Source organism: Corythoichthys intestinalis, chromosome 12 (assembly GCF_030265065.1).
Source record: "Corythoichthys intestinalis isolate RoL2023-P3 chromosome 12, ASM3026506v1, whole genome shotgun sequence".
Classification (NCBI taxonomy): Eukaryota; Metazoa; Chordata; class Actinopteri; order Syngnathiformes; family Syngnathidae; genus Corythoichthys; species Corythoichthys intestinalis.
In genome coordinates, this window is record NC_080406.1 from 23,765,719 (window position 1) to 23,836,562 (window position 70,844).

General features: G+C 39.8%; 5 protein-coding genes across 10 annotated transcripts in view; 4 read left to right on the top strand and 1 right to left on the bottom strand.

The window, feature by feature from the left end:
- Nucleotides 1–1,843: 1,843 nt before the first annotated feature.
- LOC130927142 (glucose-6-phosphatase 2-like) lies at nucleotides 1,844–5,006 on the top strand. Of its 2 annotated transcripts, none has more exons than XM_057852729.1 (5): nucleotides 1,844–2,061; nucleotides 2,138–2,247; nucleotides 2,367–2,478; nucleotides 4,107–4,228; nucleotides 4,495–5,006. In XM_057852729.1, exons 1-5 carry the CDS (start codon nucleotides 1,844–1,846, stop codon nucleotides 5,004–5,006), a joined length of 1,074 nt encoding a protein of 357 aa, XP_057708712.1. The 2 variants fall into 2 exon arrangements, with proteins under 2 accessions (XP_057708712.1, XP_057708711.1); XM_057852728.1 differs by having other exon boundaries at nucleotides 2,367–2,451; nucleotides 4,071–4,228.
- A 2,903-nt stretch (nucleotides 5,007–7,909) lies between these two features.
- On the bottom strand, nucleotides 7,910–32,985 carry abcb11a (ATP-binding cassette, sub-family B (MDR/TAP), member 11a). Of its 2 annotated transcripts, XM_057853405.1 has the most exons (28): nucleotides 32,865–32,985; nucleotides 28,372–28,421; nucleotides 26,223–26,238; nucleotides 26,095–26,152; nucleotides 25,763–26,004; nucleotides 25,565–25,649; nucleotides 24,249–24,382; nucleotides 24,005–24,176; nucleotides 22,726–22,850; nucleotides 22,483–22,657; nucleotides 22,291–22,404; nucleotides 20,988–21,098; nucleotides 20,791–20,916; nucleotides 20,515–20,718; nucleotides 18,526–18,696; nucleotides 18,275–18,464; nucleotides 18,101–18,185; nucleotides 16,588–16,696; nucleotides 16,343–16,510; nucleotides 16,161–16,265; nucleotides 15,923–16,084; nucleotides 12,976–13,179; nucleotides 12,655–12,896; nucleotides 12,421–12,577; nucleotides 12,142–12,339; nucleotides 11,845–12,051; nucleotides 8,423–8,569; nucleotides 7,910–8,346 (listed from the first exon to the last, which is right to left on the bottom strand). In XM_057853405.1, coding segments are annotated over exons 1-28 (3,960 nt in total). In that variant the 5' UTR covers nucleotides 32,867–32,985; the 3' UTR covers nucleotides 7,910–8,145. The 2 variants fall into 2 exon arrangements, with proteins under 2 accessions (XP_057709388.1, XP_057709389.1); XM_057853406.1 differs by lacking the exons at nucleotides 15,923–16,084; nucleotides 16,161–16,265; nucleotides 16,343–16,510; ... (16 more) ...; nucleotides 28,372–28,421; nucleotides 32,865–32,985 and adding an exon at nucleotides 15,667–15,734.
- A 7,180-nt stretch (nucleotides 32,986–40,165) lies between these two features.
- Nucleotides 40,166–50,538, top strand: LOC130926536 (retinol dehydrogenase 7-like). Its single transcript, XM_057851466.1, has 5 exons — nucleotides 40,166–40,269; nucleotides 46,512–46,828; nucleotides 48,128–48,386; nucleotides 48,459–48,622; nucleotides 48,790–50,538. Exons 2-5 carry the CDS (start codon nucleotides 46,516–46,518, stop codon nucleotides 49,011–49,013), a joined length of 960 nt encoding a protein of 319 aa, XP_057707449.1. The 5' UTR covers nucleotides 40,166–40,269; nucleotides 46,512–46,515; the 3' UTR covers nucleotides 49,014–50,538.
- Nucleotides 50,539–52,622: 2,084 nt separating this feature from the next.
- Nucleotides 52,623–60,368, top strand: LOC130927038 (retinol dehydrogenase 7-like). Its single transcript, XM_057852517.1, has 5 exons — nucleotides 52,623–55,394; nucleotides 56,318–56,632; nucleotides 56,716–56,974; nucleotides 57,047–57,210; nucleotides 59,624–60,368. Exons 2-5 carry the CDS (start codon nucleotides 56,320–56,322, stop codon nucleotides 59,845–59,847), a joined length of 960 nt encoding a protein of 319 aa, XP_057708500.1. The 5' UTR covers nucleotides 52,623–55,394; nucleotides 56,318–56,319; the 3' UTR covers nucleotides 59,848–60,368.
- A 2,122-nt stretch (nucleotides 60,369–62,490) lies between these two features.
- LOC130926702 (retinol dehydrogenase 7-like) overlaps nucleotides 62,491–70,844 on the top strand; it is a 9,465-nt gene continuing 1,111 nt past the window's right edge. Inside the window, exons 1-5 of one of the 4 annotated variants that reach the window (XM_057851789.1) lie at nucleotides 62,630–62,739; nucleotides 65,243–65,390; nucleotides 67,175–67,491; nucleotides 67,804–68,062; nucleotides 68,131–68,294. In XM_057851789.1, the coding sequence (XP_057707772.1) occupies nucleotides 67,179–67,491; nucleotides 67,804–68,062; nucleotides 68,131–68,294 (736 nt within the window). In that variant the 5' untranslated portion in view covers nucleotides 62,630–62,739; nucleotides 65,243–65,390; nucleotides 67,175–67,178. Of the gene's footprint in view, nucleotides 62,740–65,242; nucleotides 65,391–66,850; nucleotides 67,492–67,803; nucleotides 68,063–68,130; nucleotides 68,295–70,844 lie in introns of those variants that run through there. The other 3 variants (XM_057851788.1, XM_057851786.1, XM_057851787.1) reach the window with 3 other exon arrangements.

A 70,844-nucleotide genomic window follows, 5' to 3' on the forward strand; every position in this document is an offset into this window, starting at 1 on the left:
TTGGTACAGAAACCTTTGTTTGCTATCACAGATACCAAACGTTTCCTGTAGTCCTTGACAAGGTTTGCACACACTGCAGCAGGGATTTTGGCCCACTCCTCCACGCAGATCTTCTCCAGAGCCTTCAGGTTTCGGGGCTGCTGCCGGGCAACACGGACTTTCAGCTCCCTCCATAGATTTACTATCGGGTTCAGATCTGGTGACTGGCTAGGCCACTCCAGGACCTTAAGATGCTTCTTACGGAGCCACTCTTTAGTTGCCTTGGCTGTGTGCTTTGGGTCGTTGTCATGCTGGAAGACCCAGCCACGACCCATCTTCAGGGCTCTCACTGAAGGAAGGAGGGTTTCAGCCAAGATCTGGCGATACATAGCCCCATCCATCCTCCCCTCAATACGGTGCTGTCGTCCTGTACCCTTGGCAGAGAAGCAGCCCCAAAAAAATGATGTTTCCTCCTCCATGTTTCACGGTTGGGATGGTGTTCTTGGGGTTGTACTCATCCTTCTTTTTCCTCCAAAAATGACGAGCCGAGTTTAGACCAAAAATTTCAATTGTGGTGTCATCCGACCACATGACCTTCTCCCATTGCTCCTCTGGATCATCCAGATGGTCAGTGGCAAACTTCAGACGTGTCTGGACATGCACTGGCTTCAGCAGCGGGACCTTGCGTGCGCTGTAGGATTTTAATTCATGACGGCGTAATGTGTTTCCGATGGTTTTCTTCGAGGCTGTGGTTCCAGCTCTCTTCAGGTCATTGACCAGGTCCTGCCGTGTCGTTCTGGGCTGATCCCTCACCTTCCTCATGATCAGTGATGGCCCACGAGGTGAGATCTTGCATGGAGCCCCAGAACGAGGCAGATTGACCGTCAACTTGAACTTCTTCCATTTTCTAATAATCGCTCCAACAGTTGTTACCTTCTCACCAAGCTGCTTGCTTATTTTCCTGTAGCCCATCCCAGCCTTGTGCAGGTCTATTATTTTATCCCTGATGTCCTTACACAGCTCTTTGGTCTTGGCCATTGTGGAGAGGTTGGAGTTTGTTTGTTTGAGCATGTGAACAGGTGTCTTTTATACAGGTAACAAGTTCAAACAGGTTCAGTTACTTCCGGTAATGAGTGGAGAACAGAAGGAGTTCTTAAAAAAGAACTAAGAGCCAAAATATTTACTAGTTGGTAATGTAACAAATACTTATTTCATGCAGTTAAATACAAATTTATTATTTAAAAACTATACAACGTGATTTTCTGGATTTTTGTGTTAGATTCTGTCCCTCACAATTGAAGAGAACTTATGATACAAATTACAGACCTCTACATGGCTTGCAAGTGGGAAAACCAGCAAAATCGGCAGTGTATCAAATACTTGTTCTCCCCGCTGTATGTCTCCGTGGTTGAATATTAATGAAAAATATAATTATTAAAAAATATAAACATTGTGACGTTTAAACATCCATGTTTATTTGCCGGCACCAGCTGTGCGAACAAAAAAAAAAGAAAAGAAATGAGGCTGGTTGGGCCAGGAGGTTACGTTGGGAGCTCTCCGTTTTTGTGTTTCCAGTGGCTAATATTTAACAATCGTAAAAGCAATGAAGTGTAACATATCTAATGGCTTACAGTTAGGGCATTAACAGTTTTGTAACACGTTAAAGTGCTGAACTCTCATGACTTCTAAGGAGAAGATTTCTAGTATGCAAACTGAACAGCTTGCAGTTGTTGCCATGGTGCTACTGAATGATTTATTATCATGACTCTGGGTTGAGATATAAAGCTATCTAAGATGTGGTGTAGTGGGTACGTTGTTTTGACCGGTGCCGGAGGATTAGCTGGGCACAGAGAGTTGACCTGACATGGAGTTTGTCCACAGCCATGAGGTACTGGTTATTCAGCATCTCCAGAACAGCTACGGAGAATACCGCGACTTCCTCGGCCTCATTTCAACCGTTGGCGACCCTCGAAATATATTCTCTGTTTATTTCCCTCTTTGGTTCCACCTGAGTCACAGTGTAGGCACCAAGATGATATGGGCGGCTGTTTTCGGAGACTGGTTCAATCTCATTTTTAAATGGTAAGCCATAGATCTCGCCGATAGCTCTTACAGCAGTCATTGATGTAGTACGCTCATGAGAAACTTGTTATTTTAGGATTCTCTTTGGACAGCGTCCTTATTGGTGGGTGCACGAAAATCCCCCTTTCCACAATGACTCTTCCTACCATTTGGAGCAATTTCACATAACATGTGAAACAGGGCCAGGTAAGTTTCAAGAATGTCGAACACTTGACAAAACGTTATTCGGAATATTTACCCACCCTTCTGTAAATATATCCAAGTAATCATTATGTTAACCATTTGCCAAACTGTTTTTGATGCAGGGAGTCCATCTGGTCATGCCATGGGCTCATCGTGTGTTTGGTACGTCATGATTACTTCTGCTCTCAACTTTATTCGGCCTGCTGCGCTCAACACAGACCACACTTCTAAGAGGTGCGTCAGTCCATTCATTTTTCAAAATAGCTGACACTTTTTAAATATTGGAAGCACTGTAGCACCTAATAGGACATTTTAGGGTCACACAAAAAAAAAAAAGCATATTAGATGACTTACCAAGTCAAAATTGAGATTTCCACCTATTTTCACACTATAACTGGTAAACACAGTACATCAACAGCTCATTTGTGCATTATCACCAACAAATGGACTGCTTCACAAGTGTGGAGCAGAGATTTTTCAGCGATATAAGAATCAAGAATAATCATTATAAAATAAAAAAAACAAATAAAATAAAATCAGCTAGTTGTTGATTGGTTGCACAGGTGCAAGTAGATGAAAATTTGCTCTGTGTTTTGAGTCTAGAGACCTAATACTTGTTTGTATTATAATTTTTTTTGGGGGGGAATAATAAAATTAATTTAAAACTGATTTACCGTAATTTTCGCACTATAAGGCACACCTGACTATAAGCCGCCACCCACCAAATTTGACACGAAAACGGCATTTGTTCGTAGATAAGCTGACTGTACTATAAGCCGCAGCTGTCATTACTGTGTTATAAGTGTCTCTCATGAGACCAAATGAACCACCATGAGGCTTTAAACCAATTGGCTGCAAAACTTCACAAGCTTCATTTGGCCATTGCTGGGGGAGACAGTCAACCTCTATTGCCACTTGCTGTCAATATTGTTGTTGTCAAACATGCCCCCTAGCATGCATTGCAACACTACACATATAAATAACAGTCAAAATTCATGTTCTGTGCTAATTATTTCCTCAGTTACTGTTCCAGTTGATTCATTTATTGCTAGTTATGGTATTTGGTAACCCTCTGTTTGACAGTGGCGCCAAAAGATTGTCATTAGACAATCATAATTATGACATGACACTGTCATGAGCATATAACAGATGCAATTTAGTGTTATCCAGCAAATTATCTCATTTTTGAATGGATGTAAAAGATCCGAGCTGGACATAAAACGAATTAGGGACATAATTTGCCAGATGACACTTAATGACATAAGCAATCAGTAATGCCCATGATAGTGTCATGTCATAATTACGACGTCTTATGACAGTCTTATGACACCACCAATAAATCAACAAATAAAAAGCAGTAGTCAAAATGAAGGAAAAAAGTAGCAGCTTATAGTCCAAAAATTACGGTATCTATGATTGTCCTGATGCCTAGTTTTGAAAGTAAATTTGTTTTGTTCAGCAACTATTCCATTTATTTTAAAAGTGAGCTTGTTGACAAAAATTGCTTGCAACAACTCAACATCTCTAAAATTGATGACAATCTGAAAGGAGTTTTTTCAGACACATGAAGTTGACACAAATAATTAGCTTTGGATGGCTGGATCTGACCCCCGGGCCTTGAATTTGACACCTGTGGTACAAAGGGAACGATAGAGCGAGCAAACAATGGGAATCGGGAAACAGAAACCTAATTGAAAGACATACAAACTGACTATGCATAACATTACAAATAATCACGGTTTAATTCACTAAGGCGACAGCCTGTGAGAAAGGGATAGGGAGGACAGGAAAGACTAAGTAAGGACAGGGCATGGTGAGTGTGCTAGGAGCATTTTTTCTATTCTTTCACTCTGCTCTTCCAGGTTTTGGCTTCTGAGGTCCTGCTTTTGGGCTGCCTTTTGGGTCATTCAGCTAAGTGTTTGCATATCCAGGGTTTTTATTGCGACACATTTCCCACACCAGGTCATCCTTGGCCTTCTAGCAGGTGAGTTTTCTCACAAATATTTTTCAGTGAATTGGTTTTAAAAAAAGCGTGTTATGATATCAACTGCTCACGATAATTACAATTTTTGGGTTTGCAAGTGAAATTTGCATGTTAATGAAAAAGGTTTAATGAATGATGATCATAGCTACATAATTAAAAGGCTAAAGGTCAAAGGTGAAATGTGAATGAAAAAATAATAAAATGTATATATATCATTTTAAAGAAAAGGCTACAGTAGCTGGGCACTTACTTTTTGCAATTTATAGGTATGTTGGTCGCAGAGGCATTCGAACGCATCCCTTCAGTCTACAACGCAAGTTTGAAAGCGTACATCCAGACCAACGTTTTCCTCTTCTCTGTCGCTGTCGGCTTCTACCTGCTGCTCACCCTGGCAGGCGTAGATCCCTTGTGGTCAGTCACAAAAGCCAGACGGTGGTGCGCCAACCCGGACTGGATCCATCTCGACACCACTCCCTTCGCCGGGCTGGTGAGAAACCTGGGAGCATTGTTCGGACTGGGCCTGGCAGTCAACTCTGAGATGTTCATCCAGACTTGTAAGGGCAAGACCGGCCAGAAAATACGATTTAAGCTCATGTGCTTGGCCGCCACCCTCACCACCCTTCAAGTGTACGACGTTTTGAAAATACCCACACATACTGAGGCCCTTTTTTACATCTTGTCTTTTTGTAAGAGCGCCTCAATTCCACTGGTTGTCGTTTCTCTAATTCCTTACTGTGTTCGCCTGATGATGGGAGACGACGACAGGAAACTTGATTAAAAGACTGTGTATTATAAGCAGGGCTGTCAACAGACTTGCAGGGGCCCGGGGACAAGAGACCATTATAAGGCCCCCCTTACCCCTGCCACCAGCTTGTCACGACAACATACGCAGTACTTTTAACGCTTTGCAAGCAATGACAGTGTAAATTTTCAAATTATTTAATTTGTGATGGACAGTTAAATTTAACAGACAGTAATGTGATGTGACACAATATAAACAAACAACTTCCATCTATTGTCCCATGTAGGCTACAATACAACACAACTGAGAGTGCTACACCTGCCTGCTAAGCAACAAAACAGTATAAATAAACATCCTGTGCCTGCCCCCTCCACATCCTTGGGGTTATCAAGCCCTCAAACAGTGATGCGCCTAGATTTTTTGACAGCAAAGTCATTTGTAACATCAGTGAAATCCAGTTTTTGAGCAAGCTCACGCTCAATGGAGAGCATGGCTAGGTTGTTAAGACTGCCCTGTGATATGGTGGAGAGTAGGTAGTTTTTTGTTATTTTACATTTTACTGAAGGCTCCCTCTCCTCCAGCTACAGTCACTGGCAAAGACAAGAAAATGTGTGATGGATTCATATTAGCGTTTGCTATAATACACAGTGGGTTGTAAACCCAAGATAAATCCAGCCGCTGGACCTGAGTCTGTTCAGTATCGCACACCTGCTACCCACAGACTAACATATATCTCGATCACCTCTCCTCGGCTCAACGTGAGCAGCATGTCTTGTCATTCCACAGCTGAACAGGCTACAAGCGGCCGGTGACAGACTCGAATTGAGCTTTGGTCACGGTGATCGCGAATTTAAACGTTCAGTGTTAAGGGCTGTTGTTCACTTACCGACATCACCATCCACAGCCAACTCTAGCCCTAATTCTCTGGCTTCTTGTCCTCATTTTAAAAGCTTAATCATTTTTTATCGTTCACCTCTATGAACTTTATCTCTTTTTCTTTTCTTTTCTTTTCTTTTCTGTGCACACGATTTATTACGACTCGCCATGTTTAGCGTTTATAACAATGACAGATTTCAATTTCCCGCTTCAGGGCACGTATGAAGTGTAGCCTTGAGTGCGTCAGAGCAGGGTCAAACCATTCTCTGCTAAGACAGAGGGGGTGGGTGAGGGCGTAGTGCAAAAAAAGGAAATACTATATAATTGAAATATTTAATAAGTTAAAGTTTTTAGGTATACCGTATATCGAGTAGAAGATCATATTTAATCAGACAAGGATTTAAATAAAAAAGAAATATGTGAATGTAAAGTAAAATAAATTAAGGGTTATTCAGGGGCCCCTATGGTCCTGAGGCCCGGGACAACATACCCGGTTCTTCTTTTCTTTTCTGTGCACCCGATCTATGACAACTCGCCATGTTTAGAGTTTATAACAATGACAGATTTCAATTTCCCGCTTCAGGGCACGTATCTAGTGTAGTCTTGAGTGCGCCAGAGCGGGGTCAAACCATTCTCTGCTAAGACAGAGGGGGTGGGTGGGGGGGGGCGTTGTTCAAAAAAAGCAAAAGATATTTAATTGAAATATTTAATATGTTAAAGTTTTTAGGTGTACAGTATATCGAGTAGAACATAATATTTAATCAGACAATGATTTAAATAAAAAAAGAAATATGTGAATATAAAGTAAAATAAATTAAGGGTTATTCAGGGGCCCCTATGGTCCTGAGGCCCGGGACAACATACCCGGTTGAATGCCCCCCCCCCCCCACCCCCCCCACCGCCACTGTCGACGGGCTTAATTAAAAGTAGGTTTTGTTTTAATTAAAATAAATAAAAGGATTAGTTCATGTATGTGTGTATACAAATCTATGACGTTTTTATACATGTTTATGAATGACTGTGTTTATATACTTTATTGCTTAATGAAAAGCTATGTTAGATATTGCAGTTTGTTTGAAATGAAAATGAATAAACTGTGCGCCCTAAAATTTTATTGTTATTTTTACAATCACAAATTGATATTCAGTGTTTGAAAGAAAAATATGGTCAAAGATGTCTATAAATCTATGGCAAATTCAATAGGCTAAGCATTCACAATCTGTTAGATATTGCACCACTTACAAGCATTTATATAAAAATATATACAAAAAAAGGCATATTATAGTTACATCAATGCATCAAATTATGAAAGTTTTGATTAAAAATCAGCCAGCATGGAGTCCATACAAGATATTTATTTATTTTATCTCACCAGCCTTATTACATAACCTAATGGCAGCTCCCTTATGACACCCTGTGTTTGTACTGTTCCTGTTTATGTCATCAATGTCAATCAATTGAGTGTGTACTCAATCCTGAGTCGCCAAGGGTGAGCTTTACTTTTTCCGATTAATTAGCCAAAATGCAACGAAGTAGAAGGGAGGCTCCGATTTAATTTGATTTACATTAGACACATTAGTGAACAGTAGCTCCCCATCAGCATCTATTTGGTGTTTTTCATAGTTGCTAAGCATTCAGTAGTACCTCATCTCATTACATAAGTGTCCTAAGTGGTCTGATGAAGTGTGAACAAAGCTGTATTTACATTATGCCCTTAGTAATACTAGTTTGTTGTCCTTGTACTGTATTTGAAGGTTAATGAGTTCATAAAGTATGACGGCTAACGGATGTATTTCTGTTTACTGATTTTGTTGATTTCTTTTTTTTTTTATTTTATTTTTTTAAATTAAATAATCTCAACGTAAAATCAGACAACTACAATATTTGAATTCCCTTTTGTGTGTTTTAATACCTGAGCAGGGCTGAAAATTATATATTTCTTGAAACATGTTGCATCCAAAACAGCTTCCAGCCACTCAAATTCCCTATTTGGTGAACTATAGTGCCATTTTTTTCCCAAGCCAATGGCACAGTCAAATTGAGCTCAGTGGACTCTGCAAACAATAGTTTTAATCAAGTCCAGTATTACAAATACAACCACATTTTCAACCTTGCAACTCATAGAACCAAATACATATCACACATATAGAACAGTACTAAACAATAATGATTAAAATGTGCAGTGGACGTAAAAGGTTTGGATACCCTGTTTAAATACAAGGTGTTTTTTTTTTTGTGATACAAAAAAATGAAGAAAAAACAAACGCGCAATATTGCAAAAGAACACAACCTTTTAGTTCTAGCTGATCGGAGCTCCAGTTGTGACCAGTTTGTAATAGGCACCAGTTTTGGCCATGAGTTCTCCATGAGTGCCTTGTTCTATGACAACGCCATGTGACATCACTGCAATGATGTCAGCGTTCTGGATGGTGGAGAGCCGGTGAGCAATGACAATGCAGGTTCGGCCTTTTCTCGCGTCATCGAGAGCAGACTGGACGGTCTGTGGAACAACAACCAATCATAAATGGTTCATGTGGTGGTAGACCTTGTGCATTTTCATGTATAAAAGCGGCTACCTTTTCGCTCTCTGTGTCCAGAGCAGAGGTTGCTTCGTCCAAAAGAAGGATCTTAGGGTTCCTGACGATTGCCCTGGCAATGGCGATGCGTTGTTTTTGCCCTCTTGAGAGCTGGGAGCCTTGTGCGCCGACCTGAGTCTCATATTTCTAAGAATTTGTGTTCAAAGATTGAGAGGAAGAAAAAACATGCCTCAAGGTTACTATTGTAGAATCTTAAGGAAAATGTCACTGTAACCCATGTCCCATAATATGCACAATGATGACTAGTCATTACAAGGCTCTGGGCCACCGCCCCACTATTTAGAGTGGTTTACGGAACAGTTATATAAATAAATATTTTAAATGTATTTTTATTTTGCCTTTTACAGAACAAGGAACCATACTTATGCCTAAACTTTCGACTAAACATCATCAGTCAGTTAAAAATGTTGTCATAATAATCAAACGGATATACTAATTAATTTGATTAAAAATGAACTGCTAAATTGATATCACAAATACATCTTAATAAATGTGGATATTGTAGAAATGTCCATTTATTTTAGTCGTTAAATTTGAACAGGAAAACCCATGACTTAATTCATGGAACACATTGGAAAACACTTTCAGAGAATCAATAACCTAAATATTATATTTAATTTTGAGAATAGTTTATGTTTTCTAATCTTCCTGACTATCAGTAGTTCAAATTTGTCCTCTGTAGCAAGGGCGTAGGTTTGCATAAGGACAGTAGGGACATAACACTAGCGACTTTTCAGGATGCTCAAATTGTCCCCACCAAACTTTAAGCAACCTTATATGCATTATATAATGAGTTCAGCTATACAGGTAATTTAGATTGTCTTTCCATATTTTGTAAGGATAGAATTGACCCTACCATTATTAAGTGAATTTTTTTCATTATGATCAAACTTACATTTACCCCTTTTCACTTACTGAATGCGCTGGTCCGGTTTTTCCCCCCTCAAACGCACGTTTGATCGGCTGATGATTTGACCCACCCCCGACACACACGCACGCTCACACTCACACAGCCCCGACAGAAATACACGTCAACAACATTCCGCCTCCTCCGTCCCCTTCTAAGAGGATTGATATTAGAAGTTTTTTTGGCCAGCAGCAGCCGCTGTAAGTAAATTAAAAAGACGCCAATGTTGTGGAGGTGTGAAGCACACCACTAATTTTGCTACACAAAGTCCGACCTGCATGAGAGTCAGCATAACATTAAACTGTGCGAACTTGCTAACCTGCAAAACTCAAGTAGTAAGCTGCTTAGAGAGAAGTGTCCTTCTCTTTGTGTTTTCTACTGTTAACGTTAATTAAACTGTGAGAAATGTAGTGAACGCTGCTGGAAACTATAGAACCAGAAAAACATAAGCAAGAAACTGCTGAGAGAGAGACTGGGTGCTGCATAACCTCATATGTTGCTCACACAACACAACATAATTAACTATGTACATAAAAAAAAAAAAAAAAAAATTCTTTTGGGATGCCGCGAGATACCCACACTAGCGTTACGATCGAATGGTCGATCGTGATCGACGTAATGAGCACGGCTGATTTAGCGTATCAATTAATTAGGTTCATATTTGTGAGAAATGTAGCCCTGACCCCCGTTCACCCAATCTGTTTGGTCTTATAATGTCCCATCCAGAGCACAAAGTGTACAAGCAGGTTATGCTGTTATATCGTCCCTACCAATGTTGAGACCAAACCTACGCCCTTCCTCTGTAGAGAATATCTCCCACCCTCTGCATACAACTAAATTAACCTTTGTGTTTTATAGAGCAGGGATCATTTGGTGGCGCATTTGCCACCGGGCCGCAGAAAAATAATAAATAATTTGTTAACAACCGCAATCTGGCCTGTGTCTCTTGACATATGACTAATCCGAGTAGAGATTTCTGTACGTCACCCTCTAGTGGTTGGCTGCCATTACTGGGGTGTTTGCACACCTATACCAGCCCTGCATCAGTCAAACAGTCGCTGCTGTTGGCTGTGTGCTGCGGGTGGCACACCTCAGCAATGGCAGACGGGGTACTTCCGGTCATTTTGCTTGGATTAGTCAATTTTTATAAAAATAAAACTGGAAAGGATGTCATAATTGAAATCTATTGGCGCTAGCATCTGGAATCTATATTTTTAAATCTACAGCATGTGCGCTTGTCCTCCATAATGACGTAGGCGTATCAGATTTGTTCCTAGAAATAATAAGCCCACACATTAGAGAAGATGACTGAAAAACAGACGTCATTGGTCAGCTTTTTTACAGGGAAAAGGCCACCTGCTGAGCCAAAAGAGGAGCCTACAACCAAGTCCATTCTGCATAATATGTGGCTAAAAGCTAGCAAATTAGGCAACGATAGCGAATGCACTGGTAGCATCACACCTTGTGGCGAACCGTAATGCAAAAGCCAAGAAACCTTTCATGATTGGAGAACTTAATTTGCCTGCTACGAAGTATATTTGCCCTCAAGTTTTTGGTGGTGTAATGTACTTCGTTACTTTTTGTGTATCTGTACTTTACTTGAGTACAAATATGAAGTGGTACTTTTTACTTTTACTTCACTACATTTTATAGTAGATATCTGTACTTTGTACTCCACTACTTTTCAAATTGTTGCTTGCTTTACACATGACTTGTTTTTTTTTTCCTCACTGTGAATTGACAGTTTTGTTTTCATGCCTCCGGCGCAATCAATAAGCCCCGTGCAACTATATCGTAACTGAGCAATAGAGGCAGCAACACGAGCACAAGTAGGTGAACAAGATATTGACCAAAACAAATCACCAAACTCTTGTACAGTAGGTCACGTTATGCACCTGATAGTTGCTTGAAATCCGCCATTAAGCTAAGTTTTGGAGTTTTTGAGCTTGTTAAGCTTCTGTTTGCAGTGCAGTCCATTTTATTGTTTGTTTTTTTCCCATTCTGCACAGTTTTAAATGAAACTGAGCAGTCAATTAATTTTCTGGTTCTTTCTTTGAATATTGACCGTGAGAAAATACTTTTAATTTTTACCTGTAAAATAAATTTTAAAGCAAGTACTTTTGTACTTCTACTGGAGAATATTTTTTCTTAGATACTTGTACTTTTACTTAAGTAAACATACACATACATAATATGCTTAAGCATCATAAAAGCAAATTTATTATTAGTTATTGTTAGCTTTGAACAATAATAATTTTTTAAGTAAAAAAAAGTATATTAAATATTTTACATTGCGTGTAGTGAATTTATTAAATGAATGGGTGGGGGTTTTCCTAATATAATGCCTTAAATTGTTAAAGCTCATCAATCCTCACTCTAGTGTTACTGTCACGTTTGCTGTCGCTGTTACAGTTGTGCTCGGGAACTTTTTTTTTAACCTTGCCCCTCTACATTTTATTTGACTTGATGGACTATGCTTGAAGTTTTTGCTCACATTTGGCAGCGTCATCACAAAGTCATGAAGGTAGGCTTTCTTGGCTGCCTCCATGATTTCATCCATGCTGACGCTGCGTGTGTTGTCCCCGTATTGAATATTCTCAGCAATGCTGCAGTCAAACAAGATAGGCTCCTGGGACACGATGCCAATCTGAGATCTCAGGAAGGGCACGTTCACTGAGCGAGACGGGTGGCCATCAATCAACTGCAATCAGACGTAAGAATATCTTGCTGAATTCTGTGTTGAGTCTACTCATCTGGCAATAAAGATGTGTATTCAGTAGAGCTCACACACCACTTTCCCTTGATCCGGGTCGTAGAACCTTTCCAAAAGTTGAACACTGGTGCTTTTGCCACAACCACTGCTCCCCACAAACGCCAACGTCTGACCCGGCTTAACAGACACCAGCAGGCCTTTCAACACGCGCACATCCGGACGCGTCGGATAGGTGAACTCGCAATTGACAAAATCTATTTCGCCCTTGAAGTTCTCCTAAAGATAAAAGACCAAACACATCATAAGAATGAAGAATTTCATAAAAGCATTACTTCTGTTCGAATATTAAGTACAAACCCATTTCACTCCTTCTGTGCTGCTAATGCTTATTTTTGGCGTTCGGTCCAAAAGTTTGAAGAAATGAGCAGCAGCCGTCTTGGCTTTGGCGTAATCTGGAGTAAAAGAAGAAGCTCTGCCCAGTGCAGTCCCACTGATTACTACTGCCGATATCACCCTGGAGTAACGATATAGCAGCCTAATTTGTCGGTGATCATATAAATACACAACATAGTTAAAAATGATTGCACCCACCTGAAAACGATCACGTATGGCAGCCCCTCTGAGTTAACCAAATACCCTCCATATCGAAATGAAGCAGCGTACGCCATGAAGATCACACACTGGGACAAGCCGAAAAAGAGCCCGTAGACATTGTCTCGCTTCTTGGCAGATTTATAAGGACACTCAAGTTTTTTCTCATATGACTCCACAAATGAGCTCTCTTTGGTCAAACCTGCAATGGTTCTGATATTTGCAAGGGCTTCACTGGAAACCTGTAAAAATCACGGAAATGTATACAAATACATTCTAGGATTACTTTGTACATAAGCATGAAACGGTGATAGCTCTGACCTGGCCCGCGTCCTCCATTGCCTTTTTATCTTCACTTGCAAAACCTGTCAACATTTTAGCTTGCAAGAGACCAGACAGCCCGATCAGTGGCAAGAAACACATAATGACCAAGGTTAACTTCCAACTGAAGTAGAAGGCAATGATGAATGAGGCTCCAATGTTGGTAAGGGAATTCACGATCATGCCAATTTGAGATCCTGTCGCCTGAGACATATGAAAGTGCAGAAGTCATTACTTGAAACGTTTTTGTAATTCTGTAATAATTACACAAGGGTGCATCTCATTAACCATTTGAGGAACAGTTGACATTGCAGTGGACATCTCTGCAATCCAAGTTATTATTAGTTTAACTCATTCACTGCCACCCGGGGTCACAGAGTATGTGTTGTGGTAGTTAGTGGGAGAGGGAAATCGATTTTGGAGGGACTGGAACGATAAAATGGATTGCTCTTCTATTGCTGTCAATAGCAGCCAAAGAGTTACGCTAAGTGTATTTACAAGAGATTCATAAAACTAATAAAAAATAAATAAATTTTAAAAAAGCAAAATTAAATTACAAGAGCATAATACAAACTGATCACGGGCCACACTTATGTCTTTTTTTCCCTTCAATTTATAACATTTTTTTAAAAATGTGTTATGTTTTTTAACTTTTTAAAATGAATTTTCTTTTCTTTAGAATTATTCATATTTTTTATTACCGGTACTCATTTTTTATTTATTTATTTATTTATTTTTAGCGGCACGTTGGCTGAGTGGTTAGCACGTCTGCCTCACAGTTCTAAGATCAAGGGTTCAATCCCGGGCTTTGACCTTCCTGTGTGGAGTTTGCATGTTCTCCCCGTGCCTACGTGGGTTTTCTCCGGGAACTCCGGTTTCCTCCCACATCCCGAAAACATGCATGGTAGGCTGATTGAACACTCTAAATTGTCCGTAGGTATGAGTGTGTGCGTGAATGGCTGTCTGTCTCCTTGTGCCCTGCAATTGGCTGGCAACCAGTTCAGGGTTTCCCCAGCCTACTGCCCGTAGTTAGCTGGGATAGGCTCCAGCACCTCCGCGACCCTTGTGAGGAAAAGCGGCATGGATAATGAATGAATGAATATTTATTTTTTTAAGTCTTGTTTTATTCATTACTATTTAAGTAATTGTTTTTTTTCCTACACATATCCTTCGCTGCCAATTAATGCTTTCATTTAATTTAAAGGGAACCTCGGATTTAAAGACTTGTCGGCTCTAATAAGCCACAATTGCATAATACAAATGGATCACGGACCACACTTATGTCTTTTTTTCCGTTCAATTTATAACATTTTTTCAAAAATTTATTATGTTTTTTAACCCACGCAGTCAACTTTTTAAATTAATTTTCTTTTCTTTAGAATTGTTCATATTTTTAATTACCAGTACTCATCTTTTTTTTTTTAAAGTCTTGTTTTATTCATTACAATTGATTTTTTTTTCCTAAACCAATCCTTCAATTAATGCTTTCATTTAATTTAAAAGGAAACCTCGGATTTAAAGACTTGTCGTCTCTAATAAGCCACAATTGTTCTCTTTTACTAAAATTGGTTATTAGAAACACATAAAATATTGCCATTGATATTAAAATCTATACTATTTAGTACACGCAATAAACGCTCAGGGTGATGACATAGTTTGTCACTATCACTAGACGAACACTACCGGTGTTCTGCAGATCTTTCTCCGCAGCAAGACGTCCAACACATGCACACATGGGTTAAAAGCGGTGAGTACTAAGTAATTGTGTTTTTATTGAGTTTTTTACCTTTTCATTGCCTCAAAATATTTTTTGCATGTTTTTCCCTCTCATACATTTAAGCATTGTGTTTTCTTGTGGTAGCTTTAAAGCAGATTGTTGATCCGTTGACCATATTAGTCACGTAGCATATTTAAACCACCTTTATTTGATATTACGTTTAAGTATGTTCTTAAGGCATCTTTAGCATGTTCTGTCTGTATGCATTTAAACAAAACCAGCTGAAAGCTCATGGTAGTACTTTGGGTGTCAAATTCGCCTCTTGTAAGATCTTTCGCCAGTGTAGCACATTTTGGCAGAAAACCGGTTTTGTCCTTTGTACTCTCGTCTCGTCTCACCCCGTCTTTCCTGTTCATTTAGCTTTTGCTGCTCGTTTTGTGAAATATCAACAATGCTGTCATGCTCATTAATGTTCCTCTTGGGTTCAAATTGAAAGGGTTGAAGATATGTTGTTGGCGTGTTTATTGTCGCTAGAGTCATATTCTGGAAGCCTGACAGCATAACCCAATGATATCACCGCCCTGTGACGTCAACAACAATGGTGACCTTCTAGTTAAACTTAATTTTACAAATTGTATAAAAACGAAAACATCAAGATTGGTTATAATATCAAATTATTTAAACTCATAATAACGTTTAAGAACTACAAGTCCCTCTATCTGTGCATACATTTAAAAAAATATATTTATATACTGTTTATTGCCCATTACAAATTACATGTGGGCAGCACTACTACTGTAATGGACCTATCGCAAAGCAATGCAATTCAAAAAGCAAAAGTCTATACAAAATAATCAGTAATGTTGTATTATAGAGGGGCAATCCTACCTAGTTCCTATATTTTATAGAATTATGTTTTGATATTACAGTAATTTTTGGACTAGATGGTGTACCTGGGAATAAGCTGCACTCACCAATTTTGAAAAGAAAACTTTGTTCATACATACATAGACTGCACTGGAACTGTCTGCAAACTACAAGGTTCAAAGTAAAAAAGTAATGACTTAAAAAAAAAAAGGTTTCTGGTGGGTGGACACTTCTGTTAATCCCACCCCTCAAGAATCGTCTTTTTTTGTACTGTGCTTTTATTACTACATCAAAGTCACTGCTCTGACACAACAAGAAAAAGCTAGTAGTAGCAGCCATGACAAAGGCAAATGAATTACTCACACCCTGGACCATAGAAGCATCAGTAGCCAATCTTGTGGTCAAAGCACCCGGGCTATTTTTGAGGTCATCAAACCAGCCGATGTCTTGTCTCAGCATGGCCTGGAAGCCTAATTTCCTCAGGCGGCGTGTAAGCAACTCTCCAGACTTTGCAAAGGCGTATCCCTGCAACATGAGAGTGAATCAGGGGAAGCCTTCCTTTTGTATAACAGCATCTTTCTTGTTAAAGTCCAATATGTACCTGTAAATACTGTGAAAAAACACTTGTCACGGCCACAATGCAAAACAGCAGGCATATTCCGTTGATCTCCTCCTTCTGCTTGTTGATGTCAGCTAATGCAAAGGTCTGTGCACACAGAAAACCGACAGGTCAACGTCTTGAATTACTTAATAAATGAACAAAATGACTCTAGGCGATCATACCCCTAGAATTTGACTGAACAGCACAGCATAGATGGGGTTAACAGATCCATTAATAGCAGCTCCCAGAGAGCCCAGTAGCATGTAGGGCCACTCTGAACGATTGTACTTGAGGATCCGTGCGAGCGGGGCTGGTTGAAGATGTTCGGTGTCCTCTTCCTCATAGTCTGGCTGTTAAAGATTCATATTAAGCCATCCAGGTTTCACATGAAAGACATCAGAAATGTTTTCACATTGAAAAACCATACAATGTCCGGTATGATCGTCTGACTGGAAAGGATCCTGAGGCTGTTTGATACAGTGTCAGGGCCATAATCACCAGACAAGTTGCTGTGAGATCGCAGCCGAACTGAGCTCCTGTAAGAATGATATCGATGAGTCTCATGCTGTGTTGCTGAAACATTTTACAGCAAGAACGAGCTAAAAAAATGATTGGCTCTCCCAGTACCATCATCAGGGCCAATATTAACTCATTGGCTGCCATTGACGGCAATCGCTGCCATTCTCTCCCAGTCAAAATAGATTGACGTCTAATGCCATCAGTGCCACCGAAATATGAGCATTCACTGGCAGTCATCCCAGTTCAATTTTATTGCATGACTATCACGGTCAATGTCAGGCAATGAGTCAAAATACATTAGGTAGATGTTTTTTTTTTTTTTTTTACAAATATATTTTTATTCATGTTTTTGGTTTTTATTTTATTTTAGTTATTTTTTTTTGAGCCACAGTCTGAGCACTAATATTGAACTTAGGTTTTTTTGGGGGGGGGGTGATATCATAACATCTTTAAAGCAACACTTTGCAACTTTTTAGTTTGGTCGATTTTAGCGACACCGGTGGACGAAAGCGGTAGTGTTTTGTCTTAAGGAAGACTTCGTTTCCCATGAGGACGCATACCCCAACAGTGTCATAAAATCTTCAATTAATCAAAAAACATCTCGCGGTTGCCTGCAGATGGATTAAACAACATTTCTGTTCCAGCAGTTGTGTGAAGGACGAATAGTAATAAGGTAATGAATCTAGTTGTGACTAAACAATAGCATATGACGGTTAGCAACCGTGTGGCATAATATGGCAAACCCTCCAACCCCACCCAAACTCGTCAGCGGGGGGCGTCATGCCAGCCAGTGAAAGCCGGGCCAATGTTTATTAAGTATATCCTGGTAGCCTCTGTTTTTTCCTCCTCAGACAAAACTTTTTTTTCCCTCCTCAGACAAAACGTTTTGTCTCTTGTTGCTCAGCCATCTTTGCAGCATTCGCGCGAAAGTGGCGTATGCAGTAAAGCAGTCAGCACATTAGTAGTTTTGTTGTGTGGCAGGGTTCCTGCCACCCTCCTCAAAGTTAATTAGTGCCGTTGAAAGCGATATACAGACCCCTCAAGATATAAAAGAGGTGTCATTCAACTAGTTGTCAGTCGAAATATTATCACAAATCTTATGAAAATACTTTAAAAAGGTTGAAAAGTTACCTAGTGTTGCTTTAATGATTGAGTTAAATGGTACACTTAGCAGTTGTTTATGTAATATTTGAAAAGAAGGTGTTCTTAACTATTAAATGTGAATCTTTTATAGTTTAAATTGAAAACAATTTAACTGTGCATGAAGAGGATTAGAAAAGGTTTTGATTCAGTCAATATTTTGCGTTAGCTAGAGAGAGCCAGCGTGCAACTATTGGTACTTGTACCACACTTTGAGAACCACTGGTCTAGTGCCAAATTATCCCCTGGATATGATAGTGTTATATTTGACTTGACTGCACCTTTTACTCGACCTGCTGCTGCCTTGGCTAAAAGTCCTCACTTTGGTTTCAGAGTTTTTCTCGTCAGCATCTCCACTAGAAGCGTCTAGTCAGTTCATAATGAAGCTTTGGTTAATGTTGAAGAAAATAAATAAAAGTGTGGAGTTAATTTCAACAGATTTTCTGCAAACCTACCATTAACCGCATTTGATACACCATGATTCTGCAGGGTGACTAAGGTGAAGTAGACACCTTTCTTTTCCAGGAGCTGGCTGTGGGTTCCCTTCTCCACAGCCCGTCCACGTTCAAATCCGACAATGACGTCCGCTTTCCTGATGGTGGAAAGGCGGTGGGCTATGGAAATGGTGGTCCTGCCAACGCGTACCTGCAATTAAGAGTGTCATTTTCTTAAACATAACGTGTGTAAAATAATGACAGCTGCATACCTTTTCCAACGCATTCTGGACAACTGCTTCGCTTTCATTGTCGAGGGCTGAGGTAGCCATATCCAAGAGCAGGATCTTGGGGTTCCGGATCAGAGCTCGGGCAATAGCAATCCTTTGCTTCTGCCCTCCACTCATCTGACCTCCACCTTCACCCACCAAAGTGTCAAATTTCTAGAAAATAAGGTTGGAGGACAAATTACATCTCAATATTTAAATTTTAAGTGACCTACATACTAAAAACATTACTAAAACATGCAGTCTCTGCGTAATTTGAAAAGTGAAAAAGCAAATGTTAAACTTGTGACTATGGTAACATTTGTTTTAAAATAAGTAACATTTCAAATACAAATTATTGCTTGAGCTGTCCGATATTAACAGGTAACCAATAATCAGCTATTTTAAATGATATTGGAGAACATTGACATCGGTTTTCAATTATTGGGTTTGGGCCAATATGCACATTGCCTTCAAATGCAATGTATAGATATACAAGGGCTGGTCACAGCTTAGCACAGCAGATATGTTTATTGGGAATGACCATATCCTAGGGACTGCACATGTTAGAGGATTTGGAGATAGAGTCAGGAGGACTAGACTGAGATGGTTTGAGCATGCCTAGAGGAGAGATAGTGAGTATATGGGCAAAAGGATGCTGAATTTCCATATGCCAGGCAAGAGGACTAGAGGATGACCTAAGAAAAGGTTATGGATGTAGTTAAAGAAGACATGAAGGTGGTTCGTGTGAGAGGACAGGATGCAGAGGACATGGTTAGATGGAGACAACTGATTCGCTGTGGCGACCCCTGAAGGGAAAAACAGAAAGGAAAAGAAAAAGAAGATGTCTTCTAACTAAGATGCTTGGGATTTGTTATGTGAGCAGATCATTTGAATTGTTGGTGCAAAATTAAATGAACAATAAATGATTTTAAAAATAATTAATATGTTAAGTCCATGATCGCATATATTGGTGTTTGGAGTTGGACAATATCGGGATATCGGCTATCAGTTAAAAAGTTATTGTCGGACAACCCTAGTTATTACAATCATGTTATTTAAAAAAAAAAAAAAAAAACAAATGGAGCAAATAAATGTCCCTGGTTCAATTCTCTTTTACTTTTTATAAATTTTTAGCCTGGACTTAACGTCTCAATTATACTTCTGATAACTAATGATAATTATTTTTATTTTTTTTAAATGTTTCTTTGCTTATATACATAAGTTAGTTTGTCCCCTTGGTCAGCAGTAACAGTTAGCTAAACAGCTATCTTAAACTCCTGAGAAAAGTGCAACGCTAGTTAACATTTGTAGCTCTGTTACCTCCAACCATATAACTGTGATAATAATAATAGTAATAATAATAATACTTTTTTTTCCAGAGCGCTTTTCAAGACACGCAAAGACGCTTCACAAGAAAGATGGGAACACAATAGTTCAACATCAATAACAAAATAATCATAAAATTAAATTAAAAACAAGATAAAAGTAAATAAAAATTTAAGATAATACTGAGATAAGGATCATGGTGGGTAAGAAAGAGTAAACAGGTGTGTTTTGAGTCTGGATTTGAAAAGTGAGAGGGTAGGTATATTGCAAAGATCAAGCGGTAAGGATTTTCAGAGCTGGGGGTGCAGTGACTAATAGCTCTGGAACCAAAAGTGGAGAGACAGACACGGGGGACCGAAAGGTGAAGAATAAAGGGGGAGCTGTGATGTGGTGTGTGGTGGGAGTCTGAGTGCTGAAGTGTGCTGCTGAGTTTTGGAGAAGTTGCCGTTTTTGGAGGGACTTATTTTTGAGACCGAAGAGCAGTGAGTTACAGTAATTGAGCCGGGAAGTGACTAGACTACAAGCAAGAGTGGAAGCGGAATGGCGGGTGAGAGACAATGACAAAATACACCCCCCAAAAAAATCCTGAACCGAAATTTTAACATTGATCTGTATGCTGAGTTAATCAAGCCTAAGTATGTCATGTTTTTAATGCCCTTAACATACATGTGGAAGATCTTGTATAAAATTATAGGCGTTGGCTTCTTTTGCTGCCTGGATGACTTCGTCCATGGTCACTCCAGGTTTCCCAAAGCGGATGTTGTCTGCAATAGTTGTGGCAAACAGCACCGGCTCTTGCTCTACGATACCAATAAGTGACCGGAGCCACTTGATGTTTAAACTTCGAATGTCATGGCCATCCAAAGTCACCTACAAATATGAGTATTATTTGAAAAATATCACTTTAAATCCAATGTGCAGTATTTGAGGGAATTCTCTCACTTTTCCTTCCTTTGGATCGTAAAACCTTTGGATGAGCTGGACCGCTGTGCTCTTCCCTGAACCGCTTGGGCCGACAAACGCAGTGGTTTCGTCTGCTTTGACTTGCACGTTTAGATCATTTAAAATCTGAAAATAAATAGCTGAGATTTTGTATGATCGAATTCTGTGTGGATCTGCTTGGTTAAAAAAAAACTTACCATGACATCAGGTCTAGAAGGATAATAGAAAGTGACGTTATGAAACTCAATGTCACCTTTCACTCTGTTTAGTTTATAACCGTCATCTGAAAAGCAATTGATTTCTGCCTCCTGTAAATAAAAAAGAATGAAACTTGTGACACAAGTCTGAAGAGAAAACAATCTTATCAAAACAATTTAATGGCAAGGCATAGACTTCACCATCAGGTGACTAGACTGCTCCTACAGACATTGCGCCACGACTTCACGTAGGGTGCCAGGCCAAGCAGAGCGTCATGCACTGCAGCTTTCACTGCTATAAACTCAAACACACGCTGCGTTCAAACGGCATATTTAATGGAAATAGGACGAAGGTTTTACTGCATACATGCAGGCAGGACTGTCTCAAGAGTTATTTGGTCGAGGATTTAAGGTAATTATTATATTAAATGGCAGCATGCATGCACTTTGAAACGTGAAAAAAAATCAATGGATAAAATTAGTGTAACTTTGGCTTGGAATATTTACGTAAAATGAACGAAAACGGGCCGTTCTTTGCTTTTAACCAAGAATCTACACTGTTTTACGTTCATATCTATAGAAATTCCGCGTTTTAAGCCTTTATTTACAAGAATTTTCAACTTAATAAGCTCTTTGTTTCGTGACGGCCGCCATGTTGGATTTAATAATTCCGTAACTTTTACTTAAAATATTTAAGTAATATGAACATTAACTGCCCATTTTTGTTTTTAACCATGAATCTAGATTGTTTTGCGTTCATAGCTATAGAACTTTCACGATTTAAGCATTTATTACAAGAATTTTCAACTTAAAAAGCTCTTTATTTTGTGACGGTCGCCTTGTTGGATTTTGTATTTCTACACATGACATTTAAGTTGCTATTTCTGGCAAAAACTTATAGCAGATGTTGAATATTGCTATTGATCCTGAAAATATAGGTGATTATCTCTGCATTTGGGGGTTTTTGCGCATCTAGCGTAAAATCTGAGAATTTTATAGCCATTTTAAGTTGTGTTATACTTATATAAAAAGAATTAATCAGGATTTTATGATGGAACGACTTAGAATTTTTTTATGACGCTGCTCATGGAGAATCATATATGCCTAAGGGAGGTGCCTGTTATGGCTTTAGGTCGCTGGTGGCTTTGATTTTGAAAATATTTGAATTTGAATTTTTAATTTTTTAAAAATAGGCCCCCTACGGATCGGCCTGGAGCCTCGTGTCCCGTCAACTGATAGGGAAGTCCATGGGCAAGGGATAGTTGCCATTTCTCAACTGTGGATAAAGAGAATTTGGTTGTACCCTGTCAATTGTTTCAAAGATGGTCTTTGCAGCCGCACGTCCCGAAGCAAAGGCCTCAAGACAAGGTGAGGCCTGACCCAGGTTTATTGCCGCAATAAGGACTCCAAAAAACACCTGTTAAAAAATGGATGGGAGTCAAATGGCAACACAAGGGCACAATGAATTCTTAAAGCCAGAATGTATTTTACATACCTGAATAAGAGTGCCGGGAGATAGCTCCTTTTCGTCGATGACCAGCTTTGATCCGTACCAAAAGGCCAAAGCGAAAGTAAGGAAAATGATGCACCACAGATATCCTTGGAAGATTCCAATAATGGCCCCTTTTTTAACTCCCCAGTTCTGAGCGTCCACAAGATTTTGGTCATACCTGAATCATTTACATTTTTTAATTTCACTTGCACTTCATTGAGTTAATGATTTTGAATAAAAGACTACCTCTCAACTTCTTTGTCCTCCCCACCAAACGCAGCCACAGTTCTAATGGATGATAGGACCTCGTCGGCCACAGCACCAGCCTTTGCATACGCCTTTAGCTCTCGTCCTGTTAGCCTGGCCACTGCCTAAAAGAACAAACTGCATTACACAAGGGCATAGCTTTGCATAGGGACGGTAGGGACATAACACTACCAACTTTTCAGGAGGCTAAATTTGTCCCCACCAACTTTTAAGCAACCTTATTTGCATTATAAAACGACTTCAGTTAGATGGGCAATTTAGATTGTCTTCCCATATGTTGTAAGGATAAAAGTGACCCTACCATTATTAAGTGAATCATTTTCATTACGTTTAGACTTACATTTACCACTTATCACTTGCTGTAGCCTATGTGCTGGTCCATTTTCCCCGCCTCAAACGCATGTTTCATTGGCTGATGACTTTTAATTATTTGAAATATATTTATTTATTTTCTACATTGTTCATTGATTTTTTTTTTAAATGCAGCCTATGCAGACATTTATTCCAGATAATCATACATTAGTCATAATTGAGTTAAAAAGTGTTCATTTTTTGTTGCGTTTAACTGTGCTTGTGGACAAAAGCAGTAGTGTTTTACCTGAAGGGAGGCTCCATTTTTATTGCTATTTATTATTTATTATTGTTATTTAAGTTTTTTTCAGTTATATTTATTTATTTAGACAATGTTGAGTGGTCGTAAGACAAAATGTTTATTTTTTTTTTGCATTCCTGGATTGTTCAGAAAATTTTAAAAGTAATGTTCAAATATTGCAACAACAAATTAACAAAAATTGCTAATAAAATCCATGCATTTATTCTGGAAGTTTTCAAAATGTTTCATTAGTAGTTTTTGAAAACAAAGGTTTGAATCAAACTGTGTATCACCTGAACCAACACACATGCAAGTTACTACAAGTCAAAGCAGATTAATTTTGCATTGATCATTCAGCCTGTTAATTAATTAGGTTCATAATTGTGAGAAATGTAGCTCTGACCCCTGTTCACCCAATCAGTTTGTTCTTATTAATGTCCGTCCCCAGCAAAAACTGTACATGCAGCTTATGGTGTTATATCGTCCCTACCAATATTGAGACGAAACCTACGCCCTTGGTATTACATATTTGTAAGACATAGGCCTGATTCACCAAAGGTTTTTGCAAAAATGGACACAAAGGTAAGTGATCTCATAAATTCCCGGTGGTGAAAATTATATAAAACTATAAGCGTAATCTTGTTTATGTATGAGCCACAATTGTACCATTGCCATCAGTCCAGCAGCGACCCCAATCAAAGGGCTCACAGCAATGACAACCAACGTCAGCTTCCAGCCACCGATGAAGCCCACCATGAAGCCAAACACAAAGGTGGAGAGCCTCTCAATGAAGAAAGAAGCCTGGTCGGCGATGGCGTTGTTGACCTTGTTGATATCACTGAGAAGAATTACAATAACATACACGTAAATGCGTATTGACTTGCACCCTATCTGCATGTAGAGGCCTCACTCTGATAATCTTGTGTTGAGTTCACCAACAGAGTTGCAGTCAAACCATCCGATCTCCATTTGCATGACTTTGCGGAAATACGTTTTTCGAATTCTCAGAGTTTGTCTCGCAGCAGCCGACACCCAAAGAACAATCTGGAGGCGAAATGATTAGCTAAAGTATGATACTACAGGGTGGGGCAGAGCAACTTGCTTATTCAAATTTGGTGCCCTGAAGCGATGGTTGCTCTGAGGATGGTAGGGATGGACTTATTTGAGAGGGTGGCGCTTAAAGTTTGGTTCTTAACGTGCGTTATTTATTTTGTGTTTATTTTTTCAGGAACCCCAGTGAGCATCATGGAGTGGACGAAGTTGGAACCCGCTTTCGCTGTTGAGGCATTTTTTTTCAAGCGCTCGTTTATTCGTCGCAACGCAACGTGCATTCCGTAGACATTCCCCGTTCCACACCCATCTGGTTCAGGCTTTGCAGGAAACACTCATTGATCATGTTGACATAACGGTCAGATGTCACTGATACTGCCTGTTCGTCTTCTTCATAAAACCATGGACCATTTATGCCGACTCGCGATAGTGCACACCAAACAGTTAGGGCTTTCAGGACTCCAATAGTGCATGTTTTGCTTATTTACAGATCCCAAAAGATGGAAGTGAGCCTCATCACTGAAGAAAATAAGTGTGTCGTCAGGCAAGCCCAAAAGCACCTCCCATGCATTTTCACGAGCAATAAAATCGTGTTTATTGAGTTAAGATTAAGGGATTAGATTTCAATTCTTCATTGAGGATTCGTCTCACAGAACGAGCAGACAACCCAAGAGCAGATGCATGTTTGTGGGCCGGCCCTTGGGGAGATCTCAAAATAGATTGTCTCACCACATCAATGTTATGGACGACCTTGCTGTTTGTGGGAGGCCAGGTTTCTTTTTCTGTACATCACCCGTTTCCCTGAAGTTGTTTATCCATGAAACAATTGACTGCTGGCCATGAACACGACCACAGGGGACAATATTGAAATGTCTACAGAATGCACGTTGCATTGCGACGATTGAGCGACCGCTTGAAAAAAATGCCTCTACAGTGAAAGCGCATTCCAACTTTGTGCACGCGATGATGCTAACTGGGGTTCCTGAAAAATAAACACAAAATAAATAATGCACGTTAAGAACAAACTTTAAGCACCACCCTCTCAAATAAGTCCATCCCTACCATCCTCAGAGCAACCATCGCTTCAGGGCGCTAAATTTAAATGAGCAAGTTGCTCTGCCCCACTCTGTATAATGTTATGTTGCTCTAATTGGGTGAATGGGATGGAACACTCACTTGAAAATAACTAAGACATAAAACTCCTAGTCCAATTCCAATGTAGTAGTACGCAAACGTTGTCATCTGGGCTTCAATATCTACCCTGTCAAGAGAATAAAATTATCCAGTTCAGATGAACTATTAAGCGTTCATTGATTTTAACTCGTTGGCCGCCTTTGGCATCATCCAAACCATTTGAACTCATAATCGACTCACCCACAGGCAACAGTAACATTTTCAGCAGGCTCATAAATTGAGCCATTTATCCAGTGGATCGTGTTGTGCTGGCACGCTTTATTCGGGTCTTGCAGTTCTTGAACTTCCAGCTCATAAGCCACAAATGTGTTGGTCATCATGCCATACACCAGAAGCATGAGAGGGGCGGCAGCTCCGTGTATTAACGCGCACACACTCCCCACCACCATCATCACAACCTCCTTCCATGTTGCAAATCGAAACTGAAAATAATCCATTATTGAGTGTGAGTCATCTCAAGGTTCAGAACAGAATGTATTTGCTTTTATAGTACAGAGCAACATTTGTTCTACCAGTTGAAAGTATCCAACACTCAGTGTACTCTCTTCTTTTTTCAGTTTCTTCTCATCCCTGTAAATGTTGTATTTAATTAACATTTTGCCTAAAATATTTTAGTGTTAAGATCAGTCACAAAACTTACCCATTCTTTTGTTTCTCTGTAAATGGGAAAAATTATTTAACAATATGAAAAACAGAAAAAACTGAAAGTTACTGTTTATCTATATCAGCATAAAGTGCCTCAAGATATTCCACTGAACATCAAATTTTTTGTATTTAATAGATCAAGGATGTCCAAACTACTGCTTGTGGGCCAACAATGGCCAGCTGCCCAGGTTTTATTGGTCTGCAGCCAATTCAATGACACTATAATTGAATATTGCCTACAAAAGAAGCTTAAATTCAGCCAATTCTCTGTCGTACCTCTTAGCGTTAACACTTGATGGAGCTACTCACTTACACAACCCCATTATTGCCAATGAATGTAGCAAATTGTAGAATTTCAGTATTTTAGTAACAGGTAGTCCTCGGGTTATGACTTAATTGATTTCCACTGTTATGTACCCTTTGTTGGCAATAACGGAGGCCCAATGTTTTCTGTAACTCTTCACAAGCTTTTCACACACTGTTGCTGGTATTTTGGCCCATTCCTCCATGCAGATCTCCTCAAGAGCAGTGATGTTTTGGGGCTGTCGTTGGGCAACATAAACTTTCAACTGCCTCCGCAGATTTTCTATGGGGTTGAGACCTGGAGATTGGCTAGACCACTCCAGGACCTCGAAATGCTTCTTACGAAGCCACTCCTTTGTTGCCCTGGCTGTGTGTTTGGGATCATTGTCATGCTGAAAGACCAAGCCACGTCTCATCTTCAATGCCCTTGCTGATGGAAGGAGATTTTCACTCAAAATCTCTCGATACATGGCCTCATTCATTCTTTCCTTTACACGGATCAGTCGTCCTGGTCCGTTTGCAGAAAAACATCCCCAAAGCATGATGTTTCCACCCCCATGCTTCACAGTGGGTATGGTGCAATTCAGTATTCTTTTTGCTCCAAAAAAGAGAACCTGTGTTTCTACCAAAAAGTTCTATTTTTGTTTCATCTGACCATAACACATTCTCCCAGTCCTCTTCTGGATCATTCAAATGCTCTCTAGCGAACCACAGATGGGCCTGGACGTGTACTTTCCTTCAGCAGGGGGACAAGTCTGGCAGTGCAGGATTAGTGTCCCTGGCTACGCATTGTGTTACTGATAGTAGCGTTTGTTACTGTGGTCCCAGCTCTCCGTAGGTCAGTGACTAGGTTCCCCCTGTGTGGTCCTGGGATTTTTGCTCCCCGTTCTTGTTATCATTTTGACGCCACGGGGTAAGGAGGGAGTTGAAAGTCCGTGTTGCCCAACGACAGCCCCAAAACATCACTGCTCTAGAGGAGATCTGCATGGAGGAATCGGCCAAAGTACCAGCAACAGTATGTGAAAAGCTTGTGAAGAGTTATAGAAAAGTAGTTTGGGCTCCGTTATTGCCAACAAAGGGTACATAACAAAATATTGAGATGAACTTTTGGTATAGACCAAATACTTATACTTTACTTATACCAAATACTTTTCCACCATGATTTGCAAATAAATTCTTTAAAAATCAAACAATGTGATTTTCAGTTTTTTTTTTCACATTCTGTCTCTCATGGTTGAGGTTTACCCATGTTGACAATTACAGGCCTCTCTAATATTTTCAAGTGGGAGAACTTGCACAATTAGTGGTTGACTAAATACTTATTTGCCCCACTGTAAGTGCGACTTATGGTCCATAAAATTTGGTATTTATACTACCACATCCGTATAGCCATGGATTACTTTGTTGCTTATCACCCCTAACTCATTCACTGGCACTGACAGTAATAGACATTAAATCAATTTTAACTAAGCAGGCTGGCATTGAGAGGTCATGTTTCACTGCCATCGACAGCTATAGACGTCCAATCCAATTTGACTGGTGGACTGGAAGCAATCGAATGAGTTAATACTTTAAGAAAAACAAATGCATTTAAAAACAACAACAAAAAAACTAAATCCGATCCTCTGTTTAACAAATAAAAGTGGAAGGATTTCAAGTTGGCCCTCGCATCCTTTCTGTACTGCTATGTTTGCAAGTCTTTTGCCACTTATAAGAATAAACGGTTGAATCATTTTGCTACATTTTTGTAATAGAAATAGGATTCTGATGAGGACACCAAACGCACTTTAAAATGATATTACATCATGCATGCATTTTTTAAATTATTACGAATCACTCACCTATGTCTGCCACAGGTGGCGTAAATTTAATAGTTTTCTTCATATCGATCCTGAAAAAGAGCAAAAACAAGCTGGTTTTGTCACAGCATTTTCTAGATTCTCTCATCCCATTTGGTTAATAACTGACCACATTGACTTCATCCATTTTTTATATAAAGTAGATGAGTTGTGAACTTGTGTTTAGTGTTCTTTTCCATCTCTTCATCCATTAGTACCAATTATGCTGCTCAGGGTCAAAGTGACTTTGAGCAAGAGAGAGACAAGTGTATACTTGATCACAAGCACACTTGACAGCGACAAACAACCATTTACCATTAGATTTCACACCAATTGACAATTAAGAATTTTCAATCAACCAAGCATTTTTTAATATGGTGGAAGCTGAGTACCAGGAGGAATCCCACACAAATTTGTTGAGTACATGAAAGATTCAAGTCTAGATTTGAACACATAATTTTCGAATGTGAGATTAACAAATTCAACACCCCAACTTGAAATCAATCTAGCGAGTGTGAATGGTAGCCTGTACATTCAAATAGGGATACAGAGGGGGAATGAAGGAAAGAATGTACTGTACCTGAACAGGACAGCTCTCAGTCAATGTGTGGTTTCTTCAGCAATAACACGGCAGGAGTTAATAAGACAACCTATGCCCCTCCCCTTCTACTATTATCTATAGCTCTATTATACTGATAAGGTGTGTGTCAGCCACCATGCCCATAGCAAAAAGAATGTTAAAAACAAAATCAAGACCTAAAAATACCCCCAATATATCCACTCCAAATTGAAAATCTAAATATCTTCATACAAAAAGCTGTTGTAGGATTTATAATGGGAATATTTAATATTAGTATTACGATAAAGCTATTGGAATTAAGAATGTGTTTTGGCTGTTATCAGACGTGATTGTAAAAAGAGTTTAATGACCGCAAGGCCATTAGTTGTGGTCAAGTGCTTAAGAACTGGAAGTGGAATGCAGACCTTGTATAAACTATGTGAAAGGACAGTTGATTGTAATCATTAAAACTACAGTGTATCACAAAAGTAAGTTGTAAAAATAAATAGTAAAAATAAGTAGTAAAATATATAATTTTTATATACACATATATAAAAATATAATAATAAAAATAAAATATAATTAGAGATGTCCGATCGATCGGGTCCGATCACGTCATTGTCAAAGTATCGGAATCGGCAAAAAAATATCGGACATGCCTTTTTTTTAATATATATACTGTATATTTTTTAATTAAATCGTTTTCTAATTGTATTTAACATTACAGACATGATATGTTACACTCATCCAGAATCTTTAGTTTTGGATAAAGGTAGGGTTATCAAATTTATCCCGATAATGGCGGTAATTTTATTTTTTTTTGTAAATGTATCACGTTAAAATATTTAACGCAATTAATGCATGCGCTGCACGACCCACTCACACATTGTCGCGCTCAATCTGTAATGGCGCAGTTTTACCTACATAGAGCGCTAAAAGGCAGCGAAAAATGAGTAGAGTGAATTCTGGAAGCCTTTGGAGCCTTTTTTTAATTGGTTAAAGCCTTACAATCCCTCTCCCTACGATCAGAATTACCGTGGGAAGCAATGTGGGGAAGCAAGGTAGTAGTTGATCTTTTTCTTAACACCTTATGTTATTTCCCAACGCAGAGAAGATATATCAATTGGTAGCACTACGCACAGTCATGGTTGCACTTCCCATCATGCATTTGGGCATGGCTACAGTATCATTTACTGAAAGCTCATCAAATACACTAGATGGCAATATTTAGTCACAATATATATGTCACATTTGTCCTTTAAGAATTACAAGTCTTTATATCTGTGGATCCCTCTCACAGAAAGAATGTTAATAATGTAAATGCCATCTTGAGGATTTATTGTCATAATAAACAAATACAGGACTTATGTACTGTATGTTGAATGTATATATTAGTCCGAGTTTTATTCATTTTTTTCTTAATGCATTGCCAAAATGTACTGTATATGATCGGGAAAAATTATCGGGAATGATTGGAATTGAATCGGGAGCAAAAAAAGCAATCGGATCGGGAAATATCGGGATCGGCAGATACTCAAAGTAAAAAGATCGGGATCGGATCGGGAGCAAAAAAAACTTGATCGGAACAACCCTATATATATATATAATATTTATTTTATATTTTGAGATATTTTGTGGAGAAAATAAATTAACTATTACATAAGCTGCACACAGACTACTTTTCATTGTGTCAATGGGTCATTTTGTCAGTGTTGTCCCATGAAAAAGATATACCGTATTGGCCCGAATATAAGACGGTGTTTTTGCATTGAAATAAGCCTGAAAAAGATGGGGTCGTCTTATATTCGCGGTCTAGACAGTGTACCCATTCACAACGCTAGATGGCGCCAGATATCATTGAAGCGATGCTCTGTCATGCTAGATCTCAGCTACTCTCATTATTTTATTACAATGTTTTTCCTTATTCAGATTTGTTTCACGACGACAGTTACAGTTAGACTTCACTTCGATGGTTGATGCAGTTATTGCAATTTTGTTGTTTTATCACAACAGATTGGTTTATTTACATTTCAAAAACCAGAAGCCATTCACTTAAGAATGTGATTGCACTTTAGTTTACATATTTAAATGTTCAGATATTAAGATTTGAATGAGGCAAAATAACATGCTTTATCTCTCAAATATTTTGTTATAATCATTTGTTTTGGATGTACTGTCATTATTTTTTCTATAAAAATTAATTTGGTGTTCAAAAAGTCTTTTTTCAAACTTGAGTCTTGAAAAAGAGGGGGTCGTCTTATAATCAGGGCTGTCTTATATTCGGGCCTATACGGTACTTGAATATCTGCAGAAATGCGAGGGGTGTACTCACTTTTGTTATACCCTGAATTTCATTCTTTGCCCAATCTAACTGCACACACTTTATACCACTTATGAAGGTCTTGGGGTGCCACTTCAATATCGGGTTCAGTTCAATACAAATAAACATCATGTAATACAATTGAATTAATTCGTCCCTAATTGGTTCCTTATTCAGCTTTGTGTGTTCATATTTAGCTCACCACAGAAAAATAGAAACTGACTATGATTGAAATTACGATTTCATCAATGATGCCAAGTTAAAAAAATACATTGAAAAAAAGTAATGAATTTTGGGGTACTAATTTTTCTTTTCATATACTGTATTTTTATGACTTAGTATATAAATGCATCAATATTTGAAACAACAGATATTTGATAGGTCATTTAATTGTTTAATTTTTAAAATAAATAATAAATATTTTACCATCAGTTTTATTTTCAATTCTTAATTTGTGGATTTTCTTTAAATGATGATTATTTTGACCATGTTTCTTTTTTAAATTAAAAAAATAGATACAAGAATAATATACTGAAAATTATTTTATGCCTTGATTAATGATAAGCACAAAATCATTTTGGAATATTGGATTGTTGCTTTTTATTCAATAAATAATAAATTATAATTAAAAGAATAAATTACATGAATAATTAAAATAATACATTGTTACTTGATCATATATTTTTCGATTTGTCCCCCCCCCCGATAAACAATAAATACATGAATACATAATGTAAATTTTTTTCTGAGTACATTAATTTACTTTTTATCGATGTCTTTTTATACCTTACATGGATAAAAACTGAACATTAAATATTTTGCCGCGACCCTTGTGAGGATAGGTGCCCTGTAAGATGAATGAATGAATGAATGAATGAATTGTAAATAAAATAAACAATCAATTCATCGGACACACTGTCAACTTTTATTTGTCCTATAGACTCTCCTCCATAAATTGGCTCACGAAAAAGGACTTACAATGTATGTATATTGCTTATTGACTCCTTATTTATTTTTTTTCACGCAAAAAAAGAAGGTAAAATGTATCAAATAAAACTAATGTTAGTCTCCATATGAATGCCCTTACTACTAGTCAACTGTACATAAGAGTAAAGTAGCACTTGTTGTGGTCCTCTCTGTAATTTTTGGCAGCTTCTCCATTTCCCTTTATAATCATAGCTAAAATATTTTTGAAAAATGACAGCTTGGTGACAAAAGGTTAATGCCCGCATGGACGTCTGTTTGGATTTGGAATTTGCTCTCCCTGAACAGATGGTCTGATACTGTATTCCCAACACAGGTTGATTGATAATGTCAGAAGAAGGTGGGACTCCAGTCAAAGACAACACTGCAATAAAAACAAACCCACTGGATCCCCTTCCCAGAGTTGAGAGTCGCTATGCATGTGGTACGGATTCACAAAATGATCATTTATTTATTCATCAATATTTATTTACACTTTAGACATTGTAAAACTGAGACCACGTGGATTTGATTGCCTCTACTATTACTTTTTACAAGAGGACTGTAATTCAATTTCTGCTTAATCGTATTGTTTGAGAGGAATTTTCCTATATAATATATAGTAGGGGTGAACGATATTGGAAAAAAACTTACATTGAGACTTTTGGGGTGTTTGTGAACCATATTGCAATATCAATGTCAGGAATGAGCAGGCAGGCAGGTTGTATGGACCCAAATGCAGGGAAACAAAAAATGCAGCGAGGCAGGTGGCAGTGAACTAAAAAAAAACCTTTTAATGATAACTAACAAAATCACAAAGTACAAACAAAAGGGCTATGGCTCAAAAGGCAATGTTCAAACAAAACTTACTTAAGCAGAGGGACTAGTACACGAGGGCGTGGAACGGACTTGACTTTGGTGAAGACGGACATAGACATAGACAATGACGCAACAAGGGGTGACAAGGAACTGGGTCATTATATACACACACGCAGACAAGGGGTAACGAGACGAGGAACAGCTGGGTAACACAGGTGGATGCAGATTGCAGGATACACTGGGAGAACACACACAGGTGAAATCAATGGGTAATCAGAGAGACAAGTCACACTAGGAAAAACCCAACACAAAACCTAACAGTACCCCCCCCCCCCCCCAAAGGACGGATCCCAGACGTCCTGAAGAAACAAAAAGTCAGAAGGTTGCTCGGGGGAGGGAGCAACACCAGCCCGTCAGGGCCAGTCAGGCGGGCGTCCAGGACGCCAGACATGGGTTGACCGCAAGGGTCGGTCTGGAGGGCGTCCAGGGCGCCAGATGTTGGGCGACCGCACGGGCCGATCAGGTGGGCGTCCCAGACGAGGCAGTGCTCGGTCTTTCATGCCGCCAAGCCGTGGCAAGAAGCGGGGAGCAGCATCGTCGGGGCGAGGGCCAGGAACTTCGGCGTCTGCTGGCGGGACAGCAGCGGTGTCGTCTGCTGGCGGGACAGCAGCGGTGTCGTCTGCTGGCGGGACAGCAGCGGTGTCGCAGCGGTGTCGTCTGCTGGCGGGACAGCAGCGGTGTCGTCTGCTGGCGGGACAGCAGCGGTGTCGTCTGCTGGCGGGACAGCAGCGGTGTCGTCTGCTGGCGGGACAGCAGCGGGGTCGTCTGCTGGCGGGACAGCAGCGGGGTCGTCTGCTGGCGGGACAGCAGCGGGGTCGTCTGCTGGCGGGACAGCAGCGGGGTCGCAGGAGACTGCTGGCGGGACAGCAGCGGGGTCGCAGGAGACTGCTGGCGGGACAGCAGCGGGGTCGCAGGAGACTGCTGGCGGGACAGCAGCGGGGTCGCAGGAGACTGCTGGCGGGACAGCAGCGGGGTCGCAGGAGACTGCTGGCGGGACAGCAGCGGGGTCGCAGGAGACTGCTGGCGGGACAGCAGCGGGGTCGCAGGAGACTGCTGGCGGGACAGCAGCGGGGTCGCAGGAGACTGCTGGCGGGAGAACAAGACTGCGGGGAGCCGGCGCGGGTGGCACTTGACTGCGGGGAGCCGGCGCGGGAGCCACTTGACTGCGGGGAGCCGGCGCGGGAGCCACTTGACTGCGGGGAGCCGGCGCGGGAGCCACTTGACTGCGGGGAGCCGGCGCGGGAGCCACTTGACTGCGGGGAGCCGGCGCGGGAGCCACTTGACTGCGGGGAGCCGGCGCGGGAGCCACTTGACTGCGGGGAGCCGGCGCGGGAGCCACTTGACTGCGGGGAGCCGGCGCGGGAGCCACTTGACTGCGGGGAGCCGGCGCGGGAGCCACTTGACTGCGGGGAGCCGGCGCGGGAGCCACTTGACTGCGGGGAGCCGGCGCGGGAGCCACTTGACTGCGGGGAGCCGGCGCGGGAGCCACTTGACTGCGGGGAGCCGGCGCGGGAGCCACTTGACTGCGGGGAGTCGGCGCGGGAGCCACTTGACTGCGGGGAGTCGGCGCGGGAGCCACTTGACTGCGGGGAGTCGGCGCGGGAGCCACTTGACTGCGGGGAGTCGGTGCGGGCACAGGACTGCGGGGAGTCGGCGCGGGTGGCACTTGACTGCGGTGAGTCGGCGCGGGTGGCACTTTACTTGGTGGGATTGAAGGAGGGGTGAAGGAACTACGGCCCTTACCTGGGCGCCCCCGCTGGCCACCACGCGGAGGTCCAGTGTAGATGGCCAAACGGGAACCCAGGTAAGGGTCCAGAGAAAAAGGCTGGGAAGGGGACGTGGAATGACTGAGGCGTGACAAAAACAGAGGGTGAAGAATAGGGCATGGAATCAAAATCTGGGTCGGAGTCGGTGTCAGAAAAAAAATCATATGAATTGTGAGACTCTTCAAAATCAGAAAAATCTGAATCTGAAAAAAACGTGGCGAGGCAGAACATAATCAGGGGAACGGGAGGATGGTCGTCGGCGTGCACGCCGGTGCCGGATTTTTCCCGCTGGGTCCACAAGTGGTTGCGTCATTCTGTCAGGGACGCGGGCAGGCAGGCAGGATGTGTGGACCCAATTGCAGGGAAACAAAAAGCGAGGCAGATAGGGCGGTGCAAAAAATGATTTAATTAAGGCCGACAGAAAAAACAAAGTACAAACCAAAACTGAGGTGATTCCAAAAACACAGCAGCAAAGAAAACTCAGGTTACTAACAAAACGCTGGGTATCAAAAAACTTACTTGGAACACGAGGGCTTGGAGAGACATAGACGCTGACACTGACATAGACAATGACGCAACAAGGAGTGACAAGGAACTGGGTCATTATATACGCAGACAAGGGGTAACGAGACGAGGAACAGCTGGGTAACACAGGTGGATGCAGATTGCAGGATACACTGGGAAAACACACACAGGTGAGAGCAATGGGTAATCACAGGGACAAGTCACACAAGGAGAAACCAAACACAAAACCTAACAATCAAAACTAGAAGAATTTTCACCAGATGACTTGAATAGCTCCGTTTGGGTAGATTTTAGTTGATTCAACATGTTTTTATATGAGTGTATTCCTTTCGGTATTTTATTACATTGTTTCTCCTGATTTTCCCCCTTGTTCTTCTCATTTATCCTTGTATTCTTATTTTTTTTCATTTATATTATATTCTTTAAACAATCATCATCATTCATTATCAATTGAATCATTATCAATAATTATCATCTTCTTTATTATAAAAATGTTATCTTAGTTTATGTTATTTGTTATCGTGGCATTATAGATTTATGGTGCTTCAATTTGCTTTAATTGTATATACAGTGCTGGGCCAAAGTATTGGCACCCCTGCAATTTTGTTAGATAATGCTCAATTTCTCCCAGAAAATGATTGCAATTACAAATGCTTTGGTAGTAATATCTTTATTTATTTTGCTTGCGATGGAAAAACAAAGAAAATTAGAAAAGAAAAATAAATCATAATCATTTTACACAAAACTCCAAAAATGGACCAGACAAAAGTATTGGCACCCTTTGAAAAATCATGTATGCTTCTCTAATTTGTGTAATTAACAGCACCTGTTACTTACCAGTGGCTCATAACAGGTGGAGGCAATAAGTAAATCACACTTGCAGCCTGTTAAAATGGATTAAAGTTGACTCAACCTCTGTCCTGTGTGCTTGTGTGTACCACATTGAGCATGGAGAAAAGAAAGACCAAATAACTGTCTGAGAAGCAAAATTGTGAGGAGGCATGGGCAATCTTAAGGCTACAAGTCCATCTGTAAATACCTGAATGTTCCTGTGTCTACCGTGCGCAGTATCATCAATAAGTGCATAGCCCATGGAACCGTGGCTAACCTCCCTAGATGTGGATGGAAAAGTAAAATTGAGAGAGAGATTTCAATGAAAGATTGTACGGATGGTGGATAAATAACCTCGACTAACATCCAAACAGGTTCAAGCTGTTCTGCAGTCAGAGGGTATAACAGTGTCAACCCGTACTATCCGTCGGCATCTGAATGAAAAGGGACTCTATGGTAGGATTCCCAGGAAGACCCCACTTCTGACCCAGAGACATAGAAAAGCCAGGTTGGAGTTGTCCAACACTTGAAAGCCAAAAACCTTTTGGAAGAATGTTCTCTGATCAGATGAGACAAAAGTAGAGCTTCTTGGGAAAAGGTATCAACATAGAGTTTACAGGAAAAAACACGAGGCATTCAAAGAAAAGAACACGGTCCCCACAGTCAAACATGGCAGAGGTTCCCTAATGTTTTGGGGTTGCTTTGCTACCTCTAGCACTGAACTGCTTGACCGTGTGCATGGCATTATGATGTTTAAAGACTACCAACACATTTTGAAGCATAATGTAGGGCCCAGTGTGAGAAAACTGGCTCTCCCTCAGAGGTCATGGGTCTTCCAGCAGGACAATGACCCAAAATACATTTAAAAAAACATTAGAAAATGGTTTGAGAAAAAGCACTGGGGACTTCTAGAGTGGCCAGTAATGAGTCCAGACCTGAATCCCATAGAATGGTGTTAATGGTGTTACACTTATGTAGCGCTTTTCCACCTTTCAAGGCGCTCAAAGCGCTTTACACTATCTCGCCATTCACCGACTGGTGACGCGTATCTTGCTCAAGGATACTTAGGTGAGTTCATCAGGGCGAAGAATCGAACCCACAACCTCTGGGTTGGGGGACGACTACTCCACCACTGAGCCACGCAACCCCCATGACACCCCCCCCCCATAGAACACCTGTGGAGAGATCTGAAAATTGCAGTTTGGAAATGGCACCCGTCAAATCTCAGAGACCTGGAGCAGTTGGCCAAAGAAGAATGGTCTAAAATTCCAGCAGAGCATTGTAAGAAACTCATTGATGGATATGGGAAGCGGTTGTTTGCAGTTATTTTGTCTAAAGCAGGGGTGTCCAAACTTTTTGCAAAGGGGGCCAGATTTGGCGTGGTAAAATTGTGGGGGGCCGACCTTGGCTTGGCTGACGTCCTTTACGTCGAACAATATATTTAAGCAAAATTTAGCAAGCCATTCAGTGTGTCACATTTGCTTTATTTATTTATTTTTTAATGAATAATTTCAATAATCTCGCAACTAGCCTTTGTGGCGTTCTCTTTCAACTCTTGGGCTTTTGCGAAATACTACTGCTGTGAAATTAAACTAGCTTCAAGTTGCTTCAATTTCTCGCTGCGTATCTTCCCTGTAATTTTGTCGTACATGTCAGCGTGTCTTGTTTGGTAATATCGCCTCACATTGAAATCTTTAAAAACAGCGACTGTCTCTTTGCAAATGAGGCAAGACACAGTTGTTGCGTATTTTAGTGAAGAAATTGTCCAATTTCCATCTATCCTTGAAGCGTTGGCCGTCACAGTCAACTTTTTGTTGTTGTTGATTGTCGCCATTTTAGAAAATTGGAAGTAGAGGGTCACACCGAGTAATGTTGCTTAGCCCTTAAATACCTGCAACATGAAGCAATTATCAGAGAATCCCAAAATTTGAAAAATAAGGTCCTAATGAAACCTTTTTTTTCAAATTTGTGAAAAGTCAAAATGAATATGTGTAATAAGCGCTCTAATGTCTATAACCCATGCTATATCATGTTTTTTTCTCATGGAACCTGCAAATGCATGTGTTGACTTGCATCCATTTTTTTTTCTTCAAAAAGAAATGTCAAAATTCTGAATTCATCTGAAAATCATGAAATTTTAGGTGTATCAAATGTGATACATTTGGCAATAAAGGGTTAAAGTGCTGCTGCCTTTTAGTGGGTAAATGAGGAGCAGCATTTCGTGTGTAAGCTACTTCATATGCTGGTTGCAGTACTGCTGACCAATTTATTAAGTCTGTATGCAGGCCAGATTTTATTGATTTTATGACAGAGGCTGGGGGCCGGATGAAATTTGACCACGGGCCGCATTTGGCCCCCGGGCCGGACTTTGGACATGTCTGGTCTAAAGGTTGTGCTACCAAGTATTACGCTGAGGGTGCCAATACTTTTGTCCGGCCAATTTTAGGAGTTTTGTGTAAAATGATAATGATTTAATTTTTTTTTTCATTCTCATTTGTTTTTATTTTTATTCAAAGCAAAATAAATGAAGATATTAATACCAAAGCATTTGTAATTGTAATCATTTTCTGGGAGAAATTGAGCATTATCTGACAGAATTGCAGGGGAGCCAATACTTTTGGCCAGCACTGTATTATTCATTTATTTAAGAACTGAAGGTGTAAAAAAAATTGCCCAACCGTGATATATGGTTTTATTCATATAATACAGTTTAATCAAGGCTAAGGGGGTTTATCTGCGAATTATGAAGATTTCCGTGTATAAAAGTGTACATGAAGTCGTGTTTCAGCACACTTGCTGCTTTTATGAAGCAAACCATAGGTTTACGTGTTCAGAAATAATAATAATAATAATAATCGCACATCTTGCGATAGGAATATTGCGCATCCAGACATCGCGATGACGATATTCAAACGATATATTGTGCAGGCCTGATATACGGTAACCACCAAACAAATATTTATTTAACTGAGGAACAGGGTTGTTTTCGTCAACGATGACGATAACGAAAATATTTCGTCAACGAACAATTTTTCATGACTACGACGTCACGATGACGAGCTAAAAATGTGTCTTGGGAGACTAAAACATAACGAGAAGGATGCCAGTTGTTGTCTGACGAGACGAAAATTCGCCATAGTTTACGTCATAAGTTCACAGTGTGTGATATTTTCCTATCGTATGTGTAGTTAGCACGCATTTTGGCAGTGTTTGGTCGTTTCACTCATGTGACATGCTGCGCCTCCCCCTGCACACAGGCTTAAGCATGTGCCCATTCCAGGCTTCTTTTTGAAAAACTTGTCAGGTGCTGCTTGGTAAATTTTATTTTCTTATCTTGGCTATGCCATGTTGTTTTAGGCTTTAAAAGTCTGTGCTGAGTGATCATCACACAGTAATCTAACTTGTAGCATTAGCATAGTGTTTGCGTTAGCATTAGCATTTAGCGCTGTGACTCGGCGTCTTCTTAAGCTCTTGGAAAACTTTTTACATCCATTTCGTTCCAATTGAGTTTAATTCATTCCAAATAATGTGCTATTTTCCTGGTGAGTGTGTATTATCATGATGAAGATGTTCTTGTAGAGTTTAAAATTATGAGCTTGACTGTTAATGTTCATTCAAAATTATTGGAAACCATTAATTAATTTATTTATTTATTTATGGACTAAAACTTTGGAACTTTATAGACGAAAACATTTTGAAAATTGTCGAGTAAAACCAAATGAAATTTGTGTGAGTTTTCATTGACTAAAACTAGACGAAGACGAACACATTTTGAGATAACTAAAACATGATTAAGACTAGTATTTTCGTCCAAAAGACTAAGACGAAAACACTACTGAGGAACAAATAACAGCATTATACACACTTGGAGTGCCAGAAAAATTCCAGAAGGGAACGCTGCTGCCTCTATTTTTCAGCCTTACCCGGAAATCAGAACAAAAATGTGGGAGGAATGAAAATAACAAACTGTCTTTCCACGCCCATTAAATCTGCGTGTTCATGACATTCACACGTTGGAGCGGCTGCCTCCTATTTTTTCTTTGACGGGCAGATCACAAGTAAGTCTAAAAAGCCTAACTCAGTGCATTTACTTCAGTCAAATTTAAATTAAAGTGCACTTGTTCTCTGAGCACGATATGTCTGCATTACTACAGTGTAGTATTTGAATTGTGGCTTACCATCTTGAAAAAACTTGTCAAACCTGTTTTTTTTTTTTTTTAATCAGTCATTGAAGTTATATTCTAACATCACCAAGACCAAAATGGTTAAAAAAAAATAAAAGTGTATATTTCTATCCTGAAATTTTGAACAATTTTGCCTTTGCCAGTTATTACAATGACAATGTGTAGATCAGAATCAGGGAGTGACCAAACTACGGCGCGAGGGCCAATTGCTTCCCCATGCCCAGTTTTTATTGGCCGCTGGACATTATGAAAATATTCTAGTTGACTAGCACTATGGCTTGGCGTTGCTCGAGTTTGTGTAACATGAAGGCAATAAAACCAAATGGCAACTAAAACATCCATTCCTTAGAGCAGTGCTTCTCAATTATTTACTGTTACGCCCCCCCAACGAAGACGTAAATGTTTCGCGTCCCCCAAATTCTGCCGCCACTGTAAATAGTATCATTTGTCTATAATATTACTATTATAAGTACGCCTCTGTCTAACATTGTATCCTTTTTTTTCTATTAGAGAAAATAACAGAGATCAACTTATAAAGTATAACTTTATTAACATTGTTTGTTTGTAACAGAAAAGATTTAACGCGCATCAATTTGCCTGAATTAAAAAAAAAAAAAAAAAAAAGTCACATCCACACTGTAAAAATACACTCAAGGTACATTTTTGACCATTTGATACTGAAAAATAAAATCAGTAAATAATAACAAATTCAAATTGATTAGAAACATTAACTCATGAGGACAATATGCCAAAAAATTTGACCGAAAAAACAAAACTGAATAGAAAAAAAAAAAAAAGTGTCTTTGGACAGAAGGACGGTTTTTATTTTTGCTGCTCACAGTATCACCTCCTGTTTGCAATGGTGTGGGGTTATTTTGCACTGAGCATGCTAACAGTGCTCACTGGTTTACTGATATAACACTGACAAAGCAGGACGATTGTTGGCAATATTCGGCACGTTTTCGCTGAAAAACAACCAAGCGGCTTATCAATGAGATTGGGGTCTAATGTCTTAATTGATTTGGCATCCGGCTGTCCGCTATAGTCGTTTTTAGACACAGTAAACAGTGGTCTTTCCTCATCTACCACTGTATTAAATGTCAAAGCCAAAAGGCAAACGGCCCAAAAAAAGCGCATTCTCGGCGGCTGAGGGAGAACCGTAGGTGAGGGCAGTCGTCGTGACGATCCCAAGCCGAAAATGGCCCTTCTCGGGCGGACATGTGAGAACCGGAGAAGACAGTGGGTCGCTGTGTGAGTCCGGCCGGAAAACTGCTTTCGAAAACGGCGCACACTGCCGCACAGCTCTCCAGCTCTTCATGAGTCTCTTCCGTGTGCTCTTGCTTACTTCAAAATTACTGCGTGCACTTTGAAAATGAGAGCGCCACTGCCACCCACTGAGTGGATGTGAAAGTACACTTTCTCCTAGTACGGCAAAAAAAAAAAAACATGTTCCCCGAGGTCACACGCGCCACCCCTGGCATCGCTCTGCGCCCCACTATTAGAGAGGTACTGCCTTAGAGATACAGTTATAATGTAGTATAGTGAAAGGACACAATAAAGGGTGAATGCGCAATCGCTTTTCCATTACTGTGTACAGTATTGTGGCGAGCGATGTGGAGAAGAATGAGATAGACAGTTTTTATGAATGAATGAATGAATGAATGAAATATTTAATGTCATCATCATCGGTATCATTGACAATCATTGACAATTACAAAATGTGATATAATTTGCCCGAAGGTAGAAAGAACTGAAGAAAAAGACAAAGGCAGACGGGAGAAAGCATATGCTTATCAGTTTCCCGTCCCCCCATACAGCTAAAGACGCACAATCAGACATGGTACAGTTACATACATCACATGGCCACAAACTGTACAATAACACAATCAACAATTTGGGTTTACAGTAACTCAGCGTCCAGTCAAGCAGCTCCATTGCGGTTGTTGATCACACAGCAGTTGTGCACAAGATTAGTGGTCTGAGTTTCAGGGCGTACAAGGTTATGGCTTTGTCATTGTCCCTGACTTTCTAGCATCTGTTTGTTGTGGGAACATTTGGTTGTGGCTGTGTGTGTGGCAAAAGTGTTATGTGTTATCACAGCTGGTGTGAGTAGCGAATCAAAATGCTTTTCTTATAAGTCTCTTTTAATGGTACATTCCTAAGGTGTACATGGTGGCAACAATTGCCCCACACAAAGATCACTGTAACAGTTTCATCAGATATAAATGTATGAGGAAAAATCAAACAACATGTTGTACATATTTTATCACAAGATTAATGTCTCCACAACAAAAGACATGCTTATTATTCGTTTTAAAAAGTATCTTTTCCATATACTCAGTAAGCTGGACATTTGAATCAGGAGCTCGGTAAACACACCAGATAATTATTTGTCATTATTATGTCATCATTAATTTTCGAGTGGGGTCAGCTCATCGAGACTCCTTATAGCTTTAATCTTCATATCTTGCATCTTGATAAGGATCCTGCAATCCGAGACCCAGGTGTTGGCTATTTTCCCAGCTTTCTTGAGTTGACGTGCTTTTCTTGCAATTTCGGCATTTCGGCGAGTCAAGTTGTCATTCAAAAAAATCTTCGACCCTTTCAGGTGGCGGCGCTGGTTAAGCAGGGCAGTCTTGGTCTTGTGGTCCGCCAGCTTCATGAGCACCGTCGCCGGTCCTCTCCCCCCAGATGGGAGCAGAAAGCAGCGACGGATGTCCAGCGGTTCCATGTTTATTCCATACTCTTTCAGCTTAGCGATTGCCAGTTGCGCCACTGTATCACCTGGGCTAGGCGTCAGTTGTAATCCCGAAATGATGAGCTCATTTGCGCGTCGGCACTGGTCGAGATCGTCAGCCACAATTTCCAGCCTTTTGATGCGAACATCTCTCTCCTCGACCACCTGCTTGAGTTTCTTGTTATCAGCACGCATTAACTGGAGCTCTCTGACGATTTCTTGATTTCTCCTTTGAATTTCTTGATTCTGGCTTTTAACCAAGCCAGTCAAGGGCACCGCCAATTTCTGTATGGAGGATTTTATTTCATCCAAGTCTCCAGATTTCAAATTCTTTGGAGCCATAGTGGGAGTCAAGCTTGCTGGCCCTGAGTTGGCCCTTAGCGCTTATCGGTTGAGATAAGTTGCTCGTGGGAGCTCGGAAGAGTGCGTCTGCACACAGCTTGAGCTGAATCAAGAATGATGAATCAAGAATTTCACACTTGCTGCTCTTGTGCCCATAAACCACACAACCCAAAGAGACAGTGCCTTTATTGAGCAGAAAACACGAGAACATAACAACGGCAACCACAACTGCCCATTAACCACTGCGTGTAACACATAACAAATAACAGTCGCTACAATATGAATATGGCGGAAAACACTCAGGTGAATTGACGTTCTGCCAATTTGGCCAAATTTCAAAATTGTCCTATACGCATGTGTGATACATCATTGGAAAGCTTAAAATCTCAATTTTCTGGGGGAAGAAAACATTTTGAACGGGAGGGCATTTAAAAAAAAAAAAGTAAACATCTAAACCCTAACTTGAGGTGAGAGCATGAGAGAACATAATTAAAGACACCATGATTTTAACGAGAAATTATCGTGTACTTACCTTGTTTAGATCCAAAAATGTCCGTGTAGCATGTCTCACCGAGTGTCAAGACACAGCTGTGAATGGCCACAGCCGGACTATTTGGGGATTTTATGTGTGAAACACGGTAATATAACAAGGGTCACATTGCAAAAATCGCAGACATCAAGGAGTGGTCGAGATTTTATTTTTCAAATATTCAGCGGGGAAATTTCAGGGAAAATGCAACGGTAACAAAAAAATATATATATATACAATTAAGCGATCGTTATAAGGTAGATATCAGTGACCTATTTACAGACACTATTTTTTTCGTTGTTACGTAATTTGTTTAAAAGTTTAAAATATGCGAGTGACTAATTTTCTAAAGTCATTTTTTTAAACTAAATATTAAGATATCAATTAATGATTCTAAGCTAAAAATGATGATAAGAATGATGATGATTTCGAATAAATATACAGTGGGGAGAACAAGTATTTGATACACTGTCAATGGGAAAACCCATTGGCAGTGTATCAAATACTTGTTCTCCCCACTGTAACTTACCTTCTTTTTATGTCTGGTTTGAAACAAAAGCGGTTGCGCGGTGTCTGTAAACGGGGGTCTCCAGGGTAAAACGAACAAATTAAAAATAGTTCGGGGGCTAATGCGCCATGGAACTGCTATGGCAGCATGTAGACATATTGTTCTATCATAATCAAACACAACAGTTTTTTGGGCTTAAAATACAGCAGTTTATTTTAAAAAGGGGTGCAAGAGCAGAAACTGCTTTTTCAGCCTTGTCTGTGTTTTCCGCCATGTATAGCCGAATTAAATCCCCAAGTAATATTCCGGAATTTTTTTCAGAATTTTCTTTTTAAATCCAGTGACTTCTTGTGGAGTACTCCAAGCCACAATGTATCATCACAGCAAATTTAAAATTGTACATGAAACCGTAAAGTCTGAAAGCCAATTACGACATTGCAATCGCAAGAGTCGCATCTTTTGTCCAAAAAACGCCGCTGGAGCCACCATAATCAGAGATTTTCTATGCTAATTTTGAATGGGTTTTCCGCACTAAATGGAGGCCATCTATGAACACTCCCAGAAACTTAAAGTACAACTGTGTAAAATTTCGTCCAAATCCGCCTAGCCGTTTCGGAGTCCATAGGGAACGAACAAACACACACCGATGTACCCCGCACATCAAACACACACTCGGACAAAAATTCGATTTATATGCAGTGTAAGTATAGATATAGATTAGCAGCACAAGAAGTTTTAAATTCAGGCTTTGTTTCCTTTGCACTTCCGAATTTTAACACTAGACAGAGCTAGTCACTTAAAAAATGCCTCTTCAGTACCTCAGGGGTCAAAACCTAACAATATGTCGAAATCAAGGTAGGAAACTGATATCAATATTTTGTTTTCCAAAAGTAAACCTACAGTGGGGCAGATAAGTATTTAGTCAACCCCCAATTGTGCAAGTTCTCCTACTTGAAAAGATTAGAGAGGCCTGTAATTGTCAACATGTGTAAACCTCAACCATGAGAGACAGAATGTGGGAAAAAAAAAGAAAATCACATTGTTTGATTTTTAAAGAATTTATTTCCAAATTAGAGTGGAAAATAAGTATTTGGTCACCTACAAACAAGCAAGATTTCTGGCTGTCAAAGAGGTCTAACTTCTTCTAACGAGGTCTAACGAGGCTCCACTCGTTACCTGTATTAATGGCACCTTTTTTAACTCATTATCGGTATAAAAGACACCTGTCCACAAACTCAGTCAGTCACACTCCAAACTCCACTATGGCCAAGACCAAAGAGCTGTCGAAGGACACCAGAGACAAAATTGTAGACCTGCACCAGGCTGGGAAGACTGAATCTAAAATAGGTAAAACGCTTGGTGTGAAGAAATCAACTGTGGGAGCAATTATTAGAAAATGGAAGACATACAAGACCACTGATAATCTCCCTCGATTGTGGGCTCCATGCAAGATCTCACCCCGTGGCATCAAAATGATAACAAGAACGGTGAGCAAAAATCCCAGAACCACAAGGGGGGACCTAGTGAATGACCTACAGAGAGCTGGGACCACAGTAACAAAGGCTACTATCAGTAACACAATGCGCCGCCAGAGACTCAAATCCTGCACTGCCAGACGTGTCCCCCTGCTGAAGAAAGTACACGTCCAGGCCCGTCTGCAGTTTGCGAGAGAGCATTTGGATGATCCAGAAGAGGACTGGGAGAATGTGCCATGGTCAGATGAAACCAAAATAGAGCTTTTTGGTAGAAACACAGGTTCTAGTGTACATTACCGGCATACTGTAGATACGTATATGTGCAATTCATAGATTGTGATTTTGAGTGCCATACTGGTTGAGGTCCTTGCGGTCAGAATGAATAATGCAACAAAAGAAAAAAAACGTCTCTATTTTGTGTAAAAGTCAAAACATAAAATGAAACCTAACCAGATTAAATTTCTTTTGTAGAACTATTGGGACAAGTATGTGTCTTTGACTTTTCCTTTTATTTTCCCCTTTTAGAGAGATGTTCCTGTACATCCTGGGGGCGCTGGCCGTGTGGTTTGTCTTCAGGTGGATCCAGGAGTCCAAACGTGTGGCCAACAAGGGAGACAAATATGTTTATATCACTGGCTGCGATACTGGCTTTGGGCATCTCCTGGCCATACACCTGGATAAACTTGGTTTCCGTGTGATCGCCGGTTGTTATACAGAAATGGGTCAAGTTGGGCTGAAGAAGACCTCTACTGACAGATTGACCACTCTTCATTTGGATGTCACCGACTCGAACTGCATCAGACAGGCCACGGCATTCATTGACACTCTTGTGGGGCAGAAAGGTAAGGACACTGAAAGAAGGGTCGGGACCCTCTGTTAGGTACTATTGCACAGTTAGAGGATTAGAAAATTCTGCCTTGACAGAAAGGATAAAGCTTATTTTGGATTAACAGTGTTTATTTTACAGGCTGTAGTTTGCAGTGTACATATGCAAATGTGACTCACATTTACTACTAGTAACTGCCCAGAAGAAAAGAAAATCTGAAAAGAGATCTCCAAAATATCTCATTTATTTCTCCTAGACAACTGTGAGATCATAACAAGAACGGTGAGCAAAAATCCCAGAACCACACGGGAGGACCTAGTGAATGACCTACAGAGAGCTGGGACCACAGTAACAAAGGCTACTATCAGTAACACAATGCGCTGCCAGGGACTCAAATCCTACACTGCCAGACATGTCCCCCTGATGAAGAAAGTACACGTCCAGGCCCGTCTGCGGTTAGCTAGAGAGCATTTGAATGATCCAGAAGAGGACTGGGAGAATGTATTATGGTCAGATGAACCCAAAATAGAACTTTTTGGTAGAAATACAGGTTCATGTGTTTGGAGGAGAAAGAACACTGAATTGCATCCGAAGAACACCATGCCCACTGTGAAGCATGGGGGTGGAAACATCATGCTTTGGGGCTGTTTTTCTGCAAAGGGACCAAGACGACTGATCTGTGTAAAGGAAATAATGAATGGGGCCATGTATCGAGAGATTTTGAGTGAAAATCTTCTTCCATTAGCAAGGGCATTGAAGATGAGACATGGCTGGGTCTTTCAGCATGACAATGATCCCAAATACGCAGCCAGGGCAACAAAGGAGTGGCTTCGTAAGAAGCATTTTAAGGTCCTGGAGTGGCCTAGCCAGTCGCCAGATCTCAACCCCATAGAAAACCTGTGGAGGGAGTTGAAGTTGTTGCCCAATGACAGCCCCAAAACATCACTGCTCTAGAGGAGATCTGCATGGAGGAATGGGCCAAAATACCAGCAACAGTGTGTGAAAAGCTTGTGAAGTTACAGAAAACGTTCGGCCTCCGTTATTGCCAACAAAGGATACATAACAAAGAATTGAGATTAACTTTTGGTATTTACCAAATACTTATTTTCCACCATGAGTTGCAAATAAATTCTTTAAAAATCAAACAATGTGATTTTCTGTTTTTTTCCCCCCACATTCTGTCTAATGGTTGAGGTTTACCCACGTCGACAATTACAGGCCGCTCTAATATTTTAAAGTGGGAGAACTTGCAAAATTAGTGGTTGACCGAATACTTATTTGCCCCACTGTATGCCCTGTTTCCATGTGTTTTTAGGCCTTTGGGCCGTCGTGAACAACGCAGGTGTCGGCGAACCGTCGGCCCCAACGGACTGGCTCACGATTGAGGATTATAAAAGGATGCTGGCCGTCAATCTGGTGGGCGTGATCGACGTGACCCTCAGCGTCCTCCCTCTCATCAAGAAGGCCCGAGGCAGAGTAGTGAACGTGGCCAGCGTGTTCGGGCGAATCAGCCCAATGGGCGGCCCGTATTGCGTGTCTAAATACGGCGTGGTGGCTTTCAATGACAGCTTGCGGTGAGAATCAACTCAGCGAGCATACATTTTATTGCAAGAGCATTCATCATGTCAGTTTCATGTTTACTTCAGTTTGAACATGGCACCGTTTGGAGTCAAGGTGCTGTGCATCGAGCCGGGCTGCTTCAAAACAAATATTACTGACCCTGTGAATGTGAGAAAAAACACGTGGAGATTATGGGACAGATTGCCTCAGGATGTGAAAGACGCCTACGGGGAGGACTGTGTGGAGCGCTGTGAGTTTTTGAGCCTCTTCAATAGGCGCTTACACAAAGATGAAGGATCATTCTAAAAAGACATGATGGCCTGTAAAATCAGTTCTACAAAATATACTACTATTCATTAATGTGACTAACACGATTTTGATGTCCCAACTGAGTTGTGTGTGTGCTCTCCACTACAGCTCTCCAAAGTCTGGACAGGATATTTAAAGTGCTGGCAGACAGCGACCTGATGAAGGTGGTGAGCTGCATGGAGCACGCCGTCGCCGCCGTCCACCCCCAAACTCGTTACACGCCCGGCTGGGACGCTAAGTTCTTCTGGTTGCCTCTATCCTACATGCCTGCCTCCATTACTGATCTGATCTTTCTTAAAAACACCCCCAAGATTAAAGCGTCTTTGTCCTAAGATCCAACATGTGTTTTTTGATGCGTTTTGAATACTTCAGCATTCCAATAAATGATCACATCGCATCAAATTGTTTTTGGTTTATGCCTCGTCAAAAAAAACAAAAAAAACAGCATTTGTTCGTAGATAAGCTGCACTGGGCTATAAGCCGCAGCTGTCCTCACTTTGCTATGCCATTCATAAGACCAAATGAACCACCATGAAGTTTTGAACTAATTGGCTGCAAAACTTCATTGCTTCAAAAAGCTTCATTTGATTAAACTGATCCCGTGGGGGAGACAGTCAACCTCTGTTGCCACCTGCTATCAATACTGTTGTTGTCCAACATGCCTCCTAGCATGCATTGCAGTTCTACAGATGTAAATAACAATCAAAATTCATGTTCAGTGCTAATTATTTCTTTAGTTACTGTTCGAGTTGTTTCATTAATTGCTAGTTACGGTATTTGGTAACACGTTATTTGGCAGTTGTGCCAACAGACTGTCATTACACAATCATGATTATGACATGGCACTGTGTTGAGCATTAATAAATGCTTATGACTGTCATGTTTGTGTGTGTTCTCAGCTCGTTTTTCTTTATTCAGCACCTGATTGAGCCAGACTGGCGGGGTAACACAACGCACCTGTGCTTGATTAGGAAAGCTCAATAATTAAGGAAGCCTGTCACCATCTGCAAGTGTCGGACTATTGCTTGCTACCTGCCTTGCTTACCGCTGTGCGCTCATCGTCATTCTTCGTGCTTCCCGAAATTCTACGGTCGTGTTCTGGTTTGATTATTTTTACGTTTGTGCTCTTTTGGACTTTGTAGTTAGAATTTTGTCCTCTATTATATTCGCGCCTTCTAGCATGCTCTCTTAGTTGTACTTTGTTATACTCGCATTTTCTAGCGTGCTCCCTTTGTTGTACTTATTAAATACAAACATTCACTCTACCTGTGGCCTATACTACGAACCGAGTTCAACCTCCCCAGAAGTAATCCAGTTTACCATCGGGTAACCGGAGTTGACAAAACCTGGTTGTCTAGTTTGTGGTCAATCGGTGCTACGACGCTGATTATGAGGTTGATTAGTCGAACCTGTGTCAACCCAGTCAGAGTTACTGCGCGTTCACATAAAAGGGGGCGGTGACCAGAGTCAAACACTACTTGTGACGATGGCACGGGCACCTTACTTCACGGAGGAGGAATGCGCGATGATCATTATTTGTAATTATGAGGAATTAAAATCCACCCTCACCGCGAAACACCGCTTCGGCGAGTAGAGTGCAACGGGTCTGTTGACAGCGAATTTACAGATCGTGTGATTTGTGAATGCGTCAATATGCCAGTTTACTTATGTCCATGAAAAGAAATAAAGCCTGCTGTCAGGACAATGAAATAAGATTTGGTACATTAACAGTAAGAAATAATTGTCACGCATCACCACACGAAACAGGATGATTGTATGTTTAGTCCCCTTGACTGTACGAATACGTATGTTCTTTTTTTTTGTTTGGGCCTAAAAAATCCAGCCCGACCCGACCCGAGTCCGATCAATAAACTTGATTTGCAGGCCCGAGCCCGACAACCCCCCCCCCCCCCCCCCCCCAAAAAAAATAAAAATAAAAAAATTATGTTATATTTGTGAGGACTCAGGAGAAGAAGGAAATGCGGGGATGCCATGCGTTGTTGCGTAAATAAAAGCCCGTCTTTTGCAACGATTTTTCACAGTTAAACAAGACTGTAAGATGCATATTCAATAAACATTTATATCTTTTATATTTGTGCATCTGTCCTATCAGTGGATTTGACATTTAATTTAATCTCCTCGAGTTGGCAGAAAAAAACGTTTTCTCAATGTTTAAATAGTCTACATATTTCTATGATTATTATAAATGCATCAATTTGAAGCGTTTCCATACCCCACTCCGAATCGCACGGCATACAGTGTTCTTACGCAGATATTCAGCATCACCGATGGAATACATATATTGTCCCTGGCGAAAGAGCGCACGGACAGGCACACACAATCTGCGCGGTTGTGAGGGCTTGACTTCGGCGGGTTACATTAGTTATGTCCGACTCGATCAGCTGGCACAGGTAACGTAGTCCCTCAGCTGAAAATCTATATCTTTCTTGGAGTACATCGTCCGGGTACGCCAGCGGATTCTGGCGGTCCCGAAATACCCGTGCCCTCCGGAGAGAGCCCCTCACAATCCGCGCGCCAATGTCGTATGGGTCGTCCAAGTACGCTGTCATTGTCAGGAGGACACGTCCGCGGAGGAGTGCTGTTTAAATAGAGCGTGGTTAATTGGAATCCTGATGTTAAGCAAGATCTAACTCTGACACAACCAGGTTTGGCGTGTGGCGTGTGTTGCCATGGCAACACTTCTCGGTTCCAACATATCCACCTTTCGTAGTCTCGCATAGCCGCGAACTTACGTCGCACGTGATAAAGTTACTCTCGAAGTTACCCTGCTAAGCCAGAAAACCGGCTTCGTAGTATAGGCCACTGATCTCCTGCTCTGTGTTTAGGATCCACATCAACGGCTTGCCGTTCCTAACAATGACAGATGTCATTTAAATGTTATCTGGCAAATTGTCCCACTTTTGAATGGGTGTAAAAAAAAAAATCCGAGCTGGACATAAATGGAGTTAGTGACATAATTTGCCAGATGACACTGAATGACAGCTGTCATAAGCAATCAGTAATGCCCATGATAGTGTCATGTCATAATTATGACGGTCTTATGACAGTCTTATGATGCCGCTTTCAAATAAAGTGTTACATATTATCCCAAATAAATCAACGAATAAGCTACACTGGATTAGAAATCACAGGATTCAAAATAAAGGGGAAAAGTAGCGGGTCCGAAAATGACGGAAATAGGAACCAGAGGTCTGTGCCAGGGTTTCCGAGCAAGAAATCCCTGCCACCCCACCACACCCCTGCACACCGCAATTTTTTTTTTTTTTTTTTGCACATATGAAGGACCAATTAATAAGTAAAAAATGTACAGTGGTATGAAAAAGTATCTGAAACTTAAGGAATTTCTCACATTTCTGCATAAAATCACCATCAAATGTGATCTGATCTTTGTCAAAATCACACAGATGAAAAAACAGTGTCTGCTTTAACTAAAACCACCCAACCATTTATAGCTTTTCATATTTTAATGAGGATAGTATGCAAACAATAATATATTTATATTGTAAATAAATAAGGTCAAATAAAATAAATTTACAGGCTAAAAATTACACACTTAAGTTTCAATTCATGAAATACACGGGGTCCAATGACAGCTTCATGTACAAATTGCTACAGCAAATGTGGTTGAGCACAAGGTGGTTTTTGCTACTGCATGTCATTTCAAACGGCCAATTCTTGTCGTTTCTCTAGAGTACATTTTGGCAGCCCTTTATTGGCCGGGCCCCGAGCAACTGCCTGGCTTGCCTGTCCGCCAGCCCCACCTCTGCCCAAGGCGGCAGCTGTCTTAAATCTGGGTCCCGTCTAAGAGTCGCAGAGGCTGTTATTTCAAGGAGGGGAAGCTCAAGGTGTATCTGCCTGTGAGTGCCTTGTGACAGTGGAGGGGCTCAGCGGCACCCGGTGCTCGGTAGGGAAAGAAACTAGAGTAAAAGAAGTGAGTCTCCAAACACAAGCAGCTACAAAAGAAAAAAAATACCAGAAATAGAAAGAAAGTGTCGCTAGGATGATTAGGAAAGTCTCCAATTCCAGTCAGAACAAGGGGATGAAAATTGGAAAAATTCTTCCTGCGGATGTCGAACAATAAGACTGGCGATTCGCTCATTTCAGCCTCAGACAGATCATCCAATCATCATGCAGTGAAGCAGAGCGTTCGGGCCAGCCAAGCCCTCCCACTGCCCATAGACTTACAGAGATGCACAGCGTCCGATGGGCGGGACAAACCCAGCCTTTAGCCAATGACTCGTCTTGTTTTGCACTAGTGGGGCAACGCACTCTCAACTCTGGAGATGTTCAGCATCCACACTGTTTTAAGGACTGTGAAGCTGCGCGAACGAACGAAAAGTCAAGTCGTAACCAGTGAAAAAGAAGAGGATTCTGAATAAAGTTGAGCGTATTGTAGTGCATATTTCGTCAGTGACATGTACACACAACGGTATGCATTTGAAACTTTTTAACAAACATTTTAGGGGAAGCGGACCTTCCCTTGCAGTCTTAGGGTCTTAGCTTCTGCATCTTCTGCACCTAATGCAATCTTCTGATATGCTTGCAAGCATGACCAGTTGTTTTTCACTGAAACTGCTGATAGTTAGTTTTGCCTCAAATAATCATGGACTTTAACTGCCAACAATAATCATGGACTTTTAACTGCCAACCAGCAAGGCTCATGACCTATTTTGCATGATCAATTAATCACCAAACAGACACACCTCCTTTTAAGTACAGTATATAAGCAACGTCGAGCTCTCTGTTCTGTGTGCATTTTTTCCACACAGCTTTGTTCTGTCATTGAATGCACCCAGAAATTTCTGAAATTAAAACTGCGCAGTAATGATCTCTTGCCTCCAGTCAGTCTTTTACTTTGCAATCCAGTGTAGCCGTCTCAACTGAATTGAAAACGAACACGCGGAGGACCTGAAAGACTGCCTCCAACAGCATCCACAACCTAAATCAAGACTCTGAAAGCCAATGGTGTACCGCAAGCAACACGTCACTTCCGCTCATTAATATTCATGACATTAGCTACTGTTGCTAAGTAGGGACAAGTCACCATTCGTCCCTGATAGGATATGAATAGAAATCGTGTACGAAGGAGATGTTTACAGAGCTAAACCTACCATTTCTCTCCGAAAATGATGTGCCTGGTGCCAAATTGACTGGAAAAGATGTGGAAGAACATAAAAATGTTCAGTTAAAGAGATGGCTTTAGTGTCGAAGGCTGAAAAAGACGAAAAAAAAACGAGCCGACCTAAGCATAGCTTTAGCTTTTTTATCGACGCGACTGACAATGACATTCTCCTGTTTCAACAAGCTATCCTTTACCATCAGCCCTGTCTTTCTTATATATCCTCTGGTTGTCCTACGTCTCTTACCGTTCTTGGGGGTAATTTAGTTAGCTTTGTGTAGCGATCGCAAATGCTACTCAGTGACAGCCAACGAACACTTTTAATTTTTTTAATTGATAACACATCTTAATCCTATAATTTATTTACACTTCCCCCTTACTAAAGTTGTTTTTTTTTTATATATATACAACAGAAACGGTAACAGTGGCAGTCAGATACCATTGTAATTATCTTCAGTATATTCATTGTCAGACAGAAGCAGTACGGCACAACGTTACGCTAAAAAAATAAGTTAGAAATATAAAAATGGCTTACCTCTTTGTCCTCTGAAAGACCATGCCAACCCAACATAATGTTTACCATTTACTGCATATGAAACGTGAATGGATTCGCCGAGCTGGTGTTAAAAGTCCGCGCAAGTTGATTCGGTCTTCACATTTTTTCCTCCCGAGTTTTTGGTTTCCGGAAACGTATGAAAAAAACATCCTTCATGTGTCATAATGTCTAGAGTCGTTTCTACAAGTTCCAAAAAAGCAATGCGTGATCGGCATGTTCATTTTTGAAAGATTACCGGCAAAAAGAAGCACTAATTGCGTTGTGTCTATGCGAGGGCCGGTCTATAATGTCCCACTTCGGCTTTACTTCCACTTTATGATGCGACGTCACGGTCTAAAAATAGCCAGCGTGCGGTACGCCATTGGCGAATTATGGCCATTGGACGGACGTGCTTACAGAAACTGTAATAACTAATCAGTCAAATGCATACAAATAGAATTGTTTCTGTAATGACATTTGGGACAAGCTGGAAAATGGATGGAAAACATTTGGCATCTAAACTTAACTGAGCTAGCTGCAGTTGCTATTGGTACGGACCACCAAATGATCAACTTATTCACTTACAATGTGGACAAGGGTAAAAATGAACCATGAATTTGATGCAGACCTTTGCAACAATAACATAAAAGAGGCTTCCATTATTGATCAATCCTGCAGTTATAAAGTGTACCTTGCTTATTACTATTCCGCTATGATTACTGAAAAGTTCCACTTGAACCCAGAACTTTACACTTGAAAGTAGACCTGCCCTGCCACTGGTCTATCATACGATCTAGTATACATTTACTATAAAGTATACAGTCAGTGTCAACAATTTTCCAACAGAGTTTTCCATTTTCACCCGATTTTTCAGAATCGCCCAGAAGACGGGATGTAAATGTCAAATGTGGGAGGGGATAAACTAATCTGGAAGTCATTATACAGTAGTGTACTTTCAGTTTCAACACACACCCGTCTAGCCTGTGTGAACACTCAGTGGAGCGACTATCTAAACTGTCTCTGAGAGGGAATATACAGGTGAGTTCAAAATATTTTGATCAATTGATTGATATCATAAAGTATTGTTGAATGTTAACAATATTCATTTTAATTGCAGTGCAGATAAGGCCAACTTTGACTTAATTGGCATTTGATGTTTACATTAGTAAACCAACGGCACTTTTGGTTTTTTTTTTACTTATCCACTTGTCAAACTTGTTTGTTTGTTTGTTTGTTTGTTTGTTTGTTTGTTTGTTTGTTTGTTTGTTTGTTTGTTTGTTTGTTTTTAATCTCTCGCCGCATCTTAGTTTTCTATATACAGTAAGAAATTATGTATCTTCTAATTATAAAAAAAAAAAAAAAGATGAAAAATGAAAAAAACTAGCTTAAAAATAAAGGACATACATTTGAAATGATTCTTTTTATTCATTTAAAATGTTCATTTTTAAATTTTTATATAAGGGAATTTAATTTATTTTTTAAATAAATAATATTTTATTTATTATTGTTGAACTTTAGAGTGTTGGGGGCCATAACAACAGTGTATCTCTGTTTTTATTCATTATTATTTCTTTATTTTTAAAAAAAAAACATTTTATTAATTTAGAATTTGATTTATTTGCAAAACTATTATGTAAAATATTAAGATAATAATAAAACAAATAATAATTTAATAACGCAACACAGTGCATGGTGGTTTGGAACCACTTTGATCAGCTCTATCAAATAAGTCACACCTTTTAATATCAAGAAAAAAAAATCTTTTTTAGCCCCTGCCCTAAGCACTTTCGAAGGCCACAAAAAATAACACTGAAGGGCCAAAGGCAAGTTCACACCAATATTTTATTGGTACAGATTTGATATTACTATCATGTTACAGCATACAATAATGACATACAGTATATACAGTACTTGGACAACTACAGGTTGTCTAATTTACACTCTGATTTGCTCCTCTTTAGAGATGTTTCTGTACATCCTGGTGGTGCTGGCTGTTTGGCTTGTCTACAGATGGTTCCAGGAGTCCAAACGTGTGGGGCACAACGGGGACAAATTTGTCTACATCACCGGCTGCGATACCGGCTTCGGTCATCTCCTAGCCAAGCACTTGGATAAGCTTGGTTTCCACGTGATCGCTGGCTGTTATACGGAGAAAGGAGAAGATGAGCTGAAAAAATCCTCCTCTTGCAAACTCACCACTCTTCGTTTAGATGTTTCCGACTCTGCAAGCGTCAGACAGGCAACAGTGCAAATTGACGCTCTCGTAGGGCAGAAAGGTAAGGTGAAGTCATCACAAAGGTATGTGAAGTGTGTGAATGACTCGGAAGTAAAATATTTCCTGCTTTCCGCGTGTTTTGAGGACTGTGGGCCGTCGTGAACAATGCTGGCATCTCAGAACCGGCAGCTCCCACAGACTGGCTCACTGTGGAGGACTACAAGCGCATGATAGCTGTCAATCTAGTGGGGGTGATTGACGTGACCCTCAGCGTCCTCCCTCTCATAAAGAAGGCCCGAGGCAGAGTGGTGAACATCGCCAGCGTATTTGGTCGAATCAGCCCGTTCGGCGGCCCGTACTGCGTGACCAAACATGGTGTGGAGGCCTTTAATGACAGCCTGCGGTGAGATTTTGCAGTACACACCATCGTAGGTTTTGTCCCTTGCACATCCATTATGTCAGTTTTCTATTTCAGTTTGAACTTGGCACCGTTTGGAGTCAAGGTGTTGTGCATCGAGCCAGGCTTCTTTAAAACAAATGTCACCAATCCAGAACTCTTGGAAAAAAATGGAAGAAGGGTATGGGAGAGATTGCCTCAAAAAGTGAAAGATGACTACGGACCAGACTATGTGCAGAATGGTGAGTCAGTGCCAGACCTCTCAGTTATCATGGATTGGATGCTTCGTGTCCTAGCTGGCATTGAAGGAGTTAATATTACAGCACTTTTGGTAATATAAAGTGAAAATGTACAAAAACTAGGGCTGTCAAACGATTACAATTTTTAATCGAGTTAATCACAGCTTAAAAATTAATTAATCGTAATTAATCGCAATTCAAACCATCTATAAAATATGCCATATTTTCCTGTAAATTATTGTTGGAATGGAAAGATAAGACACAAGATGGATATACGTATATATTCAACATACTGTACATAAGTACTGTATTTGTTTATTATAACAATAAATCAACAAGATGGCATTAACATTAACATTCTGTTAGTGATCCATGGATAGAAAGACTTGTAGTTCTTAAAAGATAAATGTTAGTACAAGTTATAGAAATTTTATATTAAAACCCCTCTTAATGTTTTCGTTTTAATAAAATTTGTAAAATTTTCAATCAAAAAATAAACTAGTAGCTCGCCATTGTTGATTTCAATAATTACACAATGCTCATGGTCCATAAAATCAGTCGCACCCAAGCGCCAGCAGAGGGCGAAAAAACACCAAAAAACACAAGTAACAAGTGGAAATGACACTGTGCTGTCATTTTAATCTGTTTGAGTGGGGCATGTGCGTTAATTGCGTCAAATATTTTAACGTGATTAATTTAAAAAATTAATTACCACCTGTTAACGCGATAACAACAAAACATCAAAACAAAAACATCATCATTTGTTGGAAGTTTTCCTCTCTTCCACCCTTTTGTTTTCCCTTTTCCACTCTAGAATCAGGGCGCCTCATCTGTTATCCATGTCATGACCTCTTCCTGTATGTATCAATGTGTTTTTATTAGGGCTGTCAAAATTATCGCATTATCGCGTTTTTTTTTTTTTTTTTGATTGAAAATTTCACAAATTTTATTAAAACGAAAACATTAAGAAGGGTTATCATTAGGGCTGTCAAAATTATTGCGTTAACGGGCGGTAATTAATTTTTTCAATTAATCCTGTTAAAATATTTGAAGCAATTACCGCACATGCCCCGCTCAAACAGATTAAAATAACAGCACAGTGTCATGTCCATTTGTTACTTTTGTTTTTTGGTGTTTTGTCGCCCTCTGCTGGCGCTTGGGTGTGACTGATTTTATGGGTTTCAGCACCATGAGCACTGTGTAATTATTGATATCAACAATGGCGAGCTACTAGTTTTTTGGGGGTTTTTTTTGATTGAAAATTTTACAAATTTTATTAAAACGAAAACATTAAGAGGGGCTTTAATTCGGGCTGTCAAAATTATCGCGTTAACGGGCGGCAATTAATTTTTTAAATTAATCACGTTAAAATATTTGACGCAATTAACGCACATGCCACGCTCAAACAGATGAAAATGACACCACAGTGTCATGTCCACTTGTTACTTGTGTTTTTTGGTGTTTTGTCACCCTCTGATGGCGCTTGGGTGCGACTGTTTTTCTGGGTTTCAGCACCATGAGCATTGTGTAATTATTGACATCAACAATGGCGGGCTACTATTTAATTTATTTATTAAAATTTTTAAAAATTTTAGTAAAACAAAAACATTAAGAGGGGTTTTAATATAAAATTTCTATAACTTGTACTAACATTTGTCTTTTAAGAAATACAAGTCTTTCTATCCATGGATTGCTTTAACAGAATGTTAATGTTAATGCCATTTTGCTGATTTATTGTTATAATAAACAAATACAGTGCTCATGTACAGTATGTTGAATATACTCTATATATCCGTCTTGTGTCTTATCTTTCCATTCCAACAATAATTTACAGAAAAATATGGCATGTTTTATAGATGGTTTGAATTGCGATTAATTAAGATAAATTTTTAAGCTGTGATTAACTCGATTAAAAATTTTAAACGTTTATCAGCCCTAGTTTGTATGTTTCTTAGGCATGAAAATGAATTCCTTTTATGTTTCCAGCATACTTGGCCCCAAAAAATGATTCTCATTCGTTTGATTGATTTTCTGAAGCACGGAGGCCATCCATCAACTCCATCAAGATTCAGATTCAGAAATTCTCAAATGCAAGAGATGTACGAACCATGACTTACTGTTTAAATAATATACTATCTTTATGTAAAAGGAAGAAGGAAACATGCTATCCTGAAAGTCAGACAGTCATCCAGTCAAGTAGCTTTTAGTGTGGCTGTATTCATTTTCCTCACTCATCTAATCACATTTTGGTATCAGGGCAAGATTCACAAGCTGGATGTTTTTCAAAGCGTCGCCTATAACAATCTTACTATTCGAGTTACTCAGCACACAGGAATGTGACTTGTCAGACACCTTTGTGAACAAAGTTACAATATAACATCAGTGAAATCTGCTCTGTGTGCGCTCTCCATCACAGCAATCAAAACATTTCTTGCCGCATGTACCTTCCTGTCGGACGGTGACCTGATGAAAGTGATTAACTGCATGGAGCACGCCATTGCCGCTGTCCACCCTCGCACACGCTACTCGCCCGGATGGGACGCCAAGTTCCTCTGGTTGCCTTTGTCCTACGTGCCCACCTTCATTACTGATGGCCTCATTTCTAAACTCAGCCCCAGGATTCATGCATCTGTATACTAACTTCCAATGTGAGTCTTTTCATTTGATGTTGTACTTGACCAAAAACTGCTCCCTGCCCCCTTTATTCATAAATTTTTAACAAATAAAAAGGACCCATCTCTGAAATATATACTGTATACATACTTTTTTTAGTTGTACAAGTTACATGTCTGTCAAATATTAAAGAGAAGTTTTTAAATTGGTATTTATTCTTATTTTTGTAAATCCAAAGAACATGCCATTTGAACATATGTGTGTAAACTTTCCTGTCCTCTTTTGTTAATAGAGTAATCCCTCGTTTGTTGCGGTTAATGGGGACCGTCCCCCCGCCTCGTCACAGTAATCGAAATCCGCAAAGTAGAAGTGTAGCTTATTTACATTAGATTTTTTGTTTATGTTTTTGGGGTGTCTTCAATGTTTTTTTTTTCAGATTGAGCATTGAAAAGAGATACATATGTAATGCTGGCCAAAAGTATTAGCACCCCTGCAAATCTATCAGAGAATGCTCAATTTCTCCCAGAAAATGATAGCAATTACGAATCATTTGGTGGTAATATCTTTATTTATTTTGCTTGCAATGAAAAAACACAAAAGATAAAGGGGGGGGGGGGGGGGGGGGGGATTATTATCATTTTACACAAAACTCGAAAAATTGACCGGACAAAGGTATTGGTACCCTCAGCCTAATACTTGGTGGCACAACCTTTAGACAAAATAACTGCGAACAACCGCTTCCGGTATCCATCAATGAGATTCTTACAATGCTGTGCTGAAATTTTAGACCGTTCTTCTTTGGTCAACAGCTCCAGCTGGCTGAGATTTGAAGGGTACCTTCTCCAAACTGCCATTTTCAGATCTCTCCACAGGTTTTCTATGGTACTCAGGTCTGGACTCATTGCTGCCCACTTTTGAAGTCGCCAGTGCTTTCTCTCAAACCATTTTTTAGTGCTTTTTGGAGCGTGTTTTGGGTCATAGTCCTGCTGAAAGACACATGACCTCTGAGGGAGGCCCAGCTTTCTCGCTCTGGGCCCTACATTATACTGCAAAATTTGTTGGTAGTCTTCAGACTTCATAATGCCATGCACACGGTCAAGCAGTCCAGTGCCAGAGGCAGCAAAGCAACCCCAAAACATCAGGGAACCTCCACCATGTTTGACTGTGAGGACCGTGTGCAAAAACAAACAAAACCAATCAAGTTCGCCTGACACTTCTCGGCCACCTTATGTTTATGGCGGAAAACACTCAGGTGACTTGTTCCGCTCTGAGACCCCCAATTTGGCCAAATTTCAAAACTGTCTGATATGCACGCGTGATACATCATTGGAAAGCTTAACATCTCATTTTTCTCGGGGAAGAAAAATTTTGAACAGGAGGGCATTTAAAAAAAAAAAAAAATCAAACAGCAAAACCCTAACTGGAGGCGAGAGCACGCGAGAGCAGAATTAAAGACGCCACGATTTTAACGAGATATTATCACGTACATACCATGTTTCGATCCAAAAACTCCATGTAGCATGTATCACCGAGTGTCAAGACACAGCTGTGAATGGCCACAGCCGGATTTTTTTTTTTTTTTTTTTTTATGGGTGAAACATGGTGATATAACAAGGTTCATGGTGAAGAAATCGCAGACAACAAGGAGTGGTTGAGATTTTCTTTTTCACATAGTTACCCTTTTAAACGTTATTTTTCAATATTTTTTTTCTTTTTGATCGATTATTTATCATCTAACGTATCAGGGAAAATGCGACAGAAACAAACAAAAAAATACAATTAAGCAATAGTTATGAGGTAGATATCCGTGACTTTTTTACAGACGCCAAATTTTTCATTGTGACGTAATTTGTTTAAAAGTTTAAAATATGCGAGTGAATAATTCTTCAGTCGTTTTTTTTTTTTTTTTTTTTAAACGAAATATTAGACATCAATTAATGATTCTAAGCTAAAAATGACAGAAATTTTGAATGATAAATATAATTACCTACCTTCTTTTTATGGCTAGGTTGAAACAAAAGCAGTTGCGTGACGTCTGTAAACAGGGATTTTCAGGGTAAAAGGGTAAAAATTAAAAATAGTTCGGAGGCTTAGTGCGCCATGAATCTGCTATATGGCTGCATATAGACATATTGTTCTATCAAACACAACAGTTCTTTTGGCTTAAAAAACAACAGTTTATTTTAAAAAGGGGTGCAAGAGCAGAAACTGCTTTTTCAGTCTTGTCTGTGTTTTCCGCCTTATCCATATAGCATGTGTATGTGTGTTTGGACCTCTAACCTTCACTATGTATGTATGTATAATTTCCAAGAATTGTATAACAGTAATTTCCAGGAGGAAGTAAAATGAACTCCACCTTTATCTGTCATTTCCTGCATAGAGTAAATTTCAGGAGGAAATAAAATGAACTCCATCTTTCTCTGTCATTTCCTGCATAGAGTGCTTTCTTATGCCATAAGCAAACCCTATATTTATGTTTTATTCCTAACGTTGCCAAAAGTATGACTCATTTCATGGTTATGTGTGAGTCATACATTCTTTGAAGTCGGCCACCGTTGTAAACCAGCTTTCTCTTTGAAGGAGTCACACATTCTTCAGTTTGACACAATTCTCGTGTTTAATTTGAATAATACTTGAATCCAGGATATTTGGGATATTATTCGTTGGGATATTAATTTGTTTGCTTTTTTAAAAAATGATTAATAAGAAAGTACGTGGAAGGATTCATACAAGGAAACAATTATTGAGTTGCGTTACTTTCCGGAGCATAAAAAGAGACGCACCAAGTTTGCAGGGCAACTAGAGGTAAACAACAAATTCCACTAAAGCTTACTAGAGGGAGACATAAAAAAAAAACAACCTTTGGTACTAACAGGAAACTGCAAAACAAACTTATTCAAACGAGTGAGGAGGCAGTGAGTAAGTCGATGACGAGTTTGAATTTATTGCTGTATTTAGAAAAACCCTGTCTTCATGCAAGTAGTGTCTTTTTTCTTGTTTTATACTAATTTGACAATTGTGCATATTACGTTACAAGTGAGGTAAAACAGTTAATTTGTTGACATCTGCGTGCGGCTAGTTGGCCGAATCACAAGTGAAGCGCTAAATGCTAACTTAGTGGATTTTCTTTTTTTTTTTTCTTTTTTCTTTTTTTTTTTTTCCCCAAAGTTTTTCATTTTTTTAAGTTGTAAGTGCACTTATATTCCACATAGGGGTGCTATTTCTTTCAAATAATTATTAAACGGAAAAGAACATCTTTATCCTACAAAGAATCTTGTTTACCGTTCGAATTAAGACTTATTATTATTTTTTATTTTTTTAACCTCAATTAACCCATTGGCTGCCAATGACAGATGGATGGGTGGGTAAGGCGGGCGAATAAACGAACGATCCAGTCAAAATGGATTGTGACTGAAATATCAGTATTTATGGCCATTCCTCCCAATTTAAATATATTGTACGTCTATTTCCGTCGATGGTATGTAATGAGTTAAATAATAATATACAAAATCGACTTTAAGGTGTTGTTTGGTGCCGTAACTATAGTGTATTTCCATTTTTATTCATTTTAATTAATTTAGCTTCTAATTGAATTAATTTAGCTTCTAAAACAGTTGTATTGATTTAAAAATGTATAATAGTTATTAATAATGAAAATATATTTATTTTTATTTATTTATTTTATTTATTTTTAATAATAGCTAATTTTAGGGTTCTTCCAATCATGTTTTTTTTGCTCCCGATCCGATCCCGATCGTTTTAGTTTGAGTATCTGCCGATCCCGATATTTCCCGATCCGATTGCTTTTTTTTGCTCCCGATTCAATTCCAATCATTCCCGATAATTTTTCCCGATCTTTTCCATTTTGGCAATGCAATAAGAAAAAAATGAATAAAACTCGGACGAATAAATACATTCAACATACAGTACATAAGTACTGTATTTGTTTATTATGACAATAAATCCTCAAGATGGCATTTACATTATTAACATTCTTTCTGTGAGAGGGATCCACGGATTGAAAGACTTGTGACTTTGTATATTGTGACTAAATATTGCCATCTAGTGTATTTGTTGAGCTTTCAGTAAATGATACTATAGGCATGCCCAAATGCACGATGGGAAGTGGAACCATGGCTGTGCGTTATGCTACCAATTAATATATCTTCTCTGCGTTGGGAAGTAACTCAAGGTGTTAAGAAAAAGATCAATTGCTACTTTGCTTCCCCACATTGCTTCCCATGAAATTTCTAATCATAGGGAGAGGGATTGTAAGGCTTTAGCCAATTAAAAAAAGGCTCCAAAGGCTGCCAAAATCACTCTACTCATTTTACGCAGCCTTTTATCTCTCTATATAGGTAAAACGGCGCCATTACAGATTGAGCGTGATAATGCGTGAGTGGGTCCTGCAGCGCATGCATTAATTGCATTAAATATTTTAACGTGATACTTTTTTTTTTTTTAAATTAATTACCGCCGTTATTGGGATAAATTTGATAACCCTACCTTAAGCCTAAACTAAAGACTCTGGAGGAGTGTAACATATTATGTCTGTAACGTTAAATACAATTAGAAAACAATTTAATTAAAAAATATGTATATATTAAAAAAAGGCTTGGCCGATATTTTTTTGTTGATTCCGATACTTTGAAAATGACGTGATCGGATCCGATATTTGTTTAATTTTTCTTTTATCCTAGACAATTGTTTTAGAAAAAACAACAACTAATCTATGAGCAATGTTGTTAATCTTACTTAAAAAAAATAATTAATTACAGTTACAAATTACTTCTCCCAAAAAGTTATTGCGTTAGTAACTCAGTTACCTGAATGTAAGAGTAATTAGTTACTAGGCAAAGTAACTGGTGTTACTTTTCATGGGTTTTTTTGTTTTCTCAGGTCACACTATGTGAAATTCAAAGCGTTTCCGGGACCATTGGCCCTAGCCCAATTCTTTACACTAAACTTAAATAGACACAGGACACATGTTGTGAATCAACTGTTAAAGTTGTTAAAATTCGTCCCGTTATTGCATTAGTTCCACTCTGTCTACTTTCGACATGTGAAAGTTTTAAAACTGCTACGTCAATTAAAGATAGATTCAAGTAAAAATTTTGCCGATTTAGGAGTATTTTGTATAAAAAGTTACTTCGGTTCGCTGGGAAGGTTCTCTACAACGTAGCCTTTCTGAGAAGTTTACTGCTTTAAGATGGCGACTGCTTACTAATGCAGGCGAGTCCATCATTTCGCATCTAGTTCCCTTTACATGTGCTAATGCCGCTGAATCTGACATTTCGCATCTAGTTCGATATATATGTTTTTCCTTGCCAACATGGAGGGTCCAAGGATGGGGGATGCCCAGACTTGAACTTTATTAATTCATTTACTGTTTCTGACTGTGTATCATATTGCCTCTGCAAAGCTGCAAAGAATGTTGCTTCCATCTTGAGCACGACAGACGCTTTGAGGGTGACTTAAGGAGTAGGGGGACGAGGCTACCTGAATGCACCCCCTGGATAGATGCGATGGAAGTCATTGTGATTGGCTGAGGGTTAGAGTCATGTGTCATGGTAAGCCAATCAGACCCAGTGTTTTCACACACAAACCGGAACAGCGCGTGCGGCAAACACACACACGCAAAACAGATGCAGAGGGATATGATGGCAGAGCATTCAGAGGAAAATTTGTCCTTTACGAGGTGGAGATATAAACACTATTTCAAGTTGCTCGAAATTAAAGGAAAGAACGTGCATATAAAGTGTAATTTATGTTCCGGGGCAAAGCTTTTGTCGACATCTGTGGTAAGCAATTCAAATCTGCCGAAGCACCTAACAACTACACACGCTACCACAAAGCTAGTGGCGAAAAATCTTACTGTTTATTTTTGCTGCACTTCAAGTGTTGGACAAATCTGTTGCTAGTGAGGTGCAATAGATATTACAAGGTTCTATAACACAACCACCTGTCTGTTCTTCTCTATTCAACTGGCTCGAATACTTCTCAGAAAATTTCAAATTCTTTGACATACAACAAGTTCTTATTAAAGTTACGGAAATAGTTACTTTCCCTGGTAACTAGTTACTTTTACTATAGAGTAATTCAGTTACTAACTCAGTTACTTTTTGGAAGAAGTAGTGAGTAACTATAACTAATTACTTTTTTAAAGTAACATGCCCAACACTGCTAAAGAGTTAAGATATTTGAGGTCACAAAAGATTTATAAAACAAAATAAAATTCCTAGCGCAAAATAAAGACATGCCACACTTCTATTGGATTTTTTTGTCTTCATTTTTATTAGTTATAATTATTACAAATTGTTTTAATTTTTTGAAGTTTTAAACTTAAAAATAATTTTATTTTATTTAGAAGTATTTGTATTTTTTCATTACTCATGGCTGTATTTAAATTTGCGTTTTTTTAAATGATCTTTTTTTCATTACATTTCGATTTAAAAAATCCTAGATTTTTTCAATATTTTATGTACTGCCAATCACACAAAAAAATGTGCGGGCACCATTAATACTACAATTAAATGTCCAATTGGGGCCGCAAAATATTGCCCCGTGAGCCGCAATTGCTTCCTGGGCTGTAAGTTTGATACCCTGTGTCCTCTTTCAATGTAATAAAAACATTTAAGGAAAAAAATGAATCATATTTCTTACATGAAAGGGTGAATTCTTGAAGTACTGTACTGTAATGTTTTGGAATGGCATTTAAGCTCTAAAAATGAATTACCGTATTTTTCGGACTATAAATCGCTTTTTTTTTTTTTTTTTTTTCATAGTTTGGCTGGGGGTGCGACTTTTACTCTGGAGCGACTTATGTGTGAAATTATTAACACATTATAATATTTCACACGTTATTTTGGTGTTTTGGAGTGAAATTGATGGTTTGGTAAACTTGTTAGCATGTTCTTTATGCTATAGTTATCTGAATAACTCTTAATAGCTATGTTACGTTAACATACCGGCCACGTTCGCATTTCGTTGTTCATGCATCATGTAACATTATCATACTGTACGCTTATTCAGCCTGTTGTTCTCGATTGTATTTTTATTTTGAATTGCCTTTCAAGATGACATATCTGTTCTATGTGTTAGATTTTATCAAGTAAAAAAATTCCCCCAAAAATGTGACTTATACTCAGGTGCGACTTATAGTCTGAAAAATATGGTAATCATTAGATAGTCTTAATGCATTATATCAGACTGAGACTGGTGCTTTAAAAAAAACAACGCAGTGCCTTTTTGCCCTTCTTAGTCAAATATTTACCAGTAATATACGGTCACTTAGTCTCTTTGACTTCACAGACACTGGGACAACGATTATTTCCACTCTCATTTGCTCCTCTAGAGAGATGTTCCTGTACATCCTGGGACTGCTGGCCGTGTGGTTTGTCTACAGGTGGTTCAAGGAGTCCAAACGTGTGGAAGACAAAGGAAGCAAACATGTCTACATCACCGGCTGCGATAGCGGCTTCGGGCATCTCCTGGCCAAGCATTTGGATAAGCTAGGCTTCTGCGTGATTGCCGGCTGTTACACTGAGAAGGGAGAAGATGAGCTCAAAAAAGCCTGTTCTGACAGAGTGACCACTCTTCACGTGGACGTCACCGACTCGGCCAGCGTCAGACGGGCCGCAGCGCTCATCGATACTCATGTGGGGCAAAAAGGTCAGTAGTGTCGGGTCTACCTACACAGTGAAAGAAGATAAAATTCATCAATTACTTAATGTGGTTTGTTTGTCTGTGTTTCCCAAATTAGTGTGCTGTTGTGGCTAATTGGTTTGTTGTGCAACCCAATTTAACGTAATTTAATAAGTTAATGGCAGGAAACATTATGTCATACTCCGGTTTCGTCCCACATAACAGCATGAATGCTAAATTCATTTATTGACAACTGCAAAAGTGGAACTGCATACTGTTAATTCAGGGGTTCAATGCACTCTAGGGTAAATATATGTCCTTCTCTAAATGTGTTTTTAGGTCTTTGGGCCGTCGTGAATAACGCGGGCGCGGCCGTGCCATCGGGCCCCACAGACTGGCTCACTATTGAGGACTATAAGGGTATGCTGGCCGTCAATCTGGTAGGCGTGATAGACGTCACCCTCAGCGTCCTCCCGCTAATCAAGAAGGCCCGAGGCAGGGTGGTGAATGTGGCCAGCGTGTTCGGGCGAATCAGTCCCTTCGGGGGCCCGTACTGCATTTCTAAATACGGTGTGGAGGCATTCAATGACAGCCTACGGTGAGACTTAACTCGGCGGCGTGCCTTTTGTTGCTCACGGCAGTGTCACCGTCATCTTCTGAATTCAGTTTGAACATGGCGCCGTTTGGAGTCAAGGTGTTGTGCATCGAGCCCGGCTTTTTCAAAACTAATGTGACCAACGTCAAGCTGTTGGAAAATAACCTGACGAAGCTTTGGGATCGATTGTCTCAGGATGTGAAAGACGACTACGGAGCAGACTTTTTGGAGCGAGGTGAGTTAAGAATTTACACCGTTTATTAAGCCTGAATGATATACCGTTTAAACATTACCATCGCGATGTGTGCGTGCGCGATAGTCCCATCGCAAGGACGTGCGATAGTTTTAATTTTTTTTAATCCACATACGCCCTGCTTTCTGCTCTGCCACAGCCTCACACCCTCCCTCTCCCTTCTCTTTGAACCTCACATTCACTGCAGCACTTGCTTATTAAAGTTACATCACAGTGCACCAGCTGTCAATCATCGTTTAACTTGTTAAACAGTTTCTGCAAGGAAGCCGTGCTGGAATTAATGTGTTTGTGTGTGTGTGTGGGGGGGGGGGGGGGGGGTGGAGACGTTTGAGACATATAAATTAAATGCCAGAAGTGATCATGAGGAGTTTGTAATTTCTACATGTCCACCAAGAGTCACAGCTAAGGTAGATAAACAGAAGTATTTAATAAAGCCAAGCATTTTTGTACTACAGTACTTTATTTTTGTTCAAAAATGATTTGGTTGGACAGTTATGTTTAAAACTGATCATAATTATTACATTTGAAGTGCTTAAAACCATTTATTAATATATATATATATATATATATATAATGTATATATATAGTTTTTTTTTTAATTATACTTTGGGGAAAAAGTGAGAAAAAAAACACGCCTTATATGTATCTCTTTCCAGTGCTAAATCTGAATAAATACATTGAGCACACACATAAAAAAAAAATGTACAGAGTACAACAAGATTTACAAGGGAATGAAATGAATAAATCACTAGCAGCAAGTAGTGATGTAGTGGTAATAAAACAGTGCGTTCATGACAATTTACAGTACTCGGGCTAGCAGGCAGATAGCGGACTTGATACTGCAAATGACAGTTTGTGCATAGATATTGATGTACAGTGCTGGCCAAAAGTATTGGCACCCCTGTAATTCTGACAGATGATGCTCATTTTCTCTCAGAAAATGATTGCAATTACAAATGCTTTGGTAGTAATATCTTCATTTATTTTGCTTGCAATGAAAAAACAAAAAAGAGAATGGAATTTTTTTTTATCATTATCTTTTTACACAAAACTCAAAAAATGGGCCAGACAAATGTATTGGCACCCTTTGAAAAATCATGTGATGCTTCTCTAATTTGTGTAATTAACAGCACCTGTTACTTACCTGTGACACATAACAGGTGGTGGCAATAACTAAATCACACTTGCAGCCAGTTAAAATGGATTAAAGTTGACTTAACCTCTGCCGTATGTCCTTGTGTGTACCACATTGAGCATGGAGAAAAGAAAGAAGACCAGAGAACTTTCTAAGGACTTCAGAAGTAAAATTGTGAGGAAGCATGGGGAATTTCAAGGCTACAAGTCCATCTCCAAAGACCCGAATGTCCCTATGTCTACCGTGCGCATTGTCATCAATAAGTGTAAAGCCCATGGCACTGTGGCGCACCTCCCTAGATGTGGATGGAAAAGAAAAATTGATTAGGGATTTCAACGAAAATTGTGCGGATGGTGGATAACGGAACCTCAACTAACATCCAAACAAGTTCAAGCTGTACTGCTGTCCGAGGGTACAACAGTGTCAACCCGTACTATACGTCAGCATCTGAATGAAAAGGGACTCTATGGTAGGATACCCAGGAAGACCCCACTTCTGACCCAGAGACATAAAAAAGCCAGGCTGGAGTTGGCCAAAACTTACCTGAGAAAGCCAAAAACGTTTTGGAAGAATATTCTCTGGTCAGATGAGACAAAAGTAGAGCTTTTTGGGAAAAGGCATCAACATGGGAGTTTACAGGAAAAAAACGAGGCCTTCAATGAAAAGAACACTGCCCCCACAGTCAAACATGGCAGAGGTTCCTTGATGTTTCGGGGTTACTTTGCTGCCTCTGGCACTGGACTGCTTGACCGTGTGCATGGCATGATGAAGTCTGAAGACTACTCACAAATTTTGCAGCATGATGTAGGGCCCAGTGTGAGAAAGCTGAGTCTCCCTCAGAGGTCACGGGTCTTCCAGCAGGACAATGACCCAAAACACACTTCAAAAAGCACTAGAAAATGGTTTGAGAAAAAGCACTGGAGACATCTAAAGTGGCCAGCAATGAATCCAGACCTGAATCCCATAGAACACCTGTGGAGAGATCTGAAAATTGCAGTTTGGAGAAGGCACCCTTCAAATTTCAGAGACCTGAAGCAATTGGCCAAAGAAGAATGGTCTAAAATTCCAGCAGAGCATTGTAGGAAATTCATTGATGGATACCGGAAGCGGTTGTTCAGTTATTTTGTCTAAAGGTTGTGCTACCAAGTATTAGGCTGAGGGTGCCAATACTTTTGTCCGGCCCATTTTTGGAGTTTTGTGTAAAATGATAATTATTTAATTTTTTTTTCATTCTCTTTTGTGTTTTTTCATTGCAAGCAAAATAAATGAAGATATTACTACCAAAGCATTTGTAGTTGCAAACATTTTCTGGGCGAAATTGAGAATTATCTGACAGAATTGCAGGGGTGCCAATACTTTTGGCCAGCACTGTAACAGCGCAAAAATGCTATATACAA

Coding starts and splice junctions, on each gene's coding strand:
- LOC130927038 (XM_057852517.1), top strand. CDS start 56,320: ATGTTTCTGTACATCCTGGTGGTGCTGGCTGTTTGGCTTGTCTACAGA. Junction 56,975..57,046: donor GCCTTTAATGACAGCCTGCG/GTGAGATTTTGC, acceptor TTTCTATTTCAG/TTTGAACTTGGCACCGTTTG. Junction 57,211..59,623: donor ACCAGACTATGTGCAGAATG/GTGAGTCAGTGC, acceptor TCTCCATCACAG/CAATCAAAACATTTCTTGCC.
- abcb11a (XM_057853405.1), bottom strand. Junction 18,465..18,525: donor TCCAGAATGCGTTGGAAAAG/GTATGCAGCTGT, acceptor TCTTAATTGCAG/GTACGCGTTGGCAGGACCAC. Junction 18,186..18,274: donor TGTATCAAATGCGGTTAATG/GTAGGTTTGCAG, acceptor TGAACTGACTAG/ACGCTTCTAGTGGAGATGCT.
- LOC130926536 (XM_057851466.1), top strand. CDS start 46,516: ATGTTCCTGTACATCCTGGGGGCGCTGGCCGTGTGGTTTGTCTTCAGG. Junction 46,829..48,127: donor CACTCTTGTGGGGCAGAAAG/GTAAGGACACTG, acceptor ATGTGTTTTTAG/GCCTTTGGGCCGTCGTGAAC. Junction 48,623..48,789: donor GGAGGACTGTGTGGAGCGCT/GTGAGTTTTTGA, acceptor TCTCCACTACAG/CTCTCCAAAGTCTGGACAGG.
- LOC130927142 (XM_057852728.1), top strand. CDS start 1,844: ATGGAGTTTGTCCACAGCCATGAGGTACTGGTTATTCAGCATCTCCAG. Junction 2,452..4,070: donor AACTTTATTCGGCCTGCTGC/GCTCAACACAGA, acceptor TGAGTGTGCTAG/GAGCATTTTTTCTATTCTTT. Junction 4,229..4,494: donor CATCCTTGGCCTTCTAGCAG/GTGAGTTTTCTC, acceptor TGCAATTTATAG/GTATGTTGGTCGCAGAGGCA.